The 72,089-nt window shown below is 40.0% G+C and overlaps 2 protein-coding genes across 2 annotated transcripts; one reads left to right on the top strand and one right to left on the bottom strand.

Annotated features, from left to right (window-relative positions):
• Positions 1 to 10,864: 10,864 nt before the first annotated feature.
• On the bottom strand, positions 10,865 to 41,060 carry LOC131899754 (protein phosphatase 1 regulatory subunit 15B-like). The gene is given in 3 exon segments (XM_059251219.1): positions 10,865 to 10,908; positions 10,911 to 12,210; positions 40,965 to 41,060. Coding segments are annotated over 3 exon segments (1,440 nt in total).
• LOC131899505 (claudin-34-like) lies at positions 33,404 to 45,098 on the top strand. Its single transcript, XM_059250989.1, has 2 exons — positions 33,404 to 33,548; positions 44,232 to 45,098. The coding sequence occupies exon 2, from the start codon at positions 44,260 to 44,262 to the stop codon at positions 44,890 to 44,892; it is 633 nt and encodes a 210-aa protein (XP_059106972.1). The 5' UTR covers positions 33,404 to 33,548; positions 44,232 to 44,259; the 3' UTR covers positions 44,893 to 45,098.
• The last annotated feature ends 26,991 nt before the right edge of the window (positions 45,099 to 72,089 follow it).

Below are 72,089 nucleotides of genomic sequence, written 5' to 3' on the forward strand. Positions count from 1 at the left end.
AAAAAATAGAAACAGAAGTAGCACTCTCAACTTCTATGAAGTATGTATCACTTTAATATGCAAATCAGGCAAAGATATAACAAAAAAGGAAACTATAGGCCAAATACCTGATGAACAAATACTAAAAAGTAGTAAATAAAATGCTTGCAAACTCAATACGTACATACATGAAAAAGATTATCCACTGTGGCCAACATGGGTTTATTCTGAAATGCTTGTATGGCTCAACTTATGCAAGTCAATAAATGTGATAAATTATATTGGAGACAAAACTTGCATGATCATCTTAATAGTAGCAGGGAAAGCCTTTGACAGATTCCTATATGCCTGTGTTGTAAAATTCACAGAGAATGCAGGAGTAGTGGAAACATACCTTAACACAATAAAAACTATATATGAGAAACCACAACCAACATCATCCTTAGGGAAGAAAAGCTTGACTCAATCCAACTGGTCAGGAATGAAACAAGGATGTCCACTATTCCCATGCCTTTTCAATATTATGCTGTAAGTATGAGCTAGAGCAATAAAGCAAGAGAAAGAAATTAATGGGCTACAGATAGAGAAAGAAGAAGTCAAACTATCTCCATTTATAGATGATATACTATACATTAGAGATCACAAAAATTCTGCCAGGGATCTTCTAGAAATGATAAATAAATTCAGCAATGTGGCAGGATATAGAATCAATTTGTACAAATCAATAGCTTTTCTATATACCATCAACAAATATGCAGAGAAGGAGATCATGGGCATACTCCCATTCACCATAGCCTCAAAGAAATAAAAATAAACCTAACAGGGGAAGTAAAGGACCTCTACATTGAAAACTTTAAGCACTAAAGAAAGACATAGGGAAAGGCAATAGGAAATAGAAAGACATCTCATTAACCTTGTGAAAATGAGCATTCTACCAAAAGCTGTGTACAGATTCAGTACAATCCCAATCAAAATCCCCATTCCATTCTTCACAGAATTATGAAAAAAACTATCCTGAAATTCATATAGAACAATGAAAGAGTGCAGAAAGTCAAAATAATCCTGAGCAAAAAGAACAATGCTGGCAGGATTACATATCCTCATCTTAAGATATATTACAGAGCCATATTAATAAAAAATATTGTACTGGCACAATACTAGACATGTAGACTAATGAAGCTTTATCACTGACCCAAATAAGGGCACAAGTGACTTCAGCACTTAATATTTGAGAAGCATACAAAAAATTGATGGAGAAAAAGCATCTTGAAAAAAAATGGTGTTGGGAAAACTGAATATTCACAGGGAGAAAAATGAAATAAGGTCCATATCTTTCATGTTGCATAAAAACTAAGTCTAACTGGATGAAATAACTAAGTGTAAAACCTAAAACATTTAACTTCTAGAAGACAAAATAAGCAGTACCCTACATGATACAGGTGTAGGAAAGCACTTCCTGACTAGGACTCTATTTACCTAAGAATTAACTAAAACTAAAACTAAAACTCTTGTACACAATTAAACAATTGGGTAAGGAGGAAGCCTACAAAAATGGGAGAAGTCGTTGTCAGCTAGACACTGTCAGAGGATTAATATTCAGAATATACATAGTACTAAAAAACAAAGTAAAAAAACAAAAAACAAAACCAAAAATTAAACAAATTCCAAATGACCTGATGAAAATATTGACCTATACCTGAATACATAATTCTCAAAACAAAAAAAATGGATAAGAAATATCTCAAAAAAACGTTCATCATCCACAGTAATTAGAATGTGTAAACAAAACAATTTTGAGATTTCATCTTACCCCAGTTTATGGTGATATTTTATTTGTGTTGAAATGTGATTTTATTTGTATGTTAATAAAGGTACCTGGAGGTCAGAGCTAATAGCAAGCCACAGCAGAAGTCTGTCAGTGGTAGCACACACCCTTAATCCCAATCACATGACAGGCAGATCTCTGTGTGTTCAAGGATACCACCAGCATGGAGACACATGCCTTTAATCTCAATACCAACCATAGAAGACCTGGAAGTCTGTATAGACAGTTCATGTGGTTGGGTTTACAACCAATGAGAAGGCAGAACAGAAAGTTAATAAAAAGACAGATACACAGGAAGTAGGTCTCTTTCTGAGGGGAAGGATGACAGTGGCAGCAAAGGTTAAGAAAGGGATTTTAGTATTAGCTCTTAGCTACTGCTCTGACCTCTTGGGCTTTTAACTCTGCATTTGGCTCTGTGTTTCTTATTTAATAAGACCATTACATCTACATTTGGTGCCCATGTGGCAAGAATTCATTAAAAACTGCTTGGCTCGGCTTGGTGGCTTGGTGGCCCGCTGGCTCCTCAGCTCCCCAGCTCCTCAGCTCCCCAGCTTGGGCTGGCTTGGCCTAGGCCCCAGGCCCAACCTCTACAAGCAGTTACCCACAGCTGGAGCTACTTGCAGCCAGATTGACAACTCAAGCATGCTACGAACAACGCAGGCATCCAGCTGCACTCCACTGCAATTGCAGATAGAGCTGCTTGCAGCCGAAACACCAACTCTTGTGGTTGGAGCTTAAGGAAGCCAGAGCCCAGGCTCAACTAGGCTCAAGCCAGAACACATGGCTCGCTCACTTTCCTTTCTTTCTTTCTTTCTTTCTTTCTTTCTTTCTTTCTTTCTTTCTTTCTTTCTTTCTTTCTTTCTTTCTTTCTTTCTTTCTTTCTTTCTTTCTTTCTTTCTTTCTTTCTTTCTTTTCTTTTCTTTCTCTCTCTTTGGATTCCCACCTCAGATGCTAGGTCCGAGGTTTTGAAATTCCCTCAGATTTCTACTGTTCTACACAGACTTGGTAAGTCAATTAAGATATCAGATATTTTAAAGGAAAAAACGAAAAGAAAATTTTTTCCACATTTAAAAAAATGGGTATTATGTGTACATTAGAAGAAAACTGGACTTTGTTTGATAAAATTTTAGGCAGTCTGAAAATGGAACAACTATATGAGAAGATTAATGTTGATGGGATTATGCACATTATTACTTTCCTTATTCTTATATTACTATTTAAAAAGATAGTCAATTTAAGTGCCAGGATAAAAGCTTTAGAAAAACCTGTTAAACCTGTTAAAATGAATTATAGAGAAATTCAGATTCAGTCAGAAAAAATTAATGGTGAAATTATTTCAGGATTGGTTTATAAGGCTACAGAAAGAAAGCCTGTTTTCACACAATCTCCCTTAATTTATCTGGTAACCGTACAGCAGCTACCTGGTCAAGTGAATGCACAAAATATTTGGACTCCAAGTGAAATGTTAGATTTACAAAAGTTTAAGGAGACAATAGTATCTTATGGCATGCAGGCCCCCACAGCAAATCCAGTTCAGACCTTTCCTGCATTCATAGAGGAAACCCCTACTCAGAGCAATTAAATAACCAAATGCCTATTGGAATAAACCAGGCTGCTTGGGGTGGTGAAACAGCTGAGACAGAGAGAACAGAAAATTCAGGAGATACCATAAAGAAATTTTTTTTTGGCAAACTTCTATAAATGAACAAAGACCAAAATTAACAATAAGAATAAATGGTGTTTTGTTGTCTGGTCTGGTAGACACAGGTGCTGACATGACCATAATTGCACCAGAATTTTGGCATCCAACTTGGCCTCTTCAGGAGGTAAACATTCAACTGCTAGGAATTGGAACATTATCTCAAGTGAAACAGAGTGCAAGATGGCTCAAATGTATAGGTCCAGAAGGACAGAGAGAAAAATTAAAATCATATGTGGCTAACATAGCTATGAACCTGTGAGGTCAAGACCTGTTGCAACAATAGAATACTCAGATTAACATCCCTCCAAATTCAGAAACAAATCATAAACAAGCACATGTTTCTGAGAGAAATATTAGAAGGAATTATTCTAATGAGTGGTCACCAGCCATCCATATTATACAAGAACAGGACACAACAACTGATGATCTTCCAAAGACACCAACAGCTCTACTGTTAAAAGACAAGCTTGTATGGGTTCAGCAATGGCCTTTAACAGCAGAGAAACTCCAGGCTTTAGAAGAGCTGGTAGAAGAGCAGTTAAATGCTCAGCATATTGAAGAATCAACCAGCCCTTTGAATTGTCCTGTATTTGTTATTAAAAAGAAATCTGGTAAATGGAGAATGGTAACAGACCTTAGAGCAATTAACAAAGCAATTCAGCTGATGAGCTCTCTACAATCTGGAATTCCTTTGCCTACTCTGTTACCAAAAGGATGGCCTCTTATAGTTATTGATTTAAAAGACTGTTTCTTTTCATACCCTTGCAAGAAAAAGACAGAGAAAGATTTGCCTTCACGGTGCCTACTTATAATTCTCAACCGGTTAAGAGATATCAATAGAGGGTCCTCCCACAGGGAATGTTGAATAGCTCAACCCTGTGCCAATATTTTGTACAACAGCCATTGGAAGTGATATGTAAAAAATTTCCTAAATCTATAATTTATCATTATATGGATGATATTTTAGTAGCTGACTCAAATGCAGATACCTTAGAAATAATGTTTGAAGAAGCAAAGAAAATTTTGGCTTGCTGGGGATTATAAATTGTTCCTGAAAATATACAAAGAGGAGATTCTATTAATTACTTAGGACATAAAATAGGTGTACAAAAAATTAGATCCCAAGAGGTGCAAATGACAAGGACTTAAATAGTCCAAGAGAACTATCACCTGAAGCTGAGAAAGAATTGGCCTTCATAAAAAAGAAAGTACATGAAGTACACGTGAATCGTATTGATCTAAAACTGGATTGCATTTTGGTTATTTTACCCTCTAGGCATTCTCCTACAGGAATATTGATGCAGAGGGAAGATATTATATTGGAATGGATATTTTTTATCAGATAAACTGAATAAAAAATTAAAAACTTATGTGGAAAAAAATCTGACTTGATTTGGAAAGGAAAATTAAGACTTCGTCAATTAGCAGGAATAGACCCAGCAGAAATTGTCGTACCTATAACTAAGGAGGATGTTGAAAAATTATGGACAGAAAATGAACCTTGGCAAAGAGCTTGCAGTAATTTTTTGGGAGAAATTAACACCAAATATCTCAAAATCGATAGAATTGATCTTATAAAGAGAGCTGATTGGATTTTGCTGCAAATTGTATGGGAAAAACCCATATCTGGAGTTCGTACATTTTATACAGATGCCAACAAACAAGGAAAGGCAGGTTACAAATCAGAAAATTTAAGTAAAGTGGTTCAAAGTCCTTACAATTCAGTTAAAAATCGGAATTGTATGCTATTCTGTTGGTATTAATGGATTTTTCAGAACCTCTCAACATAGTTACTGACTCTCAGTATGCTGAAAGAGTGGTATTACATATTGAGACTGCAGAATTTATTCCTGATGAGTCAGAATTAACTTCACTATTTATTCAATTACAAGATATAATCAAGAAAAGGAATCATCCTTTATATATAACACACATCCGATCCCATATGGGTCTGCCGGGCCCTCTAGCACAAGGTAACGATGAGATTGATAAATTATTGATAGGAAATGTGCTGGAGGCCTCAGAATTTCATAAAAAACATCATGTCAATAGTAAATGTTTAAAAAAGGATTTTTCCCTAACCTGGCAACAAGCCAAGGAAATGTCCTACTTGTTCCTTTTATAATCAGACACCATTACCAGCAGGATGTAACCCAAAGGGTACTCAGAGGAGTGAAATCTGGCAGATGGATGTGTTTCACTTTGCAGAATTTGTAAAATTGAAATATGTATACCATACCATTGATACTTATTCAGGATTTCAATGGGCAACTGCTTTGAGCTCTGAAAAAGCTGATTCTGTAATCACTCATTTGCTAGAAGTTATGGCCATCATGGGTATACCTGCACAAATTAAAACTGACAATGCTCCAGCATGTCTCTTTTAAAATGAAACAGTTTTTGCTTATTACAATATAAAACATATTACAGGTATACCACATAATCCTACAGACCAAGAAGTTATAGAAAATCAAACAGAACTCTAAAGAATATGCTAAATAATCAGAAAGGGGTAACAAAACCCCCAGAAATAGACTACATAATGCTCTATTAACTTTGAATTTTCTCAGTGCCAATGAGAAAGGAACAACAACTGCAGAGAAACATTGGATAATGAAAAACAACAACAACAACAACAGAATTAAATCAGCCTATATTCTTTAAGGATGTGCTGACCTCAGAATGGAAACCAGGATATGTGTTACATTGGGGACAAGGTTTTGCTTTTGTTTCTACAGGAGAAGATAAGCTGTGGATACCATCAAAACTGATAAAGGTTCAATTTGAACAAGAGAGACCTCTTAATTAGAAGAGGTGATAGTTCATCAACCAGCATGACCATCCAATTTAAACTGACTTAGATCATTAACACATGCCTTTTTATTTAATCAGATATAACTTGCCAAAAGGGAACCTCTCCAAAATTAGTCTTGGGGAAAGGTTTTTGTTTTTGTCTTTTAGGAGAATGAAGGCTAAGGAATCTGAAGAACACTGGACAAATGAGACATCTGAAGAAAAGGACAAATAATCTAGAAAAAAATGTCCCAAGAAAAAGAGTAAAATGGTCTATTGGTATATCATCTATAAAATTTCATATGTCTTCCTAAATGTTTGTTTCTGCTCTTCTCTAAAGATATTTAACACCATTGGTCTTATTGTAGTCTCAGTTCAATTAAAATTTAAAGCTGGCTTTTGAGTTAGAGAATGGCTCTCTCCTTCTTTAAACTCAAGCATGTTGTTAAAAGGAAAAGGCAAACTCCCTGTATCATGCTAGAAGAAAGAGCCATCTTCTGATATGGGACAGGAGAAAAACCAAATTAATTATGGGACTATTCTATTTCTACTAATCTCAATTCTTTATTCTATTCTGATTCTTTAAATTTTTCTTAAAGTATGAATTTTATATCAAAATTTACAAGATTTATATATATATTTTAAACTTTGTTAAGATAATAATGGTCATATAGAATACTAAGTAATTCTAGAAAAAAAAGGCTTCAGTTAGCTGCCTATACATGTCTTTGTGTTTGAGTCTTTATCAGTTTTCTGCAGGATATCAAGGCCCTAACATCAACTGAAGTCTCCAGGAAGAAGATGGGGCCCTGTAGCAGGAATCTTAAAAAATTCTTATTAATAAAATCAAACCTGAGGCCAGTTATTGGGGTGAAATGCTGGAGGGTCAGAGAGACAGAACAAGCCACAGATAACCTCACCTGGCCAACTTCTCAGCTGGTCTGTTTCCTCAGACTAGAAGCCTCTGAGTCCTCATCCAGAATGAATCTCAGCTGAACTGCTGCTAGAACACATGAAAGCTTAACCAGTCAAATGCTTCTAGTTTCTGGTCCTCACGCCTTATATACCTTTCTTCTTTCTACCACCACTCCCTGGGATTAAAGGCTTGCTTTCTGGGATTAAAGGCATGTCACCATGCTTGCCCATTTCCAATGTGGCCTTGAACTCACAGAGATCCAGAGGGATTTCTACCTCTGGAGTGCTAGGATTAAAGGTGTGAGTGCCACCATTTTCTAGCCTTTGTATCTAGTGGTGGTTCTGTCTCTGACCCCAGATAAGTTTATTAGGGTGCACAATATTTTGGGGAACACAACACCGCCATAGGGCCCCACAACAACAATAATTCCACATGGACAATAATAATATCACTAAGCTGACAAACATTATCTACAGATCAGCTTTGGACTACAAAAATGCTCAGAGCGATTTTGAGATGGGTAGCTGAGATGATTCAGTTTCAAAGACTACTTTAATAAGGACTTGAGATAAGCCCTGAACTTTGGTGTTATGTTCAAACTGAACAACAAAGGATATAGCTACCTTTCCTAGAATTTGACAAATAACCCCAAATTTTTCTTTTCAGATTAAAGATACCTTCACCCATATCCAGCAGGAAGCAATTTTAAGAATATGATGCCCACATTCCCAAAGAGGTGGTGTGGGGCGGGTGGTTATTTTGTCTTTTAATGGGTTTTGCATCTGGGATAATTTTCATTGTTTAGGAGGGTTGGTTACAAGTTGTTGTTAGGGTTAGGAAAAGGGCTAAGCAAAGGAGATTAGATTTAAGGTTCTTCTTTAAAAAAAGATACTTAGAAATGATAGAATAGAGGGTAGATTATTGAATCTACTCAGAAAAATAAAGAGAAGATGTAGATATGATATAGATAAAAAGGTAGATTATTGAATCTACTTTTAATAGACAATTACTAGTTTTAAGTACTTTACATTGGATTGGATTGGATTTTTGTATATTGTATATAAATTATATATATTAAGATTGATATTGTTAGAAAATGCTATATGTATATTTCTAATCTTGTTCAAGATATTGTACTTATACTGTTCATTTAACAATGTAATGCAATTTGCTGATCCTTGAATGTTATTATTACCAACTATTAGGATATAAAGAAATGAAAGTTAGTAGTTAGACATTACAATAGAACTTGTAGTCATATTAGGTGTATTTTCAAGATCGAGCAGATCTATTTTAGATAGACAGGTCATCTTCAAACCTTTCAGAGATCTACGGAATATGGCATTTGAAATGTTTTAATAACTTAGAAAATTTTCCTTTTTTTGTTATGACTATGAGACATGTCGGCTCCTGGCAGTACCAATCTACTTCAGAGAAAATATGGGCATTGAAGAAACTGCATATGGAGTTAACTTTCTTTGTGGCAAAAGTTAGCCATTGGATAACAAAGGATACTCGAATTGACTGCTGACAAACAGGATCAAATGGACAGACAGGACATGAAACAAAGGACTACTGATTCTTGCCAAGACAAGTGTGGTTATGGCTTTATCAAAAGGCATCTTCTAAGGCCAGGACAATATGGCACCATCCCTGAAGCGGCCTTTGCAATCCAGAAAAGGTACCACTGTACCTTGAAGGCAGCTGAACAGGCAGTGGACTGATGGCTTCTGATGTGCAGTGGAACAGCCGCTGAAACAGTTATTCTTGAAAGAGTAACTAAGCTAACGGAGTCTAACCTCTGAAAGGTAGACTTGCATTTAATAAAAGAGTTGAAAAGGTTCATAGCCACCACAAGCTGAGAAGAAAGGGATGCAGAGAAGAATGGGATGCTGAAATGAAGCCACATACACACACAAGTCGAGAAGAATGGACAACTGAATTCAAAAAATAAAAAACATCAACAATTTCCAGAATTTAAAATCCTGAATCATGACATGACACTAGTGGAATTCAGGTGTTTCTGGTACGTGGACTGCTCTTACCAAATGTGAGATCGAGCTGTTGATATTGTGTACATCCTACTTCACAAATGAGTCTGTCAGATACGCTAAGCCTATAGGCTGAAGATGATGCCCCAACACTGTGGAGACCTCAGGTGACTGTCCAGGCAGCTGGCTGTTTCTGTCAACTCACATGTTTTTGGAAGCTGCTTGCGTGCACTTCCTGTTTTTATTTTTGTTAGGTAATATTATTTCCTTCTTGGGTCTCTGAGGGAGTTAAAGATTAGTTAGTTATAGTTGAAGATTAGATAGTTATAATTTTCCTTGATAAGAATTTCCAAAAAGAAACTCACTAAAGAGATGTAAGTGTATAAATTTGAAAGATGTTATAAGATAGGTCTTTTAGTAATATAAGTTAGGATAAAAAGTGAATCAGGTACATTTTGGACTTACCAAAATAGGATAGATAATGGAATTATTTTCTCTGAATATGTCAAATGCAAATGGACTAGACATTGTTTAGGTATTTATTGCTTGTATATATTGTATATAGTTATTGTACTTTTGTATACAGTTTTTCTTATATTAGTTATAACTTTTTTCCTTTTTTCTTTTTATTAAAATAGAAAGGGGTAAATATGGTGATATTTTATTTGTGTTGAAATGTGATTTTATTTGTATGTTAATAAATAAAGTTGCCTGGGGGTCAGAGCTAATAGCAACCCATAGCAGAAGTCTGGCAGTGGTAGCACACACCCTTAATCCCAATCACATGACAGGCAGGTCTCTGTGTGTTCAAGGACACAACCAGCATGGAGACACATGTCTTTAATCTTAATACCAACCATAGAAGACCTGGAGGTCTGTATAGACAAGCAGTGACGAGGAGGTCATGTGGTTGGGTTTACAACCAATGAGAAGGTAGAACAGAAAATCAATAAAAAGACAGATACACAGGAAGTAGGTCTCTTTCTGAGGGGAAGGATGACAGTGGCAGCAAAGGGTAAGAAAGGGATTTCAGTATTAGCTCTTAGCTACTGCTCTGACATTTTGGGCTCTTAACTTTGCATTTGGCTCTGTGTTTCTTTCTTTTCTTTTCTTTTTTTTTTTTTGGTTAACTTGGGCCTCTCTGCCCATCTGATGCAGCAGCAGAGCAGGAGAGACCCTGAGTAGCAATCAAGCAGTTTTTTTTTACAATGGTTAGGGGGGGGGATCTTGGTTTGAACTAATTGGAGAGTTTCAGCTGCAAGGAAAATGGTATATTCCCCGGTCTTTCATGTCATCGCACCTATATCATCAGCAGACCCATTTCCTGACAGTTAGACGTCCCATTTTTATCTCCAGGAAATTCATTTCTTTGATAGCTATCGTATACAATCTATAGCAGCAGAAAATATCCCACAGGACATACCTGGTGCTTTGTTTATTACACAAGTTATGTCATATCATATCCTTTAGATTATGGCAGGAAATGTCTGGAACTCGTTTTTATGTAGCTCCTAATTGTCTGGGTCTAGGGGCAGATGAGCAGCATATCCTCTCTTTTTTTTTTTTTTTTAAGAATAATTTGTCCAAGGGCCTACTGACCCCCCTCTGACCGTTCTCTAAGATGGTTGCCACCCTGTCACCCTCTCAATTCACTCATCTTAACATTGCTGAACAATAGTAAGTCCGTTCAAACATGTTCCTGGAGTCTACTGAACATTCTTTCTCTGTGCTCAAATGTCAAGCAGTAGCCCATGGCATCTTCTGTTTCTCGAATCCGTTTCTGGAACCTGCATCTTTCCCTTGCAAATTCTTGCCATGGTCCTTTGGGATCCTCATCACCACTTATACAATACTCGGTAACTTCTTCAAGGAAGGTTACTTTTTTTCTTTTGACGTGGGTGTATTTTTCTCCAGAAAGAAACTTTTTTCTTTTGATATGGGTGTATTTTTCTCCAGAAAGAGCCTCACCCAGCCCATAGTCTGGACTATTATCTTCTTGGCTCTCTAACAGTTATACCTTATAAGAAAGTAAGTTATGATACCCAGAAAAGGCCTCCATGGCCTGAGGAGATACTTTTGAGTCCTGACAGACTTTCCAGTTGTTCCCTGACATTTGAGAAGGAGCCTTAAAATTTAAATGGTTGTAGGGGTCCTCAGAATTGCAGAAAGAGTTCCACAATCTAAGATTCTCCTTTTCATCTGAATTGGATTCCCAGTCATCTTCCTCCCCAGAGCTATGCTCAGGGGTCTCAAGAAGGTGTCTGGCCTGAGAACCTCCTACACCGGTGTTGCCAGACAAGGACTTCTCTGAATCACATGGGTCTCCAGGGACAATTCTGTCGGCAGTCTGAATTGTGGCTGTAAAATTTGGGGGATTGTAAGGATCTACACTGCAGAAAGAGTTCCAAAGGTAAAGTCCTTCAGAGTCTTGTCCCTTGTCTGATTCGGACAGGGAGCCTTCACCCTCCGGTTCCTCATTCCAAACACCACTTTCTGAATCAGCACTGGTTTCCAAGCCAGTGGAGGCACCTCCTAAAACACAATCAAACAGTTTGTTGCTACAAACTGGTCTGGCAGAAATAGGAGAGTCATCCTCTATGTCTGAGCAATCAGCTACACTAATGTGTTCCTCTTCTCCTTCTTTTTCCACAGGTAACTCGCAAGACAGATTGCTTCCCTGAGGGCTTTGTGAAAATTCTTGAATCAACAAGTCTATTTTTTTCTCAACAGGCTTGGGGCTGGCTCTAGCGGGGGACACTGCCTGTGCTGGGATACCTGCGCAGTGTTGTGGGTCCATCCAAAGAAGGCTGTGTTTCTCCTCCAGGCCGTCGTAGCCATTATCTTGGTCAGGGGTGGGTAACTCTTGACCCTTCTTAGCCTGAAGTAATTCCAGCCGTTTCATATGAAGGTCGTGGATTTCCCGCAGGCCTTCTGTAGAAAGAGGGGGACACCTCTGCCACACGGATGCCGAGATCTCTTCACGCAGTAGCTTGGGGCAGGAGCGCTGAATGTGTGGAGATCCTGTCTCTCTGAATCCTCACACTGAATGGCAGAGAGATTCTGTCTCCACTGGCCTTTTGTACTCCTGTCTCCACTTCCCTAGCCCTGGGATTAAAGGCATGACCATCCCATGTGCTGAGATCAAAGACTGATTCAATCTCATTCAGACTGATTCAATCTCGAGTAGTCCAGGGTGACCTTGAACTCCTGATCTTCCTGCTTCCTCCTCCCAAGTGCTTGGATTAAGGGTGTGTGCCACCACTGCCTGACCTCTATGGTTAACTAGTGGCTAGCTCTTCCCTCTGATCTCCAGGAAAGCTTTATTTGTCAGAACACAAACTAAATATCATACATTTTATGGTTCATGAAGTCTCGGGTGCTTTCTTGACCAATAACTCATAGGTAAATACCTTACTGCTGGCATTGGGGGTTTCATTCAATAACCTTACAGTCCCTGGAAGTGTCTTTTTCCACTCATGTAGATGGCCATTTGTATTAAAACCGTCTGGTTGTGCATTCTTGTTTGGTGTGTCTACTAGTACCCTCTGTGTACCAGGCATATAGATGACTGCATGGTATCCCTTCCAGTATGTTATTTGACACAGCAGTTAGTTCAATTACTTAAAGATTCTCTGTGGCTTTAAAGGACCCTATTCCTAGGACAGTGTGTATGGCATCGGTGAAGGGGCTTGTGGAACCACACCTCATTTTGGTAAGTATGCCTACCACCTCTATAGAGTTTGATTCTGTGCCACACCAGAAAGAGGTTTGGCCAAGAGGCCTTCCATGCACCCCTTTATTGGTTAAGGATTTTTTTTTAATTTTTTATTTTGCAATACAATTCAGTTCTACATATCAGCCACAGATTCCCTTGTTCTCCCCCCTCCGACTCCCTCACCTTCCCCCCAACCTACCCCCCATTCCCACCTCCAACAGGGCAAAGCCTCCCCCGAAGACTGAGATCAACCTGGTAGACTCAGTCCAGGCAGGTCCAGTCCCCTCCTCCCAGGCCCAGCCAAGGGACCCTGCATAGGCCCCAGGTTTCAAACAGCCGACTCATGCAATGAGCACAGGACCCGGTGCCACTGCCTGGATGCCTCCCAAACAGATCAAGCCAATCAACTGTCTCACCCATTCAGAGGGCCTGATCCAGTTGGGGGCCCCTCAGCCATTGGTTCATAGTTCATGTGTTTCCATTCGTTTGGCTATTTGTCCCTGTGTTTTATCCAACCTTGGTCTCAACAATTCTCGCTCATATAAATCCTTCTCATTCTCGCTGATTGGACTCCCAGAGCTCCACCTGGGGCCTAGCCATGGATCTCTGCATCCAGATCCCTCAGTTGTTGGATGGGGTTTCTAGCACGACAATTAGGGTGTTTGGCCATCCCATCACCAGAGTAGGTCAGTTCGGGCTGTCTCTCGACCATTGCCAGCAGTCTGTTGTGGGGGTATCTTTCTGGATTTCTGTGGGCCTCTGTAGCACTTTGCTTCTTCCTATTCTCATGTGGTCTTCATTTACCATGGTCTCCTATTCCTTGTTCTCCCTCTCTGTTGTTGATCCAGCTGGGATCTCCCGTTCCCCCAAGCTCTCTTTCCCTCGACCCTCACCCTTCACTACCCCCACTCACGTCCAGGCTGTTCATGTAGATCTCATTCCATTTCTCTGTCATTGGGTGATCGCCATGTCTTTCTTGGGGTCCTGTTTTCCAGGTAGCCTCCCTGGTGATGTGAGTAGCAGTCCAGTCATCCTTGTTCCACATCTAGTATCCTCCTATGAGTGAGTACATACCATGTTTGTCTTTCTGAGTCTGGGTTACCTCACTCAGGATGATTTTTTTTCTAGATCCATCCATTTGCCTGCAAACCTCATGATGTCATTGTTTTTCTCTGCTGAGTAGTATTCCATTGTGTATATGTACCACATTTTGTTTATCCATTCTTCAGTTGAAAGGCATCTAGGTTGTTTCCATGTTCTGGCTATTACAAACAATGCTGATATAAACATAGCTGAACAAGTGCTCTTGTGGTATGATTGAGCATTCCTTGGGTATATGCCCACGAGTGGTATAGCTGGATCTTGGGGGAGATGGATTCCCAATTTTCAAAGAAAGCACCATATTGATTTCCAAAGTGGTTGTACAAGCTTGCTTTCCCACCAGCAGTGGAGGAGAGTTCCCCTAGCTCCACATCCTCTCCAGCGTAAGCTGTCTTCAGTGTTTTTGATCTTAGCCCTTCTGACAGGTGTAAGGTGGTATCTCAGAGTTGTTTTGATTTGCATTTCCCTGATGATTAGGGATGTTGAGCAATTCCTTAAATGTCTTTCAGCCATTTGAGTTTCCTCTGTTGAGAATTCTCTGTTTAGTTCTATAGCCCATTTCTTAATTGGACTGTTGGGCATTTTGATGTCTAATTTCTTGAGTTCCTTATATATTCTGGATATCAGTCCTCTGTCAGATGTGGGGTTGGTGAAGACCTTTTCCCATTCTGTAGGCTGTCGCTTTGCCTTGCTGACCGTGTCCTTTGCTCTCCAAAAGCTTCTCAGTTTCAAGAGGTCCCATTGATTGATTGTTTCTCTCAGGGTCTGTGCTACTGGTGTTATATTTAGGAAGTGATCTCCTGTGCCAATGCGTTCAAGACTACTTCCTACTTTCTTTTCTAACAGGTTCAGAGTAGCTGGATTTATGTTGAGGTCCTTGATCCACTTGGATTTAAGTTTTGTGCACGGTGATAGATATGGATCTATTTGCAGCCTTCTACACATTGATATCCAGTTATGCCAGCACCATTTGTTGAAGATGCTTTCTTTTTTCTATTGTGCACTTTTGGCTTCTCTGTCAAAAATTATATGTTCATAGGTGTGCGGATTAATGTCAGGGTCTTCAATTCGATTCCATTGGTCCACATGTCAGTTTTTATGCCAGTACCAAGCTGTTTTTATTACTGTAGCTCTATAGTAGAGCTTGAAGTCAGGGATTGTGATGCCTCCAGAGGTTGTGTTATTGTACAGGATTCTTTTGGCTATCCTGGGTTTTTTGTTTTTCCATATGAAGTTGAGTATTATTCTTTCCAGGTCTGTGAAGAATTGTGTTGGTATTTTGATGGGGATTGCATTGAATCTGTAGATTGCTGTAGATGTAACCAACCTTCTTATTAAATAAGAAACACAGAACCAATGCAAAGAAGAAAGCCAAGAGGTCAGAGCTAAGAGTTAAAACCTACCCTTCTTCCTGCAGTGGTCCTACCTCTCCGAACTCACTACCCCTGTGTTAATGTCTTTATATAGTGTTCCTGTTCTGCCTTCTCATTGGTTGTAAACCCAACCACATGACCGCCTTGTCACGGCCTGTCTGTATAGGCCTCCAGGTTTTCCTTGCTTGGTATTGAGATTAAAGGCATGTGTGTCCAATAATGGCTGTATCCCTGAACACACAGAGACTTACCCAGCTCTGCCTACCAAGTGCTGGGATTACAAGTGCACGCCACCACTGCCCTGCTTTCCTATGGCTTGCTAATAGCTCTGACCCCCGGGCAACTTTATTTATTAACATACAAATAACATTTTAATACAAATAAAATATCACCATATTTCCCCTTTTCTATTTTAATAAAAAGGAAAAAAGAAAAAGCTTATAACTAACATAAGAAAAACTATATACAAAAGTACAATAACTATATACAATATATACAAGTAATAAATACCTAAACAATGTCTAGTTCATTTGTATTTGACAAATTCAGAGAAAATAATTCCATTATCTATTCTATTGTATCTAATTCACTTTCTATCCTAATTAATCGTCAACTAACTAATCTTCAACTCCCTCAGAGACCCAAGAAGGAAATAATATTAGCTAACAAAAAAATAAAAACAGGAAGTATATGCAAGCAACTTCCAAAAAATTGTGAGTTGACAGAAACAGCCAGCTGCCTGGACAATCATCTGAGGTTTCTCCGCAGTGTTGGGGCATCATCTTCAGCCTATAGGCTTAGCGTATCTGACAGACTCATTTGTGAAGTAGAATGTACACAAGGTCGACAGTTCAACCTCACATTGGGTGAGAGCAGTCTATATACCAGAAATACCTGAATTCCACTAATGTCATGTCATGATTCAGGATTTTAAATTCTGGAAATTGTTGATGTTTTTTGAATTCAGCTGTCCATTCTTCTTGGCTATGTGTGTATGTGGCTTCATTTCAGCATCTCGTTCTTCTCCACATCCCTCTATTTTTTTTTTTAATTTTTATTTTGCAATACAATTCAGTTCTACATATCAGCCACAGATCATTCTTCTGTTGAGAGGTGTGAGCTTAATTACTCTTCAAGAATAACTGTTTCAGCTACCTCCCCATTGCACATCAGAAGCCATCAGCCCACTGCCTGTTCAGCTGCCTTCGAAGAAAAGGGCACTGTACCTTTCCCAGATTGCGAAGGCCACTTCAGGGATGGTGCTATATTGTCCTGGCCTCAGAAGATGCCTTTTGATAAAGCCATAACCACACTTGTTTTCACAAGAATCAGTAGTCCTTTGTTTCGTGTCCTGTCTGTCCTGTTTGTCAGCAGTTGATTCGAGGATACTTTGTTGTCCAGTGGCTAACTTTTGCTGCAATGAAAGTTAACTCCAATTGCAGTTTTTTCAATGCCCATATTTTCTCTCAAGTAGATTGGTACTGTCAGGAGCCAACATGTCTCATAGTCATAACAAAAAAGAAAAATTTTCTAAGTTATTAAAACATTTTAAATGCCATTTTCTGTAGATCTCTGAAGGGTTTGAAGATAACCTGTCTATCTAAAATATATCTACTCAATCTTGAAAACATACCTAATATAACTACAAGTTCTATTATAATGTCTAACTACTAACTTTCATTTCTTTATATCCTAATAGTTGGTAATAACAACATTCAAGGATTAGAAAATTGCATTACATTGTTAAATGAATGGTACAATTAGAAATATACATATAGCATTTTCTAACAATATCAATTTCAATATATATAATTTGTATACAATATAAAACAATCCAATCCAATGTAAAGTATTTACATTTTTCTTTTCTTTCTTTCTTTCTCTTTTTTTAAAAAATAAGAACCTTAAATCTAATCTTTGCAAAAAAAAAAAAAAAAAAAAGAGGTTTCTGGACTACAAGCTGCTTGGATAAAAGCATAGCCTCATGATAGCTCCCAGAGCTGGTGGTAAAGGTAGCCATGTGGGGAAGCTGAGGTGAGCGGAGCCAGCAGCCACAGCTGCTGCAGTTTAAGGCAATAGATTCACAGTAAGACAGATACAGATGTAATAGTTTACAATGTGTGTAAAAGATACGTAGGCTTGAAAGAGACAAAAAGGGTGATATATACAGTTGTATAAACAAATACATAGTTTTAAAAAATAAAGTCTTTAAAGAGACAGTAAAATTAATATAAAAAATAAGCCACGTGAAGATGAATATTACACAGAGAATCTGGATTGTGTTGTCTTTGGGATTTTTAACTGCAGAAAAACATTTGATTGTAAAAGCTGTTGAGTTATGCCAAAATGTATATTTTAAAGGTACCTTGACTTCAAAATTTGGATATAAGGATATGTTGCTTTGGAAAAGAGTCTCTTTTGTTCCCACAGAAAGCCAGAGGCTATGGATTTGTTCCAGATTAAGATACATCAGGTTTGACCAGCCAAGACCACCTGAAAGGTCTCTGATGACACCATGGCCCAGATGATCCAACATCCAGAATGGTTTGAAGGCAACTGGCTCAGACAATACAGCCTCATGGACTATTCCATAATTCTAAAATTTTCTTTGTATCCCCATAAGATACAGCGCCCCCCCTCCAGCAGGAAGTAGTAAGAGAAGCTACGCCCAAAATTCCCAAATTATATGTAATTTTACTTTGTTAAGGTTAAAACCTTCCTTTTTGAAAAAAAAAGGGGGAAGTGCTGTGGGATGTTCTGTATGGCAAATATGTTGCTAATTAGTCAATAAATAAAACATTGATTGGCCATTGGCTAGGCAGGAAGTGTAGGCGGGACAAGGAGGAGAATAAAGCTGGGAAGTGGAAGGCTGAGTCAGAGAGACACTGTCAGCTGCCACCATGACAAACAGCATGTGAAGATGCTGGTAAGCCACGAGCCATGTGGCAAGGCATAGATTAATGGAAATGGATTAATTTAAGCTGTAAGAACAGTTAGCAAGAAGCCTGCCATGGCCATACAGTTTGTAAGCAATACAAGTCTCTGTGTTTACTTGGTTGGGTCTGAGCGCCTGTGGGACTGGCAGGTGAGAAAGATTTGTCCTGACTGTGGGCCAGGCAGGAAAACTTAAGCTACAGATTGCTTTTGGTAAGATTGCCATTTTTACTATGTTAGTCCTGCCTATCCATGAGCATGGGAGATCTTTCCATTTTCTGACATCTTGTTCAATTTCTTTTTTCAGGGACTTAAAGTTCTTGTCTATAGGTCCTTCACTTGCTTGGTTAGTGTTACCCCAAGGTATTTTCTGTCATTTGTGGCTATTGTAAAGGGTGATGTATCTCTGATTTCCTTCTCAGCTTCTTTGTCCATTGTATATAGGAGGGCTACTGATTTTTTTTTAGTTGATCTTGTATCCTGCTATGTTGCTGAAGGTGTTTATAAGCTATGTCAGTTCCTTGGTGGAATCATTGGGGTCACTCAAGTATACTATCATGTCATCTGCAAATAGGGAAAGCTTGACTTCTTCCTTTCCAATTTGTATCCCCTTAATCTCCTTATGTTGTCTTATTGCTCTGGCTAGAACTTCATGTACTATATTGAATAAGTATGGGGAGAGCAGACAGCCTTACCTCATTCCTGATTTTAGTGGAATTACTTTGAGTTTCTCTCCATTTAATTTGATGTTGGCTGTTGGCTTGCTGTAAATTGCCTTTATTATGTTTAGGTATGTTCCCTGTATTCCTGATCGCTCCAAGACCTTTATCATGAAGGGGTGTTGGATTTTGTCAAATGCCTTTTCTGCATCTAGTGAGATGATCATGTGGTTTTTTTCTTTGAGTTTGTTTATATTGTGTATTACATTGACGGACTTTCATATGTTGAACCACCCTTGCATCCCTGGAATGACGCCTACTTGATCATGGTGGTTAATTGTTTTGATGTGTTCTTGGAGTCTGTTTGCCAGTATTTTATTGAGTATTTTTGCATCAATGTTCATGAGGGAGATCGGTCTGTAGTTCTCTTTCTTTGTTGTATCCTTGTTTGGTTTAGGAATCAGGGTAATTGTAGCCTCATAGAAGGAGTTTGGTAATGTTCCTTCTGTTTCTATTGTGTGGAACAATTTAGAGAGTATTGGTATTAACTCTTCTTTGAAGATCTGGTAGAATTCTGCACTGAAACCATCTGGTCCTGGCCTTTTTTTAGTTGGGAGACTTTTAATGACTGATTCTATTTTCTTAGGGGATATTGGACTATTTAAATAGTTTATCTGGTCTTCATTTAACTTAGGTATGTGGTACCTATCCAGAAAGTTATCCATTTCTTTTAGGTTTTCCAGTTTTGTGGAATAGAGGTTTTTGAAGTATGACCTAATGATTCTCTGGATTTCCTCAATGTCTGTTGTTATGTCCCCCTTTTCATTTCTGATTTTGTTGATTTGGATGCTCTCTCTCTGTCTTTTGGTTAGCTTGGATAAGGGCTTGTCTATCTTGTTGATTTTCTCAAAGAACCAACTCTTTGTTTCATTGATTTTTTGTATTGTTCTCTTTGTTTCTATTTTATTGATTTCAGCTCTCACTTTGATAATTTCCTGGCATCCATTCTTCCTGGGAGACTTTGTGTCTTCTTGTTCTAGAGCTTTCAGGTTTGCTGTTAAGTCACTAGTGTGAGATTTCTCCAACTTCTTTATGTGGGCATTTAGTGCTATGAATTTTCCTCTTAGCACTGCTTTCATAGTGTCCCACAAGTTTGGGTATGTGGTATCTTCATTTTCATTGATCTCTAGGAAGTCTTTAATTTCTTTCTTTATTTCTTCCTTAACCCATTGGTGATGCAGTTGAGTATTATTCAGTTTCCATGAGATTGTAGGATTTCTGTAGTTTTTGTTGTTGTTGAAATCTAACTTTAGACCATGGTGGTCTGATAGAGCACAGGAGGTTATTCCAATTGTTTTGTATCTGTTGAGATTTGTTTTGTGGCAAAGTATGTGGTCGATTTTAGAGAAGGTTCCATGGGGTGCTGAGAAGAAGGTATATTCTTTTTTGTTAGGATGGAATGTTCTGTAGATATCGATTAAGTCCATTTGAGTCATGACATCAATTAAGTCCTTTATTTCTCTGTTAAGTTTCCATCTGGCAGATCTGTCCAGTGGTGAAAGTGGGGTGTTGAGGTCTTCCACTATTAATGTGTGCGGTTTTATATGTGGTTTAAGCTTCAGTAATGTTTCTTTTATATATGTGGGTGTCCTTGTGTTTGGGGCATAAATTTTCAGAACTGAAACTTCATCTTGGTGGATCTTTCCTGTGATGAGTATGTAATGCCCTTCTTGATCGCCTTTGATTGATTTTAGTTTGAAGTCTATTTTGCTGGATATCAGGATGGCTACACCCGCTTGTTTCTTAAGACCGTTTGATTGGAATGTCTTTTCCCAGCCTTTTACTCTTAGGTAGTGTCTATCTTTGAATTTGAGATGTGTTTCTTGTATGCAGCAGAAAGATGGATCCTGCTTTCATATCCATTCTGTAAGCCTATGTCTTTTTATAGGTGAGTTAAGTCCATTGATATTGAGGGATATTAATGACCAGTGATTGTTCATTCCTGTTATTTTTTGGTGGTAATGTGTGTGTACTTTTCTTCCTTGGGGTTTACTGCTTTGGCATTATCTATTGCCTGTGTTTTCGAGGGTGTATCTGACTTCCTTAGGTTGGAATTTTCCTTCAAGTTCTTTCTGTAGGGCTGGGTTTGTGGATAAGTATTGTTTAAATCTGGCTTTGTCTTGGAATGTCTTGTTCACTCCATCTATGGTGATTGAAAATTTTGCTGGGTATATTAGTCTAGGCTGGCGTCCATGGTCTCTTAGTGTCTGCATTACATCTGTCCAGGTCCTTCTGGCTTTCAAAGTCTCCTTTGAGAAATCGGGTGTTATTCTGATGGGTTTGCCTTTATAAGTCACTTGGCCTTTTTCCTTTGCTGCTCTTAATATTCTTTCTTTATTCTGTACGTTTAGTTGTTTAATTATTATGTGGTAAGGGGACTTTTTTGGGGGGTCTAGTTTTTTGGTGTTCTATAGGCTTCTTGTATCTTCATAGGCATTTCCTTCTTTAAGTTGGGAAAGTTTTCTTCTATGATCTTGTTGAATATATTTTCTGTGCCTTTGAGTTGGTACTCTTCTCCTTCTTCTACCCCTATTATTTGTAGGTTTGCTCTTTTCATGGTGTCCCAAATTTCTTGGACATTTTGGTTCATGACTTTGTTGGCTTTAGTGTTTTCTTTGACCGATGAATCTATTTCTTCTACTGTATCTTAAATGCCAGAGATACTCTCTTCCATCTCTTGCATTCTGTTCATTATACTTGCATCTGAAGTTCCCAATCGTTTACTCAGATTTTCTATTTCCAGCATTCCCTCTGTTTGTGTCTTCTTCATTTTTTTCTATTTGCCTTTTCAGGTCTTGGACTGTTTCCTTCATTTGTTTCATTGCTTTTTCTTGATTTTCTTTCAGTACTTTATTGTTTTCTTCCAGGACTTTATTGTTTTCTTCTAATTTGTTTGCCCTTTCCTCTAGTTGTTTACAGCGTTCTTCCCATTTTTTTTGTCTTTTCCTCTACACAAGCCTCTACCTTCTTCATGATGTCATTCATAAGGCTGTTTTCTTCTGCTTCTTCCAATTTTTGATGTTCATGTCCAGATGTTGGAGGAGGGCTAGGTTCTGGTGATGCTATATTGCTATTCATTTTGTTGTATGTATTTCTGCCTTGACGTCTGCCCATTTCCTTCTGGTTCGTTCTTGGTCTTTTCAGCGCACTTGGTTCAGACAGAGCTGACAGATTCAGGAAGTCTCTCTCTCTTGTCTAGATGGGAGCTCTCTTGTCCAAATGGTTACTCCGGGGCAGGATGGGAGCTCTTGTTCAGACAGGAAGTCCGGGGCAGGATGGGAGCTCTTGTCCAGACAAGAATTCTGCAGCAGGATGGGCGCTCTTGTCCAGAAGGGAAGTCTGGGGCAGGATGGGCGCTCTTGTCCAGAAGGGAAGTCCAAGGCAGGATGGGAGCTCTTGTCTCTCTCTCTCTCTGGTCCAGAAGGGAAGTCCGGGGCAAGATGGGAGCTGGAGGCCAGTCTCTAAGTCCCAGGAAGTGGCTGGGATCTCAGGCAGATAGACGTGGGGGCAGGGTGTGGAGATTGCAGGGTCTGCCAGGGGTCTTGGAGAAGGGGATCCTTCCTGGTGGGGCTAGAAGGGAACCTGCCCAGTGGCCAGAACCTGTGGCCAAGTTGGGCAGGTCTTCCCCGAGTGGCTGGTGCCCAGGGATGGTGTCCGGGCTGAGCCAGGGCACTCACCTCTGGTCCTGAAGGGAAGTCCAGGGCAAGATGGGACCTGGGGGCTGGCCTCTAAGTCTCAGGAAGTGGCTGGGGTCTCGGGCAGATGGGCGTGGGGGCAGAGCATGGAGATTGTAGGGTCTGCCAGGTGTCTTGGAGAAGGGGATCCTTCCCAGTGGGGCTAGAAGGGAACCTGCCCAGTGGCCAGAACCTGTGGCCAAGTTGGGCAGGTCTTCCCTGGAGTGGCTGGTGTCCAGGAATGGGGTCCGGGCTGAGCCAGGGCATTCACCTCTAGTCTAGACATCTCTGTGTTTCTTATTCAATAAGACCATTGCATCTACACCAGTTGGAATGGGATTATTCCAACTATAATAATTATTCATGGGATCTGGGGAAATGAGAACCCTCATTCACTGTTGATGGGATTGCAAACTGGTGCAGCCACTATGGAAAACAATGTGGAGAATTCTCAAAGAGCTGAAAATAACTTTTCCTTGGCAGGTGCCTAAAAAACTCAATATCCTTTTCCAGTGATATTTTCTCAGTCATGTTCATTGCTGCTCTGTTCATAAGAGACAGGAAATGGGAACAACCTAAATGTCCTACAACCAACAAATGCATAGTAAAAATGTGGCACATACACATTATGGAATAATATTAAGCTATAAGAAAAATGAAATATTGAACACTGCAGGTATATAGATGGAACTAGAAAAGATTGTACTGAGTAAAATAACACAAATCTAGAAAGATAAACATGGCATATTCTCTCTTATGGGAGACTCCAAGCTCCAAATCTTCAGATATGAGTACATAGCCTGGAGTAACTACAGAAACCAGGAAAGTAAAATTGGACCATTGGCAGGATAAGGTAGTGTGTTGGGGAACAATACAGAGAGGCATAACAGGGTACAAGTGACCTGATCAGGAAAAAGGAAGCTTCTGGAGAATGGGGGAAGAAAGTAAATTCAGAAGAAGATGGGAAGAGAGTAAAGAAGCATAGAAGGAAACAAGTGATTTTTACAGCATGAACGAGAAAGGGAAGATATTTTGGTGGAAAGAAGGGAAAGTGAAATAGCAGGTTACAAATGAGGTGACATGGGAAATCTCTTGGGAGGGGGAGTGAGGTAAATACAGGATAAGAATGAAAGCAGGCAAAATAACAATAAGGATTTCTACAAAAGCTACCAGGAATCATAGTATTAACTATTTTCCTAAAAAATTCTATAATACATGCAAGTCAATGTATAAATATACATATATAGTTTTAATTAACTTTTCTCATCTACCCTCACTGTATTCCCTCCAAAAGCCATAATCCACCTAACAAAAATCCCAATAGCAGACATGAGAAGCCCTCTTTTGAATTATTGTCCAGGGCTGTCTGAGAGACTCCTTAAACATCCAATCTATTGTGGTTGCCCTTGTTTACCCTCCATTGGTAGAAGGTAAATCTCTGTTGCTGAAAAAAGCATTTACTTCAGAAACAGGGCCCAGAGGCCCCTGAGCTGGAGCTGACCTGAATGCCCCCTCCCTGAGAACTAGCTTTCATGATACCAGAAGGTATCACACAAGCTTCCAAAGGAGGGAAGCAACCAAGAATCCTACCCAGCTATGGTGTCTATAAACCACATTGACTAGCTTGGTGAGATAACCCTATGGGTACCATTGTGGCACTCATATCTTAATGTAGTTGAGTGTTTTCATGGGTCCTGCCTGGCCCCATGGCCCTGAAGCTACTTGTAAAATAATCACTCAGAAGCTTATATTAATTATGACTGCTCAGCCATTAGCTCAGGCTTATTACTGACTAGCTCTTATGCTTAAATTAACCCATAACTCTTATCTATGTTTAGCCACATGGCTTGGTACCTTTTCTCACTTCTGCCTTGTCATCTTGCTTCCTCTGTGTCTGGCTAGCAACTCCTGACTCCACCCATCCTCTTCCCAGCATTCACCTAGTCTGCTTGCCCCACCTATATTTCCTGCCTGGCTACTGGCCAATCAGTGTTTTATTAAACCAGTGTACAAAAGCATTATCCCACAGCACCTCAGTGGTTCAATTTATAACTGGACTTACGACCCAGTCTAATAAGATAAATCCACGGAGTCTATTTAATGATCAAAGAAATTTATTTAGGGGTAAACTCCCAAACATGGGAGATTTATCATAAGGTCCAGGAAAGCTGAATTATGTCCCATACTGAACCACTTGGCTCAAGATCTCAGTATCCAGAACCTCGAGGTAACCAAGAAGAGAGGGCATACACACATCCCTGGTCTTAAGGGTCCTTGGTGGCCTTGCTCCAGAAGCTGGTACCTCAAGGTCATAGGCAGATGTAACAGCTACAGCTGCCTCACTAGTGGTGGTGCCTCAGGGCATGGCTCAAACAGCTATCCACTACATCTCCCCCTTTTGTCTAAATAAGAAAGTTCTAACCTAACACAAAACTATATACAATAGGAATGATTATCAAGGAGAAATAAAAGGTAATGACATAACCAAATGGAATTATAACCAACAAGAACAACTTCAAACAAGAGACACATACTAAAATCCAGAGATTTCCAGAACACAGGTAAATGGTATGTTAGAGATATTATTCCAAAAGCTGTCTTATCCTGAAGAATCTGAATCTAGTACTTAGTATGTTCTAGCTCAGATATGAGAAGATTGTAACTGTTAGTCTTCAATCTCATCAAAGACCTGAGAAGAAATATATTAATGCCTGATAAAATGGGAAATGCATGCAAGCAACTTTTGGAAATCTTTCAAGAATAGGTAGAGACAGCTGGCAGACTGGACAGTCACCTAAAGTTTCTCAGCACCATTGGGGCATCCATTTGGCTATAGGCCTAGAATATCTGACAGACCATTTTCAGAAGCAGGAGTTTTGAAAGACTATCTTATTCTGTCTTGGCAGGACATTGACCTGATAATTCCACTTCAGGGCAAGGCACTATTACTAAGAATTCTAAGCTATCCTTGCCCAAAGCCCAGTCCCCAGGACCTCTGCTGAGCAAAATACCCTAACTGGTTGCCTTTAAGAAGACTCCCTATTGGGCTGTCCACACCACTTGTAACCAGAGATGAGTCTCATATCCTCAATCAGAATACCTGGCCTTTAGACCAAAGACTCCATTACTGGGAATGGTGCCCTGTTAAAGCACAGGGAACATGCATACAGGCTTCCTAATGTAACCCATCCCTACCTGGAAAGGAGGCCAGAAGCCTCAGGAATCAAAGCATGGATAATTGTCATTTTGCATAGTACTTTCTGGGACTATGGGAGCCAGACCTCAGGAAGGCGGCTTCTTTCATGCTTGGCACTAGACACCATCAACTCCCTAGTTTTAGTGAGGTCATGGATCTTAGAAGAAAATCTACCACTATCACTTTGCTAGACCAGCATAATTCCTAACTACATTCTAAATCTTGTCCTTACACCACAGATATGTGGCATTATTATTCTTCATCAAAGAAGCTTCTCTTTATAGTAAATGGAAACCATTACATAAAATCACAACTGGATCCAAGTCAGTGACCAATGGATTGTGGGCTACCATTTCCGATGGATACAACTATAACACAGCTTTGGCATATATGGCTCAGGGAACATTACAGAAGATGAAGCAGAAAATAGTGTAAGAACCAGAATACCAGGAAGTTTTCTGTAGGAAAGTCTCTCATTAATAATATTAATAGACATGCTAATGTGGAAGTGGGGAATCTCACAAGGTCCTATCCACAGTCAGAGAACTACAGGCAACTAATGACTGCTGAGAGAGGAGAATTAGCCTCTCTCAGGAATGATCCCCCTAACTGGTTACCCAATATAATATAGTCATTTCTTAAACCATATATACACAAAAAACAACATAGACTCAGCATATTGTATTTATGTATGTGTATATATATTTATATGTAACAATAAACAAAGAAAAAGATTATATCAATTTGAAAATTAATAAAGGTACATAAAGCGACTGGAGGGAAGAAAAGAAATGGTAGAAGCAATATAATTACATTTGAAACAAACTGCTTTTATTTTAAAGAGATGTACTTAGAGAACAAGTAGGTTTTTTTTAATATCTGCTAAAGTTGTGGTTCAGAGACAGGAGAAAGAAAATACAGTAAACAGAAGGTCATGCTCAGCTTAAAAGCATTTCAAAGTCACATTGAAACATCAGAAAAAACAGAACAAAATAAAAATAAGTATACCAGGGCAAGGGACTGACTGAGACCAGGTACTCTCACTGCCCAGCAATAATATTCAGACTTAGGCATTGGTGCAGGACCCTCAGCTATTACCTCAATCCTAGATCCAAAAGTGATCCATAGGTAGGCCAGGCCTAAAAGGGGTGTCATGCTGTGGAACCATGACACACCCAAGCTTTTAGAGACCATAGAGCACAGAAGAAGATGGGCAGCTGCCATGAGGGAGACAAGAATCTGTCTCAACCAGGACCTAGCTTCTGAAATGGCTTTAAACCTGGCAAAAGATGGCTCTGGTGTGAACATAAGAAAAAACTCACCTGGGTATGAGCACACCTGAGGCCTAGAGTTTCTCAGTCCAGTACCCAGATTCTGAGGGAGAAGGAAAGCTACCACTGAAACTGTTGGTCATCTTGTCGAAATATCCTAGGCTTTGCCAGAAGTACCTTCCTGTGTGTTCCTGTGAAAGCTGTATCTACCCTCCCCTGCTCAGAACATGGCTCCCTTGGGAGAATTCCCAAACAACATATGCTGAAATAAAGGTTGTAGAGCAGTGGTTCCCAGTCTTCCTAATGCTTTGACCCTTTAATACAGTTCCTCATGTTGTGGTGGTTCCCAACCATAAGATTATTTTCATTGCTACTTCATAACTGTAATTTTGCTACTGTTATGAATTGTAATGTAAATATCAGATATACAGGATATGTCATGACCCACAGGTTGAAAATCACTGTTGTAGAGTATCCTAATTATGGGATAAGAAAAAAATCAAAGGAGAAGTACTGCATCACAGCTGATACCTCTCCTTGCCTGGTGCTTACTATGGGCCCACAATCATCTCCTTGGGATTGCCCAGCCAGCATTTTGATCTCCCTCTTTGGCACAATCTTTCCAATGACCTAGTACCCAGCCCCATCCAAACATGACACGTCAGCACACTTTTATTTCCTTTTTCCAAAAGATTCCAAGTCCCTCTGGAAATTGTAATTATTTTTTTCTTCTATGGCCACCAAGAATTCTATGGCTAGTTATGGTGATATTTTATTTGTGCTTAAATGTGATTTTATTTATATGTTAATAAATAAAGTTGCCTGGGGATTGGAGCTAAAAGCAAGCCATTTAGCGGAAGCCCAGCTGTGGTAGCACAGGCCCTTAATCTGATCACATGGCAGGCAGAGTCTCTGTGTGTTCAAGGACACAGCCAAGTGGTGACCCTAACCTTTAATCCCAGTACGAACTAAAGAGACCTGGAGGTCTGTATAGACAGGCAGTGATGAGGAAATCATGTGGTTGTGTTTAGAGCCAATGAGAATGTAGAACAGAAAGGCAATAAAAAGAAAGGTCACACAGGAGAAGGTCTCTTTCTCGGGGAAGAGACGGCAGTGACTGGTAAACTAAAGGTAGTCTTGGGCTTTGCTAGTGCTCTGATCTCTTAGGCTTTAACTCTGTATTTGGCTCTGCATTTCTTATTTACTAAGACTGTTTAGAATTTCATCTACAGCTAGTGTCAAGCACACACACAAGAGAAGGCACTATGATGACATTCAAATAGCATGATGGGCAATTGGACACACTACAAAGAACCAATTCCTCACGTCTTTCACCAATATACCAGTAGCACCTCCACATTCCTGGATTACTCAGTCCCTTTCCACTGCAAACTTGGCATCCTCAAAGGAAAAAAAAATCACAAGATCCATCATCCAGTTGTTTTCTCACAGAACTCATCCCTACAGGAAAGAGATAAAGTCAGTGGAGTTAGCAGGTGAGTGACTGGGTTTCCCACCAGCCTACCAGCACTCATAGGTATCCATAGCACATGGTCCTCTCCTCTCTACATTCCTAGGGAATTAAAATATTCACTTGGAAAATGCACTTCCCCACTTAACAGGAAATCTCACTCTCCTTAAGGAAGTCTCCAGAAGACCACCTTTTCAAATGTTAGTACTTCTGTACTGCAGAAAGGAAACAGCCCATTCTCCCAGTGTCATTGGGACAGCCCTGTAATCACCTCCCACTTCCCTCTGCACCAATCCCAGCTCAGGGGTCCTCTAATGTAGGCAATTGTGCTCATTGAGAACTCTTGAGTTATTACCAGGACCAGGCCATATATTTCAAAGACTGACCTACCACATTCCACATAGTTCCCAGCCAATAGTATTGGTGGTTTAGCCTCAAATATAGGCACACATAACTGATACTATGGAAGCCTCTTCTCTGGAATCCATGCACCACTTGTCACCTGAACTCACTTAGGTTTCTGATGGCTGAATCACTAAATGGCTTCCCCCACAGGCAAACATCATTCCCTGTGTGAACAAAGGGTACATAAGTAGCATGCCGTACCATTGTTTTACATGCTCTGAGGTTTTTCATCCTTTCCAGGACAAAGAGTATATGTTTGTCACTCCCAGTCACCCCCACACTGAATTCTAGACTTTGCAATTGTGCCAAGTGTCAAAATTATTTCCTGTCCTACTCATTCTTTCATTTATGATAATAGCACAGCCAGATGCCTAGGGCTACTCTACTTGGGAGAGGTGGGCTTGAAGGATTTCCTAACCTTAATCTTGGTTGGTTCACTAAGATCCTGAGCAAGGTAGTTGTCTTATTTAGGGTAACTATTGCTATGCTGAATGCCATTGACTGAAACAACTTGGGGAAGAAAGGTTTATCTGACTTATACTTCCACATGACAGCTCATCACTGAAGGAAGTCAGGACAGGAACTCAAACAGAGCAGGAACCTGGAGGCAGGAGCTGATGCAGAGGCTGTGGAGGGGTGATCCTTACTGGATTGTGTCTCCTGGATTTATTAGCCTGATTTTTTTTATAGAACCCAGACCATCAGCCCATGATGGCATCACCCACAATGGTCTGGGCCCTCCCCCATCAATCACTAATTAAGAAAATGCCTTTCAGCCTTGTCTGCTTACAACCCGGTCTTCTAGAGACATTTACTCAACTGAGGATCCCTTCTCTTAGATGACCATAATTTGTGTCATTTTGACATAAAACTAGCCAGCACAGTGGCTGAGTAAGGAGGTACATCCAAGAGCGACAATCTATGCATGGGTCAGTTGTACCTGGTGGTTGATTTGATAGAGCATCCTTGGTCAGTGAAACTTGACCATATGACACTGTTACTGCTACACCACATTTGGGTACATTCTACCTAAAACTGCTGCTGCTTCTACTCAGATTCACCCTAAGGAAGGACACCATATTCTGCTCTTTGCTGCTGCCCACCCACAAGCTACACATATTCAGGATGCTCTAGGTGCATGTCACCCTTGCAGTGTTTCTCATCATTTTTAGATATTGCTAGCAATTGGGTTTTCTTGCAGAACCCTAGTTTGACAGGAAGGGGTTCCTTGAACTTCACCTGTAGATCAACCAAAAGAGAAGGAAAGTGAAAAAGGAACATTGCTGTGGAGCCTACATGGGACTACACTAGGCCCTCTGCATGGCAAGACAGTTGTGTAGCTTGATCTGCTTGGGAGGCCCCCTGGTAGTAGGATTAGAATCCATCCCTGGTGCATGAGCGGTCTTTGTGGAGCCCACTACCTATGATAGGACATCTTGTGCAGCTTGGAGGCAGGGGGAAGGGCTTGAATCTGCTTCTACTGAATGTGCTTCCCCATAGGAGGCCTTGTATTCCTGTAGGTGGGAGTGGGGTGGTTTGGGAGAGGGAGGCTGGTGGGCAGGAGGAGAGAATAGGGGAAAATTTTAAAAAATAAAATAAAATTAAAAAAGAAAGAAAAAGGAACAAAGGAGAGGTAAAAGAAGAAACAAGGAGAAAGGAAGAAGAGATGAAGGCAAATGAAGAGGGGGTGCTGTGGGATGGTCCTTCTGTACACTGTGAATATGTGTTGCTCTCATTGGTTAATAATAAAACAGTTTGGCCAATGGTGAGGCAAGATAAGGTTAGGCAGCATAATGAAATTAAGGAAGAGAAGAGAAGGGCAGAGTCAGGAGACGTAAGCCAGCCACCCAAGGAGCAAAATGCCAAAGGACTGGTAAGCCACAGGCCATGTGGTGATGCATGAATAAATAGAAATGGGTTAATTTAAATGTAAGAATGAGTTAGTAATAATTCTGAGCCATCGGCCAAGCATTTGTAATTAATATAAGCCTCTGAGTGATTATTTGGAAACAGCTGTGGGACAGGACAAAGAAAAGACTCCATTTACAGGAGGGCAGGGTGAGAAGTAGGGAGAACAGAATAAAGAAAAAAAGGAAGCAAAGGATAAAAAAAGGAAGAAGGGGAAGACAAAAGAGCTTTGAGTGAAAGGATTTTTCGTGTTTTCAACACCATGCTGGAGGCCCTAGTATCCAGGGCTTCTGTGGCTCCAGAAAATAAGTTGTGGGTGGGATGGTGAGCCCATAATGCTGCGGCTTCATGAAGCTGTGGCTTCAGAAAATGAGTTGTGGGTGGGATAGTGAGCCCATAATGCTGCTAGGGATTCTGTCAGTGACTTGTGTACTGGGACACTCTGCTTTCTGCTAGGATGAGAGGAAGGGATACCATCAAAATTTCCCACTTCCCTCGGGCCCAGTTATATACTCCTAGGCAGTGAAAACCTTGCTTCCTGGGCAGACATGGTAGCCATATGACCTGGGAATGTATTCTTCCTCTGCTGCGCAAGCCAAGAGTTTTTTAGCCCTATCTGAGTCAGGAGCTTGCACTGGCCCAGGCTACCATGGGGAACCTGGGACATGGCTTTTCCCAGGCCTCTCAAACTTACAGGAACCCCCGGCCTGGACTGCAGGAAAAAGGTTCCACATTTATAAATATTGACAATACAAAAACTATAGAGCCAAAACAATCTTAAACGAAAGGAAGTGATTGCCAGTCCAAATTTCAAGATTTATTACAGGGCTATAGTAATAAAATCAGCATGGTGCTGGCACAGGAAATACATATAGATTGATGGAACAAAACAGAAGACCTTAACAGGAGTGCATGAACTATAGACATCTGATATTTAATAAAAAAATACCTAAAATAGCTGCTGGAGCAAATACAGCATCTTCAAAAAATAGTGCATGGAAACCTAGGTATCCACAAACAATGACATTGGACCAGTATCTATCACCTTACACAGAATAAACTCCCAATGAATCAAAATGTCAATATGAAATTTGAAATTCTAGTACTGATAGAAGAAAACCTAGGCAGTACCTACAAGGAAAGACTGAATAGGGCTCCATTTGCTCAAGAATTATGGCCACAGTTGAAAAATGGAACCTCATAAAACTAAAAAACTTCTGTATGGCAAAGTAAAGAATAAATCAAGTGAAGAGGAAGTCCACAGAATTGAAAAAAATCTTTTCCAGCTATACATTTGATAGAGGGCATTCAAATATTCAGAGAGGAAAAAAACAAAGAATCAAGAAAACAAAAACCCAACACAAAGAGGCTATGGATCCAAACAGAAAGCTCTTAAAAGAAGAAACTAAATGGCTTAGAAATATTTAAAATTTTTTTCCACATCCCTGACAAACAGAAAAATATAGACTACAACTATTTCATGATTTCATCTTACCCAGCCAGAATGGCTAAGATCAAGGAAGCAATTGGTAAATACTGGTAAGGATGTGAGAAAAGAGAAACCCTCATTCACTGCTGGTGTTATTGCAAACTGAGTCAGCACTATTGAAGTCAGCATGGAAAATTCTTAAAAAGCTAAAATTAAATTTACTACATGACCCAACTCTGCCACTTCTTCTTATATGCTGAAAGAACCTGTCCTCCTATTCCACTGACACTTGCTCAACCATATTCATCACCACTTTACTTACAATAACTAGAAAATGGAAACAATCTACATGCCCATCAATTTATGAATGCATAATGAAAATGTGGTTCATATCTCTGATGAATGAACTGGCATTAACCTGAGAATACTGATGCCATCTCTGCTAATACTGTAATCTACATATGACAACGACTTTTCTAAAATGTAACCAGTTACAATGACAGAGTTAGAATTCCTGCCTCAAAAAGTGTTATGGCTCTCTCTGGAATAAGCACTCCGACATCAATGAGAGTGAAAGTGAAATGTTACCAGTGGGCTGACCAAGAGCACAGAGGACTACTAGTGAACACACCCCACCCCACAAATGCTTCATGAGAAGGGACATAACTAAAGAAGCTAGAGACTTCCAGCACATGGGAGGCAGAAGGATATCTGTGAGTTCGAGGCCAGCCTGGGCTACAGAGCGAGATCCAGGAAAGATGCCAAAGCTACATAGAGAAACCCTGTCTCGAAAAACAAAACAAAACAAAACAAAACAACAACAACAAAAAAACCCAAAACAAAACAAAAAAAGAAGCTAGAGACCCTGCATGGTTAGCCCCTAAAGATGTCACTGTACTTACACATTATGGTTGGAAATGTGGCAGGTGAGGTCATTGAGGGTTGGTATTTGATGTCACAATAGAATTCTCAGAACTGTATAGTAAGCCAATGGAGTGGCTAAGAGCTCACCGGTGACTATGAGGCCAGTAGTGAGCATGAAAGGACATGTGAGGGGAGCTATGTCCTCATCAGCCCTGCTGGTCTAGATAACTGCACATTCTTGTACAGCATTGGCTAGCAGTTCATTTAAAGACAGAATCACTGGTTAGTAGAGGTTTTGCCTGTCTTTATTGTATACTCTGATTAATGTTATTAAAGGTCAGGATTTCTCACTAACCTTTCTAGTTGTATGATCCCGTGGCTATAAATACATTCACCAGGACATAGTAATGTCACTACTGTAAATCTCCCTCAGTTGAATTGCTGTCCTTATTGAATGCCATTTCCTGTTTCTCCCTGCCTTTGCTCCTGTCAACCACCATTCTGCTTTCTGTCTCAGTAGAGTTGACTTGGTCAGGGACCTCCTTAGTTGAATAACATGGTATTTAATCAGTTGTGACTGCATATTTTACTTCGTGTAATGTCCTCAAACTTTATCCATGTGTCACCCATGTGAGAATTTTTTTCCTTCCCAAGTTTATAAGTAGGAATAATATTCTATTACTTGTACAGTTGGCTCCTAATTTACCATAGGGTTATAGATTGGATCTGTTTTGTCCCCATAAAGGCTTTGTGTGAATTTACTGATACAACTGATGTATGGTGATGTCTTGAGAACATATGGGCACTTAAGTAGATGGGTTGTTGGAGGAGAAAGTAGATTCCAGGGGATTGTGCCTTTGAAGAGATTACTTCATCCCTGTTCCCTTCTCTATCTCTGATTTCTGATCACTCAGAGGTGACTACTACCTTGAACCACCTACTCTCATTACAGTGGTATTCTGCCTCCCCATACAAAGAATAAACAGAACCAAGGACTTTGGACTAACATCTTTGTAACTGAACTAATAATTACTTAGTCCTCCTTTTAAGTTGTTCTATTAGACATTTGTTCACAGTTGTGGAAACTAAGCAACAGTGGTGCTGTGGTCTAACGTCATTCAACTTCATTGTGTTGTTAAAAAACAAAACAGACAACAGAGTTGTCAATAGGAATTATACTTGAATTTTGAATTCAGAACTTTGCTTATCCCATTATTGCTCCGAAAAAATGATATTCTGTTCTACAGCTAGGCTACCCACCAAGCCATACTTGGGGGTTCTGAAGTCTCTTGTCACAGATCTTTTCTCAGAAAGAATACTCTTATATGAATAAACAGCACTCAGAATTACTCTGATTTCTTTTTTTGTGTGTGAGGTGATCTTTAGGCTACCCTATTCTGAGTAGTTTGGTATTTTTTAGTCCTTCTCACATCCAGGGGATGTCACTTTTATGCTACTTTTTTTTTTTTTTTTTTTTTTTTAGGTTTTCTGAGACAGGGTTTCTCTGTGTAGCTTTGCGCTTTTCCTGGACCTCGCTCTGTAGGCCAGGCTGGCCTCAAACTCACAAAGATCCGCCTGCCTCTGCCTCCCGAGTGCTGGGATTAAAGGCGTGCGACACCACTGCCTGGCCTTATGCTACTTTTGATATGTACTCTGATTCTTTTTTTCAGAACCTCAGTGAGCATTTAATCCTTGAAAAATTTTATTTCTTTAGGGTTTTTGGCAATGGAACTGTCCTTAGAATACAAAGTTTGTTTGTTGAATTTCCTGATGTCAGTAGAGCACAAGATGATTCCTCCAAGGAAGGTTTTCACTATAGGGAAAGAATCTGCTGTCTCTCGTCTTACCTTACCCTGCACATAGGCAGCCAATGAATTTAATTCAAGCACTTGTATTCTTTTTCTTATTAATGAGATGAGGAGGGTGGAACCACACAGTTCGAAGAAGTAGTATAGGAGGAATAACTTTCACTAAAGATTTTGTAAAAGGTCATATGGAAAGCTACTATTCCAGAACCTTTCTAAACTATACACATACAGATATATCAAGCAAGTTTAGATGGAATTACTCTATAATAGACTGTTTAAATTGTCATTACTCTATAATGCCTCTCTCATACATTGTAGGCTGTCAGAAAAAAAATCACGGCTCGTGAAGTGGGTTACCTCTTTTCAAGTTTTTGATCAATGGAGTCCTCCCAAACACTGCAGATTATTCCCATTGCTTTTGGGTACTCCTTAGAGTATGATAATAAGACCCTATTGCTAAAATACCATATACTTGCTCATAGGACATGGAAAAATCAAGCTAATACTGACCTAGAAACTATTAGCTATTAGCTAGCTTTCATAGCGATGGGGGGTTCTATGCATACTTCGGGAACAGAAAAGCAATCAGCAGTTTTACCCGGCTGTAAACTCTGTAAACTACAGTAACTGGTTTAGCAAGATATGCCCAGTGTTGTGAAAGTGGCATGAATGTTATAGGAGTAAAGAATCATTTCATAATTGAATTTAAAGTCTGATCCACAAGATAGAACCCATGTCTGGTACTGTTAACTGAACCAGAAACCTGTGGCTGGCTAAGTCATAGGCCCTAGGGGAGAACCCAATACTATTATTCTATAAAATGGATATAGTAATAAACTGCTCCCTAAATTCATGTCTTTATATTCATAGATTAGTGGATCTCTCAACCTTCATCAGAGAAAATCATTTTTAAAGTAGTGGTTAATACAGAGACCCGTGACTAATAAATATATAGCGAATTAGAGTCTATGAGTGCTGCACTTTAAATGTGAGATCTACATCACATCTCTTACTTGCAAGACTCAGGGATCATTATGGAAGAGCAGGGATTAAGAATGGGGGAGACTGTAAGAGCCAGAGGTAGTAAATGTCTGCAGTAAAACAGTGTTTGCCAGACATGACAGGGCTGTTGCATGCATGAACTCACAGTGACTGTGTTTATATGCACAAGACCTATACAGAATGGAGCAAGATAAAATAACAGTATGGACAAGGGAGGAGTTCATTGCTGTGGATGATTGATTGATGAATAAAATGCTGATTGGTCAGTAGCCAGGCAGAAAGTATAGTCAGGACTAACAGAGAGGAGAATGGGGGGAACAGGAAGGCAGAGTCAGAGAGACACTACCAGCAGCCACCATGACAAGTGAGATGTAAGGTACCAGTAAGCCACAAGCCACGTGGCAACTTATAGAATAATAGATATGGGTTAATTTGAGATATAGGAACTAGATAACAAGAAGCCTGAGCCATTAGGCCAAACAGTTTAAATAATATAAGCATCTGTGTGTTTATTTATAAGTGGGCTGTGGGACTGCTGGGGCTTGGCGGAAGCTGGAAAGAAACTCTCCAGTTACAGTTCATGAAGTCCTACTTCTAGCTGAGAAGTTATTGGTAATAGTAAAGTGCTGGGGAATAGAGAGTCAGTTTTCTTCCTCCTTTTTTATTTTCTGGAGTATTTTGTTCACAGATAAGGAAACTGACAGAAATGCTTTGAGTTATAGTGGCTCAGCTTCATCACAGGCATAAAAAATTACTATGTGAAAGAGGTAATTTGCTCATTAGAAACCATAATGGAATTTTGCATTAGAATCTTTATCTATCACAGCTCTACCCTAACCCTACACGTGTTTCTATTCTCTGCACATTGTTTACATGTTCAAGCCATGCTTTGGGGATGCAAATCTCTTGGCACAGACCACTTACTGAAATATTACTCTAAATGCATTAAAATCATCCAGTGTTACTCTAAATTTTTGTGATATAATCTTTCATGAGATCAATTTCTGAAGGGACTGAGGTCCCTCTGGTCTCCCTGACATACAAGAGGTATCCTCTCTTCTCCTTTGAAATAGGCATTAACTCCATGACTACTCTTTCTCACTTGAACAGATATCTGGTTTTTGGTTGAAGAGCTTAGCCTGGAACACTAAATCTGTTTGTTGAATTTGCTGACACCAGCTGAGCCCTGAAACCCTTCTCTGACAGGAAATTCTACACTAATGACAGAATGACAGGCTCTACACTCCCTTATCTCACACATATCTGGATGACAAAGGCAGCCTGTGGATTTTAAAATCAAGCATTATCATTCATTTTCTTCTAAATACTATTCTCATCAAAGCATCAGATCAGCCTGGTGCAAGAAGGTAGAGGCTATAGGAACACCACTTCAATTGTTTTCTATGTCAGTACAGAGTAAGAGGCCCTATATCAGATCAAGCAAGCAAAACACAGCAAAAAAAGAATTACTTCCTGGACTACTGAGGGAATCAAGGACAGTCTGGGCATATTTCAAAACCCTGTCTCAAACTGAACATGGATGGTGGAGAATTGCCCCCCCCCATCAACTCCTGAGGCAGTTGTGGGAACTGGCCCTGAGGTCACAAAAGCAGGAGAGCTGTCCCTACCCCCCACCAGCTCTTTATCACATTCACGGTTTTTTTTCTCATTTGTTGTTTTTATATATACTTAAACATATAAATTACAGCTACCTTCTCAGTCCATGTAATGTTTTTTGTACATATATGATTTCAGGGCTGACCACTTAGTATTGGATAACTAATTGGGGAACTCCTCCCTGGGGAAGAGCATTTCTGTCACTCTCAGCATTCCTTAGATGACCATAGTTACTTGTCTAGGGTTGAGGCACCATAAAATTTCACCCATGTTATTATATCTAGTGGTGTTATCCTTGATCAGATCTTGTTTAGGCAGCCATCTTGATGAGACTTTATGGGTATAGCTTCTCTGACATTTCTAGGAGATACAATCTCACAGAAAACTTCCTGTTTCTCTGGCTCTAACAATATCTTTGCCCCCTCTTTCATAATGCTCCTTGAGCCATAGGTGTAGTAGTTGTGTTGTAGATGTATCAGTTGGCACTTGGCACCACATGATCTCTTGTTCTCTGCATTTTGATAGGTTATGGTTTTCTGTAATGGTTCCCATCTGTTGCAAAAATAAGTTTTTTTGATGAGAAGTGTGAACTGCACTTAACTGTAGATATAAGAATAGATATTAGAATTTAGTTAGGAATTATTCTGGATTTAATTTCTCCTCTAAGACCCATACCATCATCATTCCCTAGTAGTTGACTAGGTTTCCAATACCAGGCATGATTTCCCTCTTGTTGAGTGGTCCTTAAGTCCAGTTACAGAGCTGTTAGTTTTTGCCAAAGTATGAATGTCACTGTAGTACTCTCAGGGTTATCATGGCATGCTGGTCATGGTAGTTCAATGGCCTCATATCTGGGTAAGACTATTGGTTGCTTCCATCTTTTGGGAGCTTATATGGTATCTTCTTCTACCATGAAAGTTAGTTCTCAAGGAGGAGGTTTTCAGATGAGACCCAGCTCAGGTCCTCTGGATACTGTGTCTGAAGTACATGGGATCTTTAGCAGTAGGGGCCTACCTTCCACCTCCCAGAGGCAACTAACGACAATAACAATAGCCTAAGAATTTTTAGGAGTCTCTTGGATAACTCTGACTAATGACTCAAAGCAGGACTTCTCATGCCCCATGTTAGGGTTTTAATTAGTCTATGGCTCTTGGGGAAGCCCTGTCAATCTAGATGGATAAATTTCAATTAAAGTGTAAATGTACACGTGTACACATATTTATATGTATTACATGTAATTTTAGGCAAGTATATAATAATATGATTCCTCATGTCTTTTTCATATATCCTTGCTGTTTTTTTACCCTCCTTGCTCTCCTTTGCTATTGACCTCCCATCATACTTAAATCCACTTCTTCAAATCACTTGTACCTTACTATTCCCCTCTGTACTGTTCCTTCTCCCCATTGTTCCCTTCTTACTTTACTGTTTTCATCAGTTACTCTGGGTTGTACATTCACATCTGAAGATTTGGAGCTAGGAACTGCATCTGAGAGCAAACATGTGATATTTGTCTTTCTGAGCCTGGGTTACCTCACTCAATATAATATTTTCTAGTGCCATCCATTTACCTGTAAAGTTTATGAATTCATTTTTATATATAGCTGAATAGTATTCCATAGTATGTATGTCCCACATTTTCATTGTCAATTTACCAGTTGTAGGACATTTAGGTTGCTTCCATTCCTTAGCTATTGTGAATAGATAGTCAACAAACATGGCTGAGCAAGTTTCTGTGGAATAGGAGGTTGAGTCCTTCAGATATATGTCAAGTAACAGAATTTCTGAGTCATATGGTAGATTTATTTTTACCTTAAACGAAGGGGTATTAAATGGTATAATTATGTTGCACTTAAGTGCTGCTTCTTGAGCAATGACAATGGAGATACCTGTAGATCTGTGTTTCCAGGGGTTACAAACTACTCATTCTGTAGATAGTTGACACCAGGGAACTGAATTCCCTTAGGTCCTATCTTGAAGTCTATCCCACAGTTTTTTTTTCCTGAGACACAAGGAAGGACATCTTTTTTTAAAAATCTTTTAATTTTTATTGATTTTTTGTGGATTTTCACATCATGCATCCTGATCCCACTTATTTCCCTGTCCCCTCGAATCCTCCCTCTGCCCTTGCATCCTCCCCCAAACAAAACAAAATTTAAAGAAAAAACAAAACCAAAACAAATAAAAACAAAAACAAAAACAAAAAAAGGAGAAGAATCTCATCATGAAAGCTGTAGTGTGCTGGGAGATGTCTTTCTGTATACTGTGAATATATGTTGTTTCTGTTGGTTAATAAATAAGCTGCTTTTGTCTATGGCAAGGCAGCTTAGAGGCAGGAGGGAAATCCAAGGAGAGAGACAGGAAAGAGAAAGGCAGAGTCTAGAGAGATGCCAGCCTGCCTCCCAAGGAGCAATATGCTAGCAGACCAGTAAAGCCATGGAACATGTGGCAAAACATAGATCAATAGAAATGAATTAATTTAAGAGGTAAGAGCAAGCTAGCAAGATGCCTGCCATAGTCCATACAGTTTGTAAATAATATTAAGCCTCTGAATGATTATTTTATAAGTGGCTGGAGGACAGTGGGGACAGGTGGGACCAGAGAAAACTTTTGACTACAGTAGCATGGTCCTGTTAGTCACACAATTTACCCTTTAGTTCATTCATCTTTACTCATAAGTATTTATTGCTATGAGTCATTGGTTTGGTTCAAGGCTTCTGGCTTCTGCTACACCACTGATAATGTACTCTCACTGGGGTTCCTATTGGATATTCTGTTGTTGTCCTGTGTCACGGAGATCTTATAGTTTTGGACCTGTAGGTTCCTCCCCTTCACATGCTCCAGCAGTTCATTGATGGGGTGGGCCAACTCATAGCCCTGGTTCTGGGCCTGGGTGGTAGCTGGATTGGTTAGCTTGCCAGCTTTCCCTCATCATCACTACCCAGGCTAGCTCACCCAATGGAGCAGGGCCAGTTCTGCTCTCAGGCTCTTGGGAATGGATCACCCACACTCACACCACCAGGGCCCGCTCTACTGTTTGGTCCAGGATAGGTGCAGGACCCTCTCCTGATTCTGTAGATGGTATGCAGGGAGGGTCAGCTCTCCCACTTGCATGGCCTCAGAGCTGGCTCACTTGTGCCCCCCCCCATAACAGGATTAGCTCTAGTGTGCTGCCCAGGTGGGGTACAAGGCCCGCTAGCCTGTGTGCTGCAGCTGGTGAGGGGCAGGGCTAGTTCTCCCATTCTTATAACCTGGGTGCCAGCTCTCTTACCTGCTGCAGGTAGAAAGGAATGGAGGTGGGCATCTTTTCCTCATGCCTGTCACCACATGGCAGACAATAGAAGGTGGTCAGCTCTGCTTCTCTCATGCTTTCAAGGCCAACTCTCCTGTACCCCCTCCAACAGGGTTAGCACTAGTGTGCTGCACAAGTGAGGTGTATGCCCATGGTAAAGGATAGGGCCATCTTTTACAAGTACAGGGCCAGCTCTTCTCTGAGGGGCAGTACCAACTCTTCTGCTGCAGTGTCCAGCAAGTGGCAGGACCAGCTATGCCATTGCCAGTGAAAGATGGAGCCAGCTCAGCATGGCCCTCCAACTTCAACATCCATGTTTTCTATGACTCCTGGTAACATGGGCCATGGGCATCTACATAGACCCCAGCTGCAGCAGAACCATGGAACTAGACATGGCCCACTATAGCAATTCAGGCATGTGCATTACCATGGCCCCAGTGGCAGCACAGACCACACAGATCAGTATGGCCCTGGCAGCAGCATGGCCCTCAATCACCAACATGGCCTCATGAAACTGGCCAGACTCTGGTCATCCACAGAGCCTTTGGTGGCAACAGGAGTCATGGACATCAATTCAGACCCTGGCTGCTATAGGGCCATGGACTCAGATGCAACAGCCCTGGTCTGGACAACACTATGGCCCCAGGTAACAGTACAGGCCACTCAGATCAGTATGGCTCAGATGGCAGCATGGCCCTTGGACATCCTTATGGTCACAGGTTGCAGCCTAGACCCCAGGCATCCATGTGGCCTTTGATGGCAACATGGGTCACAGACATCCATACAGACCCCAGCTGTGGTAGGACCACATACCCATACATGATTCTAGGCAGCAGCCTGGGCTCAGATGTCACCATGGCCTCAGATGGCAGTTCAAGCCACTCAGATTGGAATGGTCCCTGTGGCAGCATGGCCCTCAGACGTCAACATGGCATCAGGTAGTGTCCCAGGTATTGGCATGACCTTCAATGGTATCAGGAGCTATGGACATCAATACACACCCTGACTGTGGTAGGGCCATGGAGGGGAAGGATATCTTGTAGAGAGTAATTGAAAATATAACCCATGAAAACACACTTTTAGGAATGAGAGTTTAGATAAGTGGTAAACCATTTGAGTAGCATACATGAGACCCTGGATTTAATCTGCAAAACTTAAAAATAGATAAACAAGCCCACAACCAACATCACCATCACTACTACCACTACCACAACCTCCACCACCACAACAAAAAATAATAACAGAAACCTTATGTAAGCCATGTATGGTGGCCGATACCTATAATCCCAGCAACTGGGCGTCTGAGGCAAGTTAATTTCCTCAAGTTTGAGACCAACATGAATTATATACTGAATTAGATAAAAACTGGGCCTACATCATGAGAACTCCATTCCAGATAAACAAAAGCACAAAACAAACAAAACAAAAAGTGATAATATTTTAGACTAAAACAAAGGGGAAAGAAAATCATCAATAACCCCAGGATTCAACTATACCTTATTATATACATACACAGCATATTTCACAATAGGCTAAAATATGAATAAATAAATAATATTATATATCTCAGTTTCTGTTTCTGTTGCTGTGATAAAATACTATGGAAAAAGCAATGTAAAGGAAGTAGTGATTATTTTGTTATCAGTTCTGTCATTGTGACAAAGCCAAATAGGCAGGAACTTAAAGGAGCTAGTCACATTATAACCACAATCAAGAAAAGAGAGCAATGAATTAATACATTCATGATAGCACCCAAGTAGCTTTCTCCACTCATGCAGTACAGAGTCCCTTACAAGAGAATGGTGTATCAACCCCTGCCCATCCCCAACCAGGGCAAGTCTTCCTACCTCATTTAGCATAATCAATAAAATCCTTCAGAAACATACCACAGAAAATCTAATCTAGACAATTCATCATGGAGACTCCTTTACTAGATCACTTTATATTAGGTCAAGTGGATAATCCAATCATCATACACAGTATATACTTAAAATTTTCTCTGTATTTTACATATGCTTGATGGTGGACATTATCCCCAGTAACTAGTGTTAGGTTTGGACATGTGTCAAGCAGACCAGTGAGTAGTTTGCATTAAGGTAATATGCATTATAAGTACTTGTTGTATGTATTGGCCAGAATAAGCTAATTCTCTATTGCTTTAGAACTTTTCACTCATTCATAATTTACTGGTGTTGATATATTAGATTTTGAGATAAGCGATGTGAGAGAACTTTTGTAGAATCTGGGTCCTTCATATCATGCTACCCTGGGAGTATAAACTAGGGCAACCACTTGGTAAAATAGTTTATTGAATTATAAAGTATGAATGAATATCAATCCCCCCCAGTTCTGCTGCTTAGGGTATGCCTAAGAGAAACAAGAATGCATATGAGTCCAAAGATTTATATATGCTTGATCATGCATACACACACACACACACACACACACACACACACACACACACACACACGTGCATATGACTATTCATGATAGGCAAAGCTTGGAGTTAATCCAGATGTCAAAACTTAACGCTGCAACAGAGAAACACAAGTCATCCATACCTTAAGAGCAAACTGCTCATCCTGGCTGTAGCATTGATGGAGTTTGAAAACCTGACATCAGTTAGCTGATGTGGTGGCTGTTGCCTTTAACACCAGCAGTTGAAAATGAAAGGCAGCAGGATTGTCTCTAGCTGAGGGCCAGACTGGGGACATAGTTCTAGGTTAGCCTGGGATACAGAACCATACAATGTTGCAAAACAAAAAAAAACCAAAAAAACAACAAAAAAGCAAAATAACAAACCACAAAAATGTGTACTAAGCCCCAAATACCAAACTCAAAATGTATGATTCCACTTTTATATTTAAGATTGGCATATAACTCCATGGTGTGGGTATTTCATAAACTATTCAGTCATCAGACTTTAAGCGGCTTTCTATTTCCTCTGTGAAATTCCATGCTGTGGTGATAATCTGGAAGGCTAAGTATTCGGGGCCAAATTCATTGTGAGTCTATAAACAGTAGAAAAAGAAAATTTTAGATGGTGTGTGGATTATCAGCCTGCTGGTAAATGTTGCCACAGAGTCAGCCCTTCTGAGTTTGATCAGAACACACTCCCTGCAGAAAATTTCCTGGTCAAAGGCTCATCTGTTCAACACAACCCTTCTCTTGTTTTTTGCCCCAACAGGGGACAATCTCCCAGGCCTGAAGAGCCCATCCTCATGATGTCCTGTGTTTTCTTTGCAGTTTCCAGGTGTTCAGTGTCAGCGTTAAAATGGTCAGAAAGCGTGCCAGCCGGCAGCTAGGAGGCTTTGCTGCTGTCATCCTAGCATGGATCCTTTGTAGCGCTTCTATAGGCCTCCCTCGTTGGCGAGTGTGGGGTTTTCGAGAGCCCATGGATTCCAAGCCCAGCATGACTTTAGTGGGGATGTGGAAAACCTGCGTTCACCACCGGGAAAATAATTCAACCATTTCTAGAGTGTGTTACCCATATACCTATCAGGACACCTTCATTCCTTTGGATATTCGAATTGCTCAACACCTGTTACTTGTCTCCAGCTTTCTCGGCATGGTTGCGACAGTCTCAGTTTTTGCTGCTCTTTGGAAATTGTACTCAGGGAAACTCCCGAAGAAAGCCACCCACAATCCATTCGTCTTTCCAGGGGTTCTGAACATCATTGCTGGCAGCTTTCTCTTCCTTTCTGTCTTGTACAACTATTTATCCATCATTCGCAAGGCTGGGATTGCCTTCCCCCCATATTTCCGCACGCCGTCCTTCCCAGATACCCAGAAAGTTGGCAGTGCATTGGTAATGGCAACTCTTTCTTCTTTCTTATTTCTAGTGGGTGGCACAATTTCCTTTTCTTTCACTCTTCCCCGGCGTTCCCATATACGTTCTAACATTTAAATGTAAATTTCCAACTTACATAGACTTGAAAATTCAAAACTACAAGGAGTAATCACAAGTATTCTTCAGATATCTACCTAAAATTTCCAGATTCAAAACATGCCAAACTGGACAAGTGGCCTTCATTTATATTTCCTGTTTTGGTCGCTTTATTATTTTATTGATTGGCTTATGGATTTTCATTAAATAAATTCATGCCCACTTAATCTTATGACTTTTGAATTTTAATTACTATTGTTGAAGGTAAATAATTTGGGAACATAGTAGATGTGGAAATGAGTGTCAGAATTCTTTAATCCTCACATCACCTTCTAATCCATAAAAACAACAATAAAAAACAAATCCAAAACAAAAAAAGCCATGATAATGAGCCTGTTTCTCATGTCATGATAATAACAACTCCCCTTCATATGAAATTTCCCCAAATTGTTGAAGTTGAGAGACTGCTGTAAGAGACGTCCATCCAGTATGAGAATCATTACTTTTGACCATTTCCCCACATTTCCTTGCTCTGTCTGTCAGTCCTGTAAGTCCAGTTTTCTTTTCTCTAAGTATTTTAAACTCATCTCATCCTTGCAAGTCCATATTCTCCCCTACTATCCTGCAAAAACATATTTTCTTATTATCTCACATCTTCTAAGCATAATAAGTTTCCCTTGTTAGTGCAGCCTCAAAATTTTTCATGCCACTCCCTGTTGTGTGACAGACACTTGTAAGGGAGATGTGAGCAAATATTACTTCAGAGAGGGTGTGAACAACAAGAAGACTATTCTACTTTGGTACCACTTGGTGAGCCAGTGAGGTGACTAATGTTTTCTGTAGCAGTATGGATGGAAGATTACTTTCAAGAACAGGAATAACTCCAAGACATCTCCATCACAGAAAAATCCACTCCAGGATTGTTCTGTATTCATGAAGGCAGCTCAACAGGTTTAAAAGACTCCTCTCTTCATTTGTCCTTACTGTACATGCAACTTTGGGGGAAAAAAGAACTCTGAATATGGTAAATTTCAGGGATCTCTTAAGACTTTGAGTCATTTACTTCCTGGGTCTTAAGAGCCTCCCTTCAAATGGAACTATTCAGCTTAGACTAATTTGTTTCACAGCATTGTACTCCCAAGACATGTTTTTCTTCAATGTATTTTTTATAAGCAATATATATATATATATATATATATATATATATATATATATATATATATATATTCTTCATCTTAGGTCATAATTGTCAATACTTTCACATGTAAGTATACTTTTTTTCCATCCCCTCTGCCTCTCATCAATGAATTTTTGACGAAGTGGGTCAATTGTCCTGTTAGTTAACTAACTCCAGCTGCAGTCTTCAAAAAAGACCTGGGTAGAGTCAAGTATTTTGCATTGATTTAGTGCTTCCATGTTTGATGCGTCCATCATTCTGTGCCTCCATGAAGGGAAAGCATAATCCCTCTAAAAATCCTAATCTAACTGTAACATAACACTCAAGTTTTCTCCAGATAACTAATAGTTTCATCTCCTAATGGCCCTTCTTTGCATCCATGATCCCAGGGTCACTTTCTAATGTGTTTCTATTTAGCTAAGATGCTTTTTACAGATTTATGTCACTGGATCTGGCTACTTGTTTACTCCACAGTTCAATGCATGCAAAGAAGGCAGAGCCAATGCTTCATCTATTATAACAGTTGATTTGTAGAGTTAAGGGAAAACACAAATTAGCTGCTATGGTGTCCAGCACATTTTAACTCATCTTATTTCATGTTTTACTTTTTCTTTTTTCATCTAATCCTTGATGTTAAAGTCATGAAAAACTCTCCATGGTGTAAATATACAAATGGTCAAGGATTTAGGTGTTTTAACATATAAGGGAGCTTTCTCAGCATGTATAATGTCCCATTTTTTCTTAAGTGTAAATAAATAATAAATAAATGCATTCCAAGTACAGATCCTGCTTTTAGTTCCAGTAATGATCAATATATGGCCAATCATGATTTACCTGTACTCTTTCTATCTGCTTCAAATCCAATGTTAGATGATTTGGCTATCTCTGAAAATGTGTTTTATCCATGTGAACTTTAATACACTTTGTATTGTAATATTTTTAGAATGCAGCATCAGAGCATGCTCAGTCCTTAGTGGGCGTTTTCCTCCTGGCAGTCACTTTGTTACCCAGCTCCCCTGGCTTTAGATTGGTGGATATGTGTCCCCCTTTCTATTCTTGAAGGCCAATTTGTTCTTTGATACCTCAACCAGTTCCACAGTGGACCATTCATACAGTGTGTGCTGGTCAGTTTTTTTCAACTTTGCACAAACTCAAGTCACCTGTAAAGAGAGAATCTGAAATTGAAGAATTGCCTCCATCAGACTGGCTTGTGGGTATATGTCTTAGTTAGGGTTACTATTGATGTGATGAAACACCATGACCAAAAAGCAAGTTGGGGGAGGAAAGGGTTTATTTGGCTTACACTTCCAGATCATTGTTCATCCTCAAAGGAAGTCAAGACAGCAACTCAAGCATTGCAGGAACTTGGAGGCAGGAGCTGATGCAAAGGCCATGGAGGGGTGCTGCTTACTCACTTGCTTCTCCTGGCTTGCTCAGCCTAATTTTTTTTTTTTTTTAGAACCCAGATCACCAGCCCAGGGACGGTCTTACCCATAATGGATTGGGCTTCCCCCATGAATCAATAATTAAGAAAATGCTCTACAGGCTTGCCTACAGCCCAATCTTATGGAAACATTTTCTTTTTTAATTTTCCATTTATTTATTTATTATTTTTTATTTAAAAAATTTTTCATTTTACACACCAACCACAGTTCTCCTCCCATCCCTCTTCCCACTTCTCACTCCACCTTTCCTGACCCCAACCCCAATCCGTTCCTCCAAAAGGGTAAGGCCTCCCATGGGGAGTCAACAAAGCCTGGTAAGTTCAGTTGAGGCAGGACCAAGCCACTCCCCCCTGCATGAAGGCTGAGCAAGGCATCCCACAATAGGGAATGGGCTCCAAAAAGCCAGCTCATGTACCAGATATAGATCCTGATCTCACTGCCAGGGTCCCCAAAAACAGACCAAGCTTCACAACTGCCTTACATGCAGAGACCTAGTTTGGTCCCATGCAGGCTCAGCAGCTGTTGGTCTAGAGTTTATGAGTTTCCATGAGCTTGGTTCAGTTGTCTCTGTAGATTTCCCCATCATTGTCTTGACCCCCCTTGCTCATGTAATCCCTCTCCCCTCTCTTCAACTGGACTCCTGGAGCTTAACCTGGGGCCTAGCTGTGGATCTCTGCATCTTCTTTTATCAGTTACTGGGTAAAGGCTCTATGATGATAGTGTACTCACCATTCTGATTACAGGAGAAGGCCAGTTCAGGCACCCTCTCCACTATTTCTAGTAGTCTTAGCTGGGATCATCATTGTGGATTCCTGGGAAGTTCCCTAGCACCAGATTTCTCCCTAACTCCATAATGGCTCCCTCTATCAAGGTATCTGTTTCATTGCTCTCCTGCTCTTCTCCATTCTGCTCAACCATCCCATTCTCTCATGTTTTTATCCCCCATCCCCTCCCCTTTACCACTCTCTGTCCCCCAAATTCACCCAGGAGATCTCATCTATTTCCCCTTTCTAGAGAGATCCATGAATCCCTCTTAGGGTCCTCCTTGTTAGATAGCTTCTCTGGTGCTGTGAGTTGTAATATGGTTATTCTTTGCTTTACATCTAGTATTCACTTATGAGTGAATACATATTCTGTTCATCTTTCTGAGTCTAAGTTACCTCCCTCAGGTGACATTTTCTAGCTCCATCCATTTGCCTATAAACCTCATGATGTCATTGTTTTGTTTTTGTTTTTACAGCTGAATAATTGTATAAATATACCACATTTTCTTTAACCATTCTTCAGTTGAGGCACATCTAGGTTTCTCCAGGTTCTTGCTATTATGAATAATGCTGACATTAACATAGTTGAGCAAGTATCCTTGTGGTATGATTGAGCATTACTTGAGTATATGCCCAAGAGTGGTATCATTGGACCTTGAGGCAGACTGATTACCAATTTTCTGAGAAACCACCATACTGATTTCCATAGTGGCTGTACAAGTTGGCACTCCCATGAGCAGTGGAGGAGTGTTCCCCTTACTCCACATCCTATCCAACATAAGATGTCATCAGTGGTTTTGATCTTAACCATTCTGACAGGTGTAAGATTGTATCTCAGAGTCATTTTAATTTGCATTTCCCTGATGATTAAAGATGTTGAGCAATTCCTTAAATGTCTCTCAGTCACTTGATATTCTTCTGTTGAGAATTCTCTGTTTAGCTCTGTACACCATTTTTTAAGTTGGATTATTTGGTATTTTGATGTCTAGCTTCTTGAGTTCTTTATATATTTTGGAGATCAGCCCTCTGTCAGATATGGGGTTGGTGAAGATCTTTTCTCATTCTGTAGGCTGTCATTTTGTCTTATTTACCATGTCCTTTGCCTTAGAGAAGTTTTTCGGTTTCAGGGAGTCCCATTTATTGATTGTTACTCTCAGTTTCTGTGTTACTAGTGTTATATTTAGGAAGTAGTCTCCTGTGCCAATGTGTTCAAGGCTACTTTTCACTTTCTCTTCTATCAGGTTCAGTGTAACTGGATCTGTGTTGAGAGGTCTTTGATCCACTTGGACTTGAGTTTTGTGCATGGCAATAGATATGGTTTCTATTTGTAATCTTTTACATGCATGTTTACATCCAGTTACGCCAGCACCATTTGTTGAAGATGCTTTTTTTTCACATTGTATAGTTTTGGCTTCTTTGTCACAAATCAAGTGTTCATAGGTGTGTGGATTAGTGTCAGGGTCTTCAATTTGATTCCATTGGTCCATGTGTCTATGCTTTTTTTTATTATGTTGATCCTACCTATCCATCAGCATGGGAGATCATTCCATTTTCTGGTATTTTCAATTTCTTTCTTCAAAGACTTAAAGTTCTTGTCATACAGGTCTTTTACTTGTTTGGTTAGAGTAACACTAAGGTATTTTATAATATTTGTGGCTATTGTAAAGGGTGATATTTCTCTGATTTTTTCTCGGCCCATTTATGAGGGCTACTGATTTTTTGAGCTAATCTTGTATCATGCCACATTGCTGAAGGTGTTTATTAGCTGTAGGAGTTCTCTGGTAGAGTTTTGGGGTCACTTACATATACTATCCTATTATCTGTAAATAGTGAAAGTTTGACTTCTTCCTTTCCAATTTGTATCCCCTTGATCTCCCTTTGTTGTCTTATTGCTCTAGCTTCGAGTACTATATTGAATAGATATGGATTGAATGGCCTTGTCTTTTTCCTGATTTTAGTGGAATCGCTTTAAGTTTCTCTCCATTTAATTTGATGTTGGCTGTCAGCTTGCTGTATATTGTTTTTATTATGTTTAGGTATGTTCTTTGTATCCCTGATCTCTCCAAGACTTTTATCATGAAGTGGAGTTGGATTTTGTCAAAGGATTTTTCAGCATCTAATGAGATGATCATGTGTTTTATTCTTTCAGTTTGTTCAGATGATGTATTACATTGATAGATTTTCATATGTTGAACCATCCGTGCATCTCTAGGATGAAGCCTACTTGGTCATGGTTGATGTTTTTTATGTTTTCTTGGATTCAGTTTTCCAGTATTTTATTGAGATTTTTGCATCAATATTAATGAGGGAAATTGGTCTGCAATTCTCTTTCTTTGTTGCATCTTTGTGTGGTTTGGGTATCAGGGTAATTGTAGTCTCATAAAAGGAGTTTGGCAATGTTTCTTTTGTTTCTATTGTGTGGGATAATTTGAAGAGTATTGGTATTAGCTCTTCTTTGAAATTCTGGTATAATTCTGGGCTGAAATCATCTGGCCCTCGGCTTTTTTTAGTTGGAAGATATTTACTGACTACTTCTATTTCCTTAGGGGTTATAAGTCTATTTAAATTGTTTATCTGGTCTTCATTTAACTTTAGTATGTGGTACCTATGCAAAAAAAATGTCCATTTCTTTTAGATTTTCCAATTTTGTGGAGTACAGGTTTTTGAAGTATGACCTAATGATTCTCTGGATTTCCTCATTGTCTGTTGTTATCTCTCCCTTTTCATTTCTGATTTTGTTAATTTGGGTATTCTCTCTCTGCATTTTGGTTAGGTTACATAAGGATTTGTCTATTTGTTGATTTTCTCAAAGAATTAACTCTTTATTTCATTGATTGTTTGTATTATTCTGTTTGTTTTTATTTACTTGATTTCAGCCCTCAATTTGATTATTTCCTGGCATCTGTTTCTCCTGGGTGAATTTATTTCTTTTTGTTCTAGAAATTTCAGGTGTGCTGTTAAATTTTCAGTATGAGATTTCTCCAACTTCTTTATGTAGACCTTTAGTGCCATGAACTTTCCTCTTAGTATTGCTTTTATGGTGTCCCATGAGCTTGGGTATGTTGTACATTCATTTCCATTGAATTCTAGGAAGTCTTTAATTTCTTTCTTATTTATTCCTTGATGCAGTTGTGGTTCAGTTGAGCATTACTCAGTTTCCTTGAGTTTGTAGGCTTTTGGTAATTCGTTGTTCTAACATAAGCCATTGTGATCAAATAAGATATGGGGGTTATTCCAATTTTTTTTGTAACTGTTGACATTTGCTTTGTGACTGAGTATGTGTTCAGTTTTAGAGAAGGTTCCATGAGGTGCTGAGAAGAAGGTACATCCTTTTGTGTTTGGATGGAATGTTCTATAGATGTCTGTTAAGCTCATTTGAGTCATAACATCTGTTAGATCCTTTATTTCTCTGTTAACTTTCTGTCTGATAGATCTGTCCAGTGATGAGAGTGGGGTGTTGAAGGCTCCAAGTATTAGTGTGTGGGGTTTGATATGAGATTTAAGCTTCAGTTTTTTTTTTTTTACGTGTGTGGGTTCCCCTGTGCTTGGGGCATAAATGTTCAGAATTGAGACTTCATCTGAATTGATTTTTCCTGTGATGAGTATGAAATGTCCTACTCCATGTCTTTTGATTAATTTTAGTTTGAAGTTGTTTTTGTTAGATATTAGGAGAGCTACACTGGCTTGCTTCTTAGGTCCATTTAATTAGAAAGTGTTTTCCCAACTCTTTCCTCTGAGATAATGTCTGTCTTTGAAGTTGAGGTGTGTGTCTTGTATGCAGCAGAAGGTTTGATCCTTTTGCCTGTGTTTTCTTGGGCACATCTAACTTCCTTGAGTTGGAGTTTTCCCTCTAATACTTTCTGTAGAGCTAGATTTATGGACAGGTATTGTTTAAATCTTGCTTTGTCATGGGATATCTTTTTTACTCTGTCTATGGTGATTGAAAGTTTTACTGGGTATACTATTCTGGGCTCGCATCTGTGGTATCTTAGTGTCTGCATAATGTCTGTGTAGGACCTTCTGGCTTTCAGAGTCTCCATTGAGAAGTCGGGTGTTATTCTGATAGGTATGCCTTTATATGCTACTTGGCCTTTTTCATTTGCTATTCTTAATACTCTTTCTTTATTCTGTATGTTTATTGGCTTGATTATGATGTGGTGAGAGGACTTTGTTTTGGGTCCAGTCTATTTGGTGTTCTGTAAGCTTCTTGTATCTTCATAGGCATGTCCTTCTTTAGGTTGGGAATGATTTTTTCTATGATTTTGTTGAGTACATTTTCTGTGACTTTGAGCTGGAATTCTTCTCTTTCTTCTATCCCTATTATTCTTAGGTTTAGTATTTTCAAGGTGTCCTAGATTTGTTGAATATTTTGTGTTATGACTTTGTTTGCTGTAATGTTTTATTTGACTGATGAATCTATTTCCTCTAGTATATCTTCAATGCCAGAGATTCTCTCTTCCATCTCTTGCATTCTATTGGTTATGCTTGCATCTGTAGTTCCTGTTTATTTACCCAGATTTTCTATTTCCAGAATTCCCTCTTTTTGTGTTTTCTTTATTGCCTCTATTTCAATTTTCAAGTTTTGAACTGTTTTCTTTATCTGTTTGATTGCTTTTTTCTTAGTTTTCTTGTCTTTGTTTAAGGAATTTATTTATTTCTTTTAATTTTTTGTCTTTTCCTCAATTTACTTAAGGGAATTTTTCATTTCCACTTTAAAGGCCTCTATTATCTTCATACAGTTATTTTTAAGGTTGTTTTCTTCTTCTTCTTCTTCTTCTTCTTCTTCTTCTTCTTCTTCTTCTTCTTCTTCTACATTGGGATGTTCAGGTCTTGTTGTTGTAGAACAACTAGTAGAACCACTAGGTTCTAATGGTGCTATATTGCTCTTTATGTTGTTGAATGTATTCTTGCACTGGAATCTACCCATCTCTTCCTCTAATCAGTGCAGTTGGTGCCTGTACCTCTGGGGTCGCTCTTCATCCAGTTGGTGCAGGGGGTGTCAGTGCCTCCAGGGGTCACTCTTTGTGTGATTGTTGTAAGGGAAATATTTTGTTAATTGAGGCTCCCTCCTCTCTGATTACTCTAGCTTATGTCATGTTGAGAAAATTATCCAGTACATCATGTGTGTGATTAATTTTCTTGATAAATGCTGTAGGAGGGCCCAGCCCATAATGGTGGTGGTAATGGGTTGTATAGGAAAGAAAGCTGAGCAAGACATGGAATGAAAACCAATTCAATTAGCAGCAATCCTGTAATGCTTCTAGTAATGAATTCTAGTAGAAAATACCATGCAGTACTGAACCTCAGAGGTCTCAGTAAAGTAGTAACCCCTTCACCATCTTATATAATCCTAATCTTCTTGTCCTGAATCTGCTACATGGTACATGGTGTTAGAAGCAAAAGCTACCATGAGTCAGGTTTTAAAAGAATGCATTGGTATGTGAGATTATATTCACTGATGTTCACCAGCAACATATTTGGATAGTCCTCCTGAAAATGTTCAGAGACAACCCCTACCTTTTATTAGTTCTTTTGAAAAAAAATTCTCTTGGACCTAATTTTGCCCCCGGGAGTTAATATAACACATTATATGTATGTGATATTTGGTATATATTCTACCAGAGTCAGAATAGATGAAAATAGCATTAGAGGCCTAAACTTTCTGGCCACTTGAGGCTACTGGATTTCCTAATAGAATTCTAGATAACATGAAAGAAAACACTATATTCAGGACATATTTTTGGCACAAAAATATTCTCATCACAAGTTATAGTCATCATTGAAATATTTGCACTAAAGACAAGTTTTGATCCTCTCAAGACAAGTATGGATTTTGTTACATATGGATTCACAAATCCAGATCAATATCAAAACACCTCTGTGAGACCAGTAAGTACCCAAGCTCTGAGCTCTATAATTGGGATAGTAAAATGAAATGATCTTTTAATCAGATAAAGTAGGAATTCTTGGAAGCCACAGCACTGAGCATGCCCAATATTCAACAGTGCTACTGGTTATTTGTAGCAGAAGAAAAACCCTAAAAATAAAACTGAACCTGTGTCTTTTGCATTGTGACCCTCATAAGAGCTCTAGTGGCCAACAGCACTGTGGTGATGCATTGTGTCCTACAAAATATTGTGCACCCTAATATAGTTTATCTTAGAATCAGAGGAAAAAGCCAGCCACTATATTAAATGTAGAAGTCAGGCAATGGTAGCACATGCCTTTAATCCTAGCATTTGGGAAACAGAGATCCATTCGGATCTCTGTGAGTTAAAGGCCACACTGGGAACAGAGCCAGGCATGGTGACACAAGCCTTTATTTCCAACACTAACCATAAAGGTCTGGAGGTCTGTACAGATAGACAGGAAGTGACAGAGCTGTGTAGGAAGAATAAATGATGTATCTGAGTGGAGAGAAGAAATGAGATGGCAGAACAGAAAGGCATATAGGTGTGGTATACAGGAAGTAGGTCTCTTTGGAGATTGAGGCATCAGTAAGGTGAGGTTGACTGTGGCTTTTCCTATTCCTCTGATTTTCTCAGGTTTTAACCTCAATATCTGGTTCTGGGTTTCTTATTAATAAGACCATTTACACAGCACTGATAATTGAAGGAATTTCTAAGCTGGCATTGGGGAAAACAATAGGATCCCTCAAATTCCGTCAGATAAAAACCATAGTAGAATTAAATGGGCTCCTATAACTAACTAGAACTAGACTAAATATCAAGCAACCATCCTAGAAAACACAGAAATAACTATCAAAACATGGAGCACTCTATATTTAGCATCAATTATACCCCGGGAAACTTCTGCTCTGATGACTTGTATACTGAGAACATCCTCTACACCTGTTTGATCCAGGCTAATGTATGTGAGCAGCCCCTAGACAATCCAGAGAAGATGTGGCTTGCTACTGAAGGCAGTCATATTGTAAATGGATATTGAATGTTCAGTCCAAAAATATTAACTGAAGGATCTCCATCACCCCCTTCTACTTGTGTCCAAAATGCCAAGCAAATAGCCTTAACAGTGGGACTCGTTCTGGGTAAAGGTGAAAAGATTTCTATGAAAATTAATTTGAAGTATGCTTTCATGACCTTATATGCCCCTTATGCCATCAGTAAAGTAATGGGATAATACCACAAAGTCTATTTGACAGTCAAAGGAATTTATTCAGGGTTTAACTCAACAAGAATAAAGGAGTTGGTTGCAGAGTTCTGGAGGGGGAGCACAGTCCAACATGGTTCTCAGGAGAGCTCTGCCTTGATCCACAGCACCAGCATCCAAGACCATGAGGTAGTGAAGAGAAGAAGTGAGGTGCATGTATGTGCACCTCAGGTCTTAAGGGTTCCCTTCCAGGCCATGCCCAAGGGGGCAGGTACCTAGCAGCTACCTGCTACCTCACTAGGGATGGTGCTTCAGGGCCTGGCACAGACAACCACCCACTATAGAAAAGAGTGAGGACTATTAATAGCCTACATCACTGATTCTTTTGCCTGCTCTTGAGACCTTTTTTCTCCATCTTGTCCATCCTTAGTATGAGAATATGTGTCTAGTCTTATTGTAACTTGTTATGCCATGTTCGGTTGATATCCCTGGGAGGATTTCTCTTTACTGAAGGGAAATGGAGGAGGAGTGGCTCTGGGGGAGATAGAAGGTGAGTAGGGAACTGGGATTTGTGGAGGGAGGGAAGGTTGTGGTTGGAATGTATTGCATAAGAGAAGAATGAATAAAAAGAAAAAAGAAAAAATATATAAACAACATTTCTAAATTTTTGGAAACTACTCAACTGTCCAAACAAGCAGCACTCATCAATCACTGCAAGAGCCATAAGAAGGACTTAGATTGAGAGACAGACAGACAAAAAGACAGCCTTACAGATTTTATCAGAGTTACCAATGTTCTTACCATCGATAGATGAGGTGTAGCTATTCTTCATCTTGAGGTATAGTATTGCCCCCCTCTGACCACAGCTTTTGTATGTTGACCCATTCCTTATTGTCCCAACTAGTCAGAGAAGATTTAACCTCAGTAGTGTTGGTTTCATAGCAATCATAACTGAACTTCAGCCCTAAATTGGCCTGTTGTGAAATATTATCTTAAGATGTATTACATTTTTTTTATGTTGTGGAACATTTGTTTTAATGATGCAAAGATGTGTTGCATTTTTTTTATGTTACATTTGTTTAACTCTGTGATGCTGTGTTACTTTGCCTGTCTAAAACACCTGATGGTCTAATAAAGAGTCAAATGGCCAATAGTGAGGCAGGAGAAAGGATAGGAAGGGCTGGCAGACAGAAGGAATAAATAGAAGGAGAAAAAGGAAGGAGGAGCAGGAGAACAAGGAGAGGAGGATGCTAGGGGCCAGCCACCCAGCCACTAAGCCAGCCACAGAGTAAGAGTGAAAGTAAGATATACAGAAGTAACAAAAGGAAAAAGCCCAGAGGCAAAAGGTAGATGGGATAATTTAAAGTTAAGAAAAGCTGGAAAGAAACAAGTCAGGACAGGGCTGGTCATTCATAAGAAAGAAGCAGCCTCTGTGTGTTATTTATTTGGGAGCTAGGTGGTGGGCTCCCAAAGGAAAACCCAACAATATTTTGACATACCAATGTAGGCTGAATTTCCATGTAGTTTCTGAGAAAGCTGAAAAAGAAAGAAAATTAAAAAAAAAAAGATGAAGACACAGCTCCTTTAAGAGGCACTGCTGTTCAGCCACCAGCGCTAAATAAAAATGGCAAGCTGATTAAAAACCACGGGTAAAAATGCAGGTACCAGCTCCCTATAGCTAGGAAGGTTGAATGCAGTTCTTGGTCATGAACCTCTGACCAGGCCGTGAGTTTTAGGCTTGGCTTTCCTAACATGAGGAGCAGGTGGTGCCAGCTACCATAGCTAAACAGAGGCCCTAGCCTCACCACTTGGCAGTTTTTTGCTCATGCAGACAAAAAAGGCTAAAAGATACACAATAACAGAGGTCCAGGTGGAAAAATTTCTAAACAGGTTCCAGTGTGTTTTACAATGTGTGTGGGCTTAAGAAAGAAAGAAAAAGGGTACGGACAGTCATAGAAATAAATAAATATTTTAAAAATAATAAAGTATTTAAGAGAGAAGTAAAATAATAAAAAAGAATAAGCCACAGAAGATGGGAAATACACAGGGAGTTTAGATCCTATATATTATAGTATTGATTTTGAATTTTTTAATTTTTTTATTAAAAATTTTTCTATTCATTTTACATACCAACCACAGATTCCCCTGTCCTTCCTCCTCCCACCACCCAGTCTTCCCCCCAACCCATTGCCAATTCCCACCTCCTCCAAGGCAAGGTCTCCCTTGGGGGGTCAGCAGAGCCTGGTACATTCAGTTGAGGCAGGTCCAGCTCCTCCTCCATACACCAAGGCTGAGCAAAGTGTCTCACCATAGGCACTAGGCTACAAAAAGCCAGCTCATGCACTAGGGACAGGTCGTGATCCCACTGCCTAGGGGCCCCCTATATAGTTCAAGCTAAGCAACTGTCTTGCTTATCCAGAAGTCCTACTCCAGTAACATGGGATCTCCTCAGCTATTGGTCCACAGTTCATGCATTTCCACTAGTTTGGCTGGTTGTCTCTGTACTTTTTCCAATCATGGTCTCAATATCCCTTGCTAATAGAATCCCTCCTCTCTCTTGCCCATTGGACTCCTGGAGCTCTACCTGGGACCCGGCTGTGGATCTTTGCATCTGCTTCCAACAGCCACTGGATGAGGGTTCTATGATGACAGTTAGGGTGTTCAGCCATCCAATCACCAGAGTAGGCCAGCTCAGGCACCCTCTCGACTATTGCCAATAGTCTATGGTGGAGTCATTCTTGTGGATTCCTGGGAACCTACCTAGCACTCTGCTTCTCCTTATTCTCATGGTGTAGGGGGTAATAGAGGGTAAAGAATGGGGGATGAGAACATAAGGAAATAGGAGGGTCGAGCTGGAACAGGGACAAAGTGGGAGAGCAAGGAAAGAGATACCATGATAAATGAAGACATCATGGGAATAGGAAGAGGCAGGGTGCTGGGGAGGCTCTCAGGAACCCACAAGGATAACCCCACCTTGGACTGCTGGCAGTGGTCCAGAGGGTGCTTGGTCTGGCCTACTCTGGTGACCAGTCTAGTGAATACCCTAACTGTCATCATAGAGCCTTTGCCCAGTGACTGATGGAGGCAGATGCGGAGATCCACGGCCAAGCATCAGGCTGAGCTCCAGGAATTCAATTGATGAGAGAGAGGAGGAATTCTGCAGGCAGGAGACATCGAGATCATGATGGGAAGACATGCAGAGATGACCGGTCACACTAGAGGAAGCCCATGAACTGTAGACTAGTGGCTGTGGAGCCCCCATGGGGCTGGACTAGGCCCTCTGGATACAGAAGACAGTTGTTTGGCTCGAACTGTTTTGGGGGCACCCAAGCAGGGGGATCGGGATCCATCTATGGTGCATGGGCAGGCTTTTGGGAATCCAGTGCCTGTGATGTGATACCTTGTACAGCCTTGGTGCAGTGGGAACGGGCTTGGACCTGCCTAGGCTCAGTGTGCTGGGCTCTGCTGACTCCCCATGGGAGACCTTGATTTGGGAGATGTGGGGATGTGGGGTGGCTTGAGAGAGAGGGCTAGGGGGTGGGAGGAGGGAGGGGGTAGAATCTGTGGGTGGTATGTAGAGTGAGTAGAAAATGTCTTAATAAACAAAATGAAAAAAAATGAATAAATGGTACCTCCTGAAACTGAGAATCTTTTCTGGGGCAAAGGACATGGTCAGTAAGACAAAATGACATCCTACAGAATGGGAAAAGATCTTCACCAACCACACATCTGACCGAGGGCTGATCTCCATAATATATAAAGAACTTAAAAAGGTAGACATCAAAATACCTAACACTCCAATTAAAAAATGGGCTACAGAGCTTAACAGAGAATTCTCAACAGAAGAATCTCAAATTGCCGAAGACATTTAAGGAATTGCTCAATATCCTTAGTCATTGGGATATGCAAATCAAAATGACTCTGAGATACCATCTTACATCTGTCAGAATGGCTAAGGTCAAGAACACTGAAGAGAGCTTATGTTGGAGAGGATGTGGAGCAAGGGGAACACTCCTATACTATTGGTGGGAATGCAAACTTGTACAGCCACTCTGGAAATCAGTATGGCAGTTTCTCAGAAAATTGGGAATCAGTCTTCCTCAAGACCCAGTTATACCACTCTTGTCATATACCCAAGGAATGCTCAATCTTAACACAAGAACACATGCTCAACTATGTTCATAGCAGCATTATTTGTAATAGCCAGAACCTGGAAACAACCTAGATGCCCCTCAACTGAAGAATGGATAAAGAAAATGTGGCATAAATACACAATGGAGTCCTACTCAGCAGTAAAAAAAAAAAAAACAAAAAACAAAAATTATAAAATTTGCAGGCAAATGGCTGGAACTAGAAAAAATCATCCTGAGTGAGGTAACCGAGACTCAGAAGGACAAACATAGGATCTGCTCACTCATAAGTGGATACTATATGTAAGGCAAAGGATAACCAGACTGCAACCCACAGCTCCTGAGAACCTAGCTAACAAGGAGGACCCTAAGAGGGACACATAGATAACCCAGTAAAGGAGAAATAGATAGGTCTACATGAGCAAACTGGAAATGTGGGGATTAGTAGAGGGCAAAGAATGGGAGATGAGAACATAATGAAATGGGAGGGTCGAGCTGGAACAGGGACAGGGTGGGGGAGCAAGGAAAGACATCGTGGGAATAGGAAGAGGCAGGGTGCTGGGGACTTTCTCAGGAATCTACAGGTTTGACCCCACCTTGGACTATTGGCAATGGTCAAGAGGGTGCCTGGATTGGTCTACTCTGGTGACCGGTCTAGTGAATACCCTATTATCATAGAGCCTTCATCCAGTGACTGACGGAAGCAGATGCAGAGATCCACTCCTGGGTGCCAGGCTGAGCTCTGGGAATCCAATCAATGAGAGAGAAGAGAGATTCTGTGGACAGGGGACATTGAGATCATGATGGGAAAACCTGCAGAGATGACCAGCCATAGTAGTGGAAACCCATGAACTGTGGACTAATAGCTGTGGAGCCCCTATAGGACTAGACTAAGCCCTCTGGATATGGGAGACAGTTGTTTAGCTTGAACTCTTTGGGGGGCCTTCAGGCAGGGGGATGGGATCCTTCCCTGGTGCATGGGTGGGCTTTTTGGAGCCCAGTGTCTAGGATGTGACACCATGCACAGCCTTGGTGCAGGGGGGATGGGCTTGGCCCTGCCTCAGCTGAGTGTGTCAGGCTCTGCTGACTCCCCATTGGAGACCTTGATTTGGAAAATATGAGGATGGGGGATGGGTTGGGGGCAAAAGCTGGGGGGTGGTAAGAGGGAAGAAGGGGGAATCTGTTGTTGATGTGTAAAGTGAATAGAAAATTTCTTAATAAAAATAAAGGAAAAAAACAGGCTAATAGTTATTCATAACAATCAAATTTGTAGTTATGCTAAGTGTGCTTTCAAGATCATATAGAGATATATTTTAGATAAATGGCCTTGAAATACTTCAAAGACCTATAGAATATGGCATTTAAAATGCTGTTAACTTAAGGTTTTTCATGACAATGAGACACATCTGCTCCTGGCAGCACCAATTTACTTCAGAGTTGATGGCCATTGAAGAAACTCCTTATGGAGTTGTCTTTCATTGTGGCAAGGTTAGCCACTGGACAAAGAAACTGCTCTTGCCTTTGACTGCTGACAATGTGCTATGTAGCCTGGACATGCAGGACACAGAGGATAAAGACTGTTGAATTTGCCAAAAGAAGGCAGAATAGTCCTTAGAGATTCCTGCTTCACAGAATAGTCTGCCAGATATTCTTGCAGGACACGAAGAAAAGCAACTGATGAGCTTTGTCAATACAAGGCATGACAGTCCTTCAAATTCCTGCTTCAATGAAAAGTTTGCCAGATATTTTGGGCCTGTAGGCTGAAGATGGATGCCCCAATGTTACAGAGGAACTTTGGGTGATTGTCCCGGCAGCCAAATGTCTCTGTTATTAGATAATATTGCATCCATCTGGGTCTTTGATAGATTTGAAGACTAGATAGTTATAGTTGCAGTTTTCTTTAGTTATGATAGAATGTAAATTAGGTGTAAAACTTTGAATTCACTCAGATAGGATAGATAATGCAATATTTTCTCTGAACATGTTAACTACAAATGGACAGATTATTGTAAATGTAAGTCTTGATAACTGTTTTTGTTGTGTATAGTTTTACTATGTTAAAGTTAAAACTTTCTATTTAGACAAAAATGGGGAAATGGTGTAGAATATTATTTTAAGATGTGTTACATTGTTTATACTGTGGAACATTTGTTTAATGATGCAAAGATGTGTTGCATTCTTTTATGTCGCATTTGTTTATCTCTGTGAAGCTATGTTACTGTGCCTGTCTAAAACACCTGAGGATCTAATAAAGAGCTGAATGGCCAATAGCAAGGTGGGAGAAAGGATAGGTGGGGCCATCAGGCAGGGAGAATAAATAGAAAGAGAAATCTTGGAGAAAAAGAAGAAAGACCAAGAGATCAATGAGAGGAGGATGCCAGGGGCCAGCCACTTATCCATACAACTAGCCACAGAGTAAGAGTGAAACTAAGATATACAGAAGTAAGAGAAAGGTAAAAGCCCAGAGGCAAAAGGTAGACAGGATAATTTAAGTTAAAAAAGCTGGCTAGAAACAAGCCAAGCTAAGGCCAGGCATTTATAATTAAGAATAAGCCTCCTGTGTGATTTATTTGGGAGCTGGGTGGTGGGCCCCCCAAAGGCCAAAGAGCAAGAGAGTAGAAAAATTACAAACCACCTTGGCATCTATATCCTTCAAAGAAGCTATGCTGCCATCCTACTGTGAAGTCTAGAAACTTTACAAATATATACATATTTATGTATTTAATGCATGGTCTTATGTATCCCAGGATATCCTTGAACTCACTATTTATCAGAAGATGACCTTGTACTTCTTTATACTCTTCCCTCTACCCCCACCCTTGTGTTGGAATAACATGCATATACCACCATAACTACTTGTGTAATGCTAGAGTCTAACTCAGGGCTTCCTGCATCTAGGTAAGCACTAACTGAACATTTTTTTTAAACTTCAGAGTAACTCAGGAGAGGAAAGATATTGATGATGTTGTTGTATCTCCAATAGTGATATTGACTTGACAACTTTATGTTTGTGCCCCAGCTGTGTTTTAAAATCATATTTAAATTAACAATCATGCTGGTGTAGATAGTTATTTACATATACCTAGAAGCATTTTTATTACAGTTTTTCATACAATATGTTTTGAAACTCTTTACATCTCTCTTTCAGATCCTCCATCCCTTCCTACTAGTCCAAATTTATGTTCCCTCCTCCTACCTTCTTTATTTACCACCCTCTTTCTCCCTAGGGATCCCCCATTTTACCAATCAGATCACTTATATTCTAATATTTCTCCATACTCTTGTCCTACCTTCTTCTGTGTTTACCAGCCACCAACTGTGTAAAGAGAACCTCTTTTCCCATTTCCCTTATGAGATCATTCTTATCCCACTAGTTCCCTTTAACATCTTCTCACCTTATTAAATATCTATCTACCTCCCACTTCCTATGGAGCTCCCCTTTCTCATTTCCCTGATAAGATTACTTATATCTTTCTAGTCTCCTCTCTATTGCTCCTCAACCCCTCTATCCTGGCAATGACCCATTTAACTTTTGTGGTTTCTGAAGTCTATATATAATCACATCAATATGGCATATAATCACATCTGAACATTTGGAGCTATAAGATTCCAATAAGAGAGAACATGTGACATTTGTCTTTCTAGTTCTGGGTTATCTCCCTGAATATTATCTTTTCTTTATTCATCTATTTACCTGAGACATTCATGATTTCATTTTCCTTTATGGATGAATAGGATTCCATATTGTATATGTACCACATTTTCATTACTCATTAGTTGGTTGAAGGACATATAGGTTGCTTCCATTTCTTAGTGATTATGAATAAAGCATCAGTGAATATACCTGAGCGAGTATCTGTGGAATATGATGTTCAGTCCTTTGGGCATCTGCCAAGACTGGTATAGTTGTATCATATGGTAGATTTATTTTTAGCTTTTTGAAAATACACTGATTTACATATTGGCTGCAACAGTTTGAGTTTCTACAAGCAGTGAATAAAGGTTCCCTTTTATTTACATCCCGTCCACTATTTGTTGTCAGTTGTTCCATTGATCTTGGCCATTCTGACTGAGGTAAGATGAAATCTAAAAGTTGTTTTGATGTGAATTTCTGTAACTGTCAGGGATGATGAGCAATTTTTTTTTTGTTTTGCTTTTTTGGGGGGGCGAGTTCAAGACAGGGTTTCTCTGTGTAGTTTTGGTGCCTGTCCTAGATCTTACTCTGTAGACCCGGCTGGCCTTGAACTCACAGAGATATGCTTGCCTCTGCCTCCCAAGTGCTAGGATATGGGAGCCCACAACTGACTCAGTTTCCCAGTTTGAATCTGAAGTCTATTCTGAGTTAATAGAGTTCAGGTTTGTTTGCTCCAAGGCTGTGAGAAAGTCCTGAGTAGCCTGCAGAGTCTCCTTGAAGGGCTGTGAGAAAGTCCTGATTAGCCTACAAGAAGGAACATACTATCTAGCTAGACACATGTTGCTGATGCCAGCTGGAGGTACATCAAGATAGATGAAACTGCCTGCTCCTTGACACAAGGCAAGATAGATAGTGGTTGAATGCCTGTGCTGTGCATTGTTCTACCTCTGTCCTTCAAGACTGTATGTAAGCTGGCTGTGAAATAAACTTGAGGCTGTCCAGCATTGACCAACAAACCTCTTGACTCTTTTCTGTCTTCTTCATTGTCTCTTCAATCTGCATGTCTCTACTCAGCTACCCAGCTGACTGTCGGCAGGCTCCAACATGTGGCACCCAATGTGGGGTGAGTACAGAGGAATCCATGATGGACACTACAGAAGAAAAAGGAGTGCACTGGAAAAAAGTGGAAGCTGTGGTTAGTACAACCCATGAGTGAAAGTAATAAGTATAAATAAAAAAGCAGACGCACAGTAAAAAATTCATGAGCAAGTGTAAAAATAAGTATGGGCCAAGGAAATAGGAAACAGATGTTTGTACATTTACTTAAAGATATCTTAAAAGCTAGAGGCACTAAAGTAGGATGTAAGCAAATTTTTAGAATTTGTAGCATGCATTGGAGTTAAGATAAGCAGTATTATGATAAACATGATCCAGAAAAACTTACAACAGATATTTTCAGTCTCTGGACACTCATTCAGGACAACTTAGACCTCCGTCCTGAAAGGCATAAAGTGTTTCCTGAATGAAATAAAACTGAAACTAAACATTCTGCTCTGTCAGAGAGAACACTTTATGTGGATGCTTTTACAAAGTTATTTGATGATAATGACCAGTTAGATTTTGACAATGAGGCAGAATTAGAGGAAGAGGCTGCTATAAGTATTATAATGAAGATTCTCTCACACCCCAAGATTCTCCTCCACCTCCATTCCTGACTATGAACGGTTCCTCTGGAGAGATTAAGTGAGTTGTGACGATAAACCCTTAGCCCAATGTCTCACTTTCAGATCTGCTCACTGGGGCTGGTAAATGTAAATGTGAGTGCTCTTTGTCTTCGTCTGTGCTGAACTGTTATTATGTTACTGTTCTGTTCCATGTGTTTAAGAGGACTGGACCCTCCTGACTGAACTGAGATAAGCAGTTAGCTCCTGCCAGTTGTGGCTTGTGTACTGCAAGAGAGCTTGAAGGAGAGTGAAGAGCACCTACCTGATTCCCTGGCTGCATGGCCATCTGCTTCCCAGGTAGAGAGTACCTCTGAATGTTAGTGGCTGATAGAAAGGGAAGGTATGAGGGAGGAAGGCTTGGTTCTACAAAGATATGTAGAGTCCCCAGGGAATTGTGGCCAAGAGGAAAGGCTTTCCCATGCAGGTGGTCTGCTGTGAGGCTGGGGGAAGAGACTAGAAAATTTGAGATGGAGAACAGGAAAGAAAGTGAAGATTGCCTGCCTGATTCAGAGGCCTATGTTGCCAGTGAGATGCCAGGTAGTTTGTCTGGTAGAGGGTGCTTTCAGGTTTTGGTGGCTTAGATAAAGAGATGGAAGAAGGGAAGAAGGCTGAATGAATAGATCTGTGGAGTCCCCTGGGAATGGTGGCAGAAAGAGAGACTCCAGCAGGTGGTCTGCTACAGGCCAGGGATAAGACTAGGGACTTGGGATAGGAGGACAAGAAGGAGGTGTTGATCACCTACCCACTTCTCAGGCCAGTAGCATGGTCACAGCATGGTCAGCAGGTTTCCCAGTAGATGCCTCTGCTCTTGGCATCAGATACAAATGCCCAGGATGGCTTTCAATGTGCCTCAGAGGTTTTGTTGTGTTATGTTTTTCTTTTTATTTGGTTTTGGACATTTTTTATTGCTTTATTGATTTCTTACTTGACCCATTCCTTATTCAGAAATAGGATATTTAATGTTGTCCATGAGTTTGTGTGTTTACTAGACACCTCTCTGTAGTGGGTAGCTGTTCCAGCTTTGACCTAGAAATACTACCCCCATTGCGGCTTCCGGTAACTGTCATGTATATGAGGCAGGGCTGAGAGAGGAGCCCTTAAGACCTGAGATCCAGATGTGCCAGCTCTCTGGATTCCTGGATCCTGGACACTGGAGGTAGACCAAGCAGAGTTCTCCAGAGAACACCGCTGGACTACATTATACCTTTCCCGGACCCTGTAACCTATCCCTTTACTTGTAAGTTACCCCCCAAAATAAACCTCCCTTTTAACTACATAGAGTTGCTTTAATACTTCCACCAACAAATGGCACCCAATGGCTCAAATTTTCACCTAAAACCTGAGAAAGAAGATTCTAAAACAGAGCTAAAAACAGCTTCCTAGTTGTCTCTCTCAAGTTAATGGCAGTCTGCGGGCTTGAGCTACTTTATGACGGGTTCATGGCATGCAGGCTTGACCTACATCATGGTGGGAATGAGGCGTCTGCAAGCCATGCAGTACACTGTGTAGTGGATTTAGCCTTTACTAGTACAGACCAAAAAAAAAAAAAAGATTTCTGGGCTACGTGCTGCTTTGATAGAAGCATAGAACCACTGCTTCTGAGAGTTGATGGTACACATGGCTCCCAGGTCCAGAGCTGGCAAAAACGTACCACCGCCATGTTGAGAAGCTGAGGTGAGTGGAAAATGCTGTAGTTTAAAGCAATAGATTCACAATAAGACAGATTCAGATGGGATAAACCTCTAAATGGTTAACAATGTGTGTAAAAATGTATGTAGTCTTGAAAGATGTATTACTTGAAAAAGTAATATATGCAGTTATATAAAGAAATAGATAGTTTTAAAAATAAAGTCTTTAAAGACAAAATAATATAAGAAATAAGGCATGTAAAGATGGAAATCACACAGAGAGTCTGGGTTGTGTTGTCTGGGATTTTTAACTGCAGAAAGACATTTGATTGTAAAGGCTGCTCAGTTAAACTAATATGTATATTTTAAAGGTACCTTGTCTTCAAAATTTGGATGTAAGGATATGTTGCTTTTGAAGTTTTATTCTGTAGTGAGTAGTTTGTTTTTTACAAGATTGTACAGTCTCTTCTCTCTTCTCTTTCTGTTGTTGCTGATAGGCAGCTTTAATTCATTGTGGTCAGATAAGATGCAGAGTATTTTATCAATTTTCTTCTATTTGTTGAAACGAGCTCTGCATCCTACAATGTGGTCAGCTTTGGAGAAAGTTTCATGAGCTCCTGTGAAGAAAGTTTACTCATACGTGTTTGTGTGGAATGTTCTGTAGATGTCTGCTAGCTCCATTTGATTTATGGCATCAATTAACTCCACCATTTCTCTGCTTAGTTTTTGTCTAGACAATCTGTTTATTGATGAGAGAAAGGTATTGAAGTCACTATCACTGTGTGAGGTTCAACAAGTGATTTTAGCTGTAGTAGTTTTTATTTTATGAACTTGGTTGACCTTTGGTGCTTAAATGTTGAGAACGACAATGTCCTCTTGGGCTTTTCCTTTAATGAGTATGAGACATCCTTCCCTAGTTGGTCTGATTAGTACTAGTTTGAATTCTATTTTCTCAAAAGTTAAAATAGCTATTCTTACTTCTTTCTTGGATCCATTTGCTTGAAATATTATTTTCCATCCTTTTACCCTAAGATAAAATACTATTGTTGGTGAGGTATGTTTCATAGATGCTGAGAGATAGATTCTGTTTTCTAATTCAGTCTGTTAGTGTCCATCTTTAATTGGTGAATTGAGACTTTCAATATTGAGTTATTAATGAGCATTGCTTATTGATTTCTGTTATTTTGCTGTTGGGTTGTGCATGTTTTTCACCTCTTTCAATTTATTCTTGTATTATTTATTTTTAGTTTCCCCATGGATGTAGCTAGCCTCTGCAGATTCAAATTTTCCCTATGTTACCTTCCATAGAGCTGGATTGCTAAATAGAAGTTGCTTAACTTTGTGTTCATAATGGATTTTTCTCTTTCAACTATGACAGATAGCTTTGCCAGGTATTCTTGCTAGATCTAGGCTGACATCTGTGATCTATCAGTGTTCATAGAAGCTCCACCCTGGCCCTTCTGGTTCTCAAGGCCTCCCTTAGAAAGTCAGGTGTTATTCAAATGAGCCTTTGTTTATACCTGACTTATTCTTTTTTCCTTGATGCTTTAAATATATATTCTTTATTTCTTCTCAGGTCCTGTCTATTTGGCCTTATGTATGCTTCTTATACCTTGATTGGCAACACTTTCTTTAGATTGTAGAAATTTTCTTCTATGATTTAAAAAGAATATTTTCAGCACTTTTGGCCTGGATTTCTTCTCTTCCCTCGGTGCCTATCATTTGCAGGTTTAATATTTTCCTAGTATCTCAGATTTTTTGATGTTTCCATTTAACATTTTCTTTGACTGAGCTATCCATTTCCTTCTATCTTGTCTTTGAGATCTGAACTTTTCTCTTCCATGTCTTGTAACCTGTTGGTGAGGCTTACCACTGAAGAATTTGTTTGAAATCTTAAGTTTTTTTTTTCAGTTTGTGTTTTCTTTGGTGGTTCATTTTCTTTCATATCTTCAAATTTGACTTTCATATCTTCAAATGCTTTTATTGTTTTAGCCAACTGTTTGCATTCTCATGGTAATCATTAAAGCATTTATTCAAATCTTTAAGGTCATTGAGTGTGATGATATTATGTTCCCAAAATATTGTGCACCCTAATAAACTTATCTGGGGTCAGAGAACAGAACAGCCACTAGATATAGAGGCCAGAAAATGGTGCTACACACTCCTTTAATCCTAGCATTCCAGAGACAGAGATCTGCCTGGATCTCTGTGAGTTCAAGGCCACACTGGAAACCGCCAGGCATGGTAACAAGAGCCTTTAATCTCAGGAAGTGATGTCAGAAAGCAGAAAGGTATATAAGGCGTGAAAACTAGGAACTAGATCCTGATTAAGCTTTTAGGCTTCTAGCAGCAGTTCAGCTGAAATTCATTCTGGATGAGGACTGAGAGGCTTCCAGTCTGAGGAAACAGGATCAGCTGAGGAATTGGCGAGGTGAGGAAGCTGTGGCTTGTTCTGTTTCTCTGATCTTTCAGTGTTCACCCAAATACCTGGCTCCGGGTTGTTTTTATTAATAAGAATTTTTAAGATTAGTGCTACAATTGAGCATATTCATAATTCCTATTTAGAAGTCCTTATTTTGTGCTTTAACTAAATTACTTATCTCAGGTCCTATTGCAATTAGGTTGCTGACTTCTTGAAGAGGCATATTGACTGGTCTGTTCACAATTGCGTTTGTGTGCTGGGATCTAAGCATCTGGAGTTATAGTGTTTGGGGTGTCTTTTGGTGTAGTTATCTGCTCCTGACTTTGTTGGATGGGTGTTCTGTTCTGTGATTGCAATTGCTCACTGTGCATCCCAGACTGGTGTTGTGGCTATGAGATCCCTAAGCCTCATCCCAGTGTGGCTACTGAGGGTTCCTGGTAGATAGTGTTCCTGCACATTGGTGTCTGACATAAAAGAATAGAGATGGGCTAGAAAGGAAGTCTGAGAGGGTATGAGGAAACAAAATAAGAAGACTCTTGGTATGAATCAAAAGGTTCAGCTGTGATTTATATCTTAATCGACATCATTTATCCATTTATCCATCATATTTCCATTTGTAGCATTCTTGGGGGATAGAAAGAAAATGTCATGTTTTGTTAGTTTCTGATTTAATAGAATCCTGCAAGCTGAATGGCTTGGAAACCACTTGCTTATGGTTCTTGAGCCTGGAAACTCAAGGTCAAAATGTAACAGATACAGTGTCTAGTGAAAAATGCCTCATAGTCCTTTCGTGGTGTCATCTTGCACTGTTCCCACATGGTAGAGGCCAAGGCCCTCTGTGAGATAACATTTAATTTCAGTGCCTTAAAAGCAACTTCCCTGGCAATAATTTGTCTGACAACCACCTGTCTAGCTATATTTCAAAAGAACAGAGCATACACAAGCAGACGGCTCTCCAGAGCTCTCTCTAGACAAGCCTTTGCCAATGGAATACACAACAGCTGGACTAATTCAGAGTCAACATTGGACACCATCCTGGTTGCCCAAGCCTGTTATCCTAGGTACTTGGGAGGCTGGATCAGAAGATTACAAATTCAACTCCTGCGTGGGTCAGAGTATGTGTTGAAGGCTAGCCAAGGCAATTTTGGAAGTTTCCACCTGATGTGACTGTTTCAGTAGGACTGGTAGACATCTGGATACCATGTAAAGGGACAATGTGGACAATTCCCAGCTACTGCCTTGTCTTTCCACTTACTTGTTTAATAGTGGAATTTTATGTAAAGTTGCATGTGGGGAGGAGGCCTGGCAGTGATATTTGTGGGTGGGAATCTGTGAAAGTCACGATTTCAGAGGCAAGCCCTTGTCTTAGCATAATTCAGTGAGTAAATGAAAATATCACCACCTTGAAAATAGTTCCCATCAAAATTGAGCATTGAGATAGCCAGCCCAAGGACAGGAACCACTAGAACCTGGGACCCTGGCAAAGCTGCCACCACTGCACTGCTGCCTAGAGCAGGACCAGATCAAGATGCTGATCAAAGAAATGCTGTTTCCTGTACCTGAAAAACCTCACATAGGAGCCATCTTATCATGCCTTGGCTCCTACAGAACATCTGTGCTCCTTGTCAGAGATGGCTGCACCTCCCATAGTCAGCTACTGTAGGGCCATGGAAAAGACCAGGCATGGCCTGAAATCTAATAAAATGGCCACAGACCACCTGGGAAAGGATAAGTCACTGGCTACCATCCTACACACCAGTGTGCATCCTCCACCCCAATATGGAGACTCTTCCTCAAAGATGAGTAACTTCTAGAGGAAGCTCAGCAATGGAAGAAGATGTTTCACAGAGTTCCTTCATCATAGAGGACAAATAGGTTGATGGCACAAACCAGGGAGTGCCACTTTCCTTGTGCCTATCTGTTAGGATTCTAAAGCATCTTAAAGCTCCTAAAGGGCATACTAGTTTTCCAATATTTATGGCTGCCTTGGGGGCTAAGCCACGTTTTTCTCATTACCCTCTAGTGCTTGGCATTTTCTTGTTCAAGGGCTGAAAGCAGCATGCACTCATTGGTAGCATGAAGCCTAGCAGAGACATGATCATGCATCAACTAAGGTCTATATCCATGGATACTCATAGTTCTCCATTCTCATAGAACAGAGATTCTCATCATAGACTGTGTTCCAGCACATGAAACACTTGACAGCATCCTGTGTCAGTTTTGCTTGTCAAATTGGAACATTGGGGGGGAGGATATTCCTGACATCTAATAGAACTCACTGGGCTCCGGCCTCAACCTCTTGAGTGCTAAGGCTATATGTTTATCTCTATGTATCTGGCTGTCTTTGTCTCTTATTCTTTCTTGTTAATGCTGAAGATTAAACCCAGACTCTCATGTATAGTAAGAAAATGTTTTGTCACTAAGCTACATCTCCAGGCCATTTTTATTTTGAGAGAAAATTTTCTTAAGTTACTCAGGCTGGCCTTAAACTCTAGATTTACTTGCCTTAACACAGTCTACTAAGCACTGGGATTGTAAATGTGCATTAAGTAACAGCAATTGAAGTTCTGACCTATGATCTACCCAGTAAGTTATAAGGGTTAACCTGAGATAAAAAGCAAAACTCTGTCAAAAATAAAAACAATTAAGTTCATTTAATTTGTGGTTATGAAGGCCATGAAGTCAAATATCTAAATTCTGTCATCTGATAAGAGCCTTCTTGTTCTTTGGCAGTGTCAGCAGTGAGAGGACAGGCACAGAGCTCCATGCTGTCAAGTTCAATACCTGAAAGACTACCTACGTTTTTTTTTTTAGGGACTTTGACCCAAGTCAAACTTGATTCATGGTTTCAAAGCATAAAATAATTTCAAGAGTAACCAGTATGATGCACAGTTCAGGGATTTTATTAACAATAATTCTCATATTGGTTTTAAGCATGAGGATTAGAAGAAAGGCACTGAGAAAAATGATACACTGGAATGTGGGAATGGACTCTTCAAGGAAGAGTCCCAATTAATTTTCTTGGCACTAGGCATTAACACCATGATAGTGGCTATCAAGTTATCTGTTGCATGTTAATTTATACCAAAATTGTCACCTGTAATTCCTTTCCCCAAATACAGTATTGTGGCCCCTATAATGAAACGTGTATAACATGCAGGTAATGGAGTTTTGTTTGTCTGTA

Source organism: Peromyscus eremicus, chromosome X, assembly GCF_949786415.1.
Source record: "Peromyscus eremicus chromosome X, PerEre_H2_v1, whole genome shotgun sequence".
In the NCBI taxonomy this organism is placed as follows: Eukaryota; Metazoa; Chordata; class Mammalia; order Rodentia; family Cricetidae; genus Peromyscus; species Peromyscus eremicus.

Bases quoted from the DNA above. Each gene is read 5' to 3' on its own strand.
- LOC131899505 (XM_059250989.1), top strand. From the start codon at position 44,260: ATGGTCAGAAAGCGTGCCAGCCGGCAGCTAGGAGGCTTTGCTGCTGTC.